This window comes from Aegilops tauschii, chromosome 5 (assembly GCF_002575655.3).
Source record: "Aegilops tauschii subsp. strangulata cultivar AL8/78 chromosome 5, Aet v6.0, whole genome shotgun sequence".
Taxonomy (NCBI): domain Eukaryota; kingdom Viridiplantae; phylum Streptophyta; class Magnoliopsida; order Poales; family Poaceae; genus Aegilops; species Aegilops tauschii.
In genome coordinates, this window is record NC_053039.3 from 548549285 (window position 1) to 548621373 (window position 72089).

A 72089-nucleotide genomic window follows, 5' to 3' on the forward strand; every position below is an offset into this window, starting at 1 on the left:
ATCGACTTGGGCGAGCTCGTTGGCAACGGAGACCTCGCAGAACTGGAACGAAATGCCACAGTCACCTTCAACCGTTGTCCTCCCCTCAGCCGAGATGATATTACCCTTAAGTGGAAGACGTGCTACAATGTTGCATTTCTAAAACATTGTGCTCGTGGTAGAGCTACCTGCGATGCTACAAAGTGTCCTGGCAGTCGAGGATGTCACACAATTATATGGCGTACATGTCGGACTCAGAGAGGAGTGTCACCGCCTGATGCTTGACAGCTCCTGTCGTGTTCTCGACTGTCATGTCGTGGGCGATGAACCCTTAACCTGGGAAACTGGGACTGCTACCATTGATCGATCAAGCACACAAGGTAAGTTACACTACATGTTAGCATGCATATGTACATATATTGTTACATGCATGATCAAAAAAGCATTTGTGCAAGCATGAAAATGAGCATACAAGTTATGTTTCATATATATTATGAACGTAAGCATTAAAAGCATTTATTCATGCATTCAAGACAACAAGCGAGACAACATGTATATGATATACTTTACTTACTCAACGTGCTGATTTTTCGTGTGGTAGTTGCTCGTCGTCATTCGGTCGCTGGACACGATGATCATGTCAAGAATGCGGTGTGGGTGGGGGCGCTGGCCTCCTGACACCACCTACACGCCCTTCTTGACATAGATCGTGTGGCGGTTCGTGATGCAACATGGGCGGTCGCGAGCGCATCAACGATCGCAGTTAGCTGTTGCAGTGTCACTATTGCCTCAGCGGCAACATCTACAAACGCCACCCTGTACTCCATTGCTTTGTCAATCAAGCCAATTATGTGAGCTAGGAAATGAGATTGGAAGAAGCTCTGTTTGTTTTTGTTGCTTTGTGAATTCAACACGGAGATAGTTCATGCGTATTTGTATTGCGAGGAAGACAATGCTGGATGGGCATGCACATATAGTTGATAGAATGAATAGAAGAACGAGTCTATGAAAATAGTAGGAAGGAGTAGGATCGGATAGGCCGGTTGCATGGACGACACCGATGTTGGAGAAAAATATTTATCTCCTACAACACTTTAGTTTCCTTTGTATTTCAATCCACCTCCTATTCCATTAACATCGTAACACACACGAACACGGGCTCATTTTATCTTTACGTTTACCTACAAGTTGGACGTTCGTGCCTTATGTGCAACTAAATTTGACACACCCGATGTGCAAATTGCAAGCATCGTAACACATGCAATTGGCACGTGTGCTTTTTTTTTACTGTTTTAATTTCCTTCTAAATTGTTTTTACTACTCGCGTACGCATCTCATGTGCAGTTGCAAGTGTCCACACACACAGTGGAGGCTCGATTTTTTCTTTTTTTCATTTTCCTAAAAGTCACACGCACATGCCTTGTGTGCAACATCATTTGGCACATCCGATGCGCAAATTGCAAGCGCAGCAACATATGGGCAACTGTGTGGGTTTGCCTTTTCCCTCTCTCAATTTTGCTACTAGTCACACGTGCGAGCCCCGCACGCAACTCCACGCGACGCATGTCATTCACAGTTGCAAGTGCTGCAACAAGCACGTAACAGGTGTTATTTCATTTTTTATTTTGAAAAATAACTACTACTCAATCGACATCCGCTTGTCCGATCAATGCAACTGCACACCCGCTGATCACGCCCAACCTCCAGAGGGTCTTGGTTCTTACGCGATATCGCCCAACAGCACATCTATCGGTCACGCGAAACTGCTGGATTGGCCAGGTTCTTAAAGGATATTGTCAACCAGACAACCAGTTGCACATCCGCCGACTGGGCACAACCGCATGCTCTCCAACCTAGCACAACTGCCGGTTGGTCTATCATTTATTTAGTCATTTTTTGGGTTATTCTACTTCTTAAAGAATGTGCAGCCAAGCCGCATACCAGTGGCGGAGCTAGCATTTGACAACAGGGTGGTCCGCCTCGAAAAAAAATTGTGGTCGAAGCGCACAAAATTATGAAGTATATGCCACCTTATTTGAACAAGCTTAATTGAAAGATCAACAAGATTTCCAAGGCCTTGGAAGTTCGCATCTTTTCTAATGTGATCAATATAGTTATCGAATTATACAAGTTCTCAGAGTTGCTCTTCGACCACATTTGGCATATCCTTCTTCCCTATCTTCATAGCATGTAGAGGTGAAAAAGTTTTGCGTTATCTCCGGTCCTCTTTATTATTCAATAAGAATTTACTTTCTATCAATTATAAATTCATAATGACACAAAGGAATAGAAATAATATGCTAAATTATGTGTGTGTTCGTCTGTTCATGTTCATATATTATACTGGACGTGGACAATGCACAACAAAGCAAATAGCAAGCAAACCCTAAGACAAAAAATTGGGGAACTAGGGAATGGACGAACGGTACCTCAAATCAGGCCGAGCGGGGTGCTGGAGTGCGAACTAGGCAGCTGCCGCCGGCTTGCAGGGGCGCCAAGCGGCCGGATCGCCGGGACAAGTCAGGGTCGTGGCCAGGGCTAGTGGCGCTGATAGAGGCGAAGGTGTCCCGATGTTTCGACGAGATGTTGGCTATCGTTTTCTGTGGGAGTTGACCTTGACAGTCCGACTACGAACATGCGAGACGTCGCGCCTTAACAATCGCTAAACCAACTTCCCAGGATTATTGACCACGCCGGAGCACGATCAACCTGACCACGAAGGTCTGTTTCCTGCGAGCAAACGAAGAACAAGCAAGAAACTAAGATTGCAGTTCTGGATATTGCGAATATAAGAGGAAAGCTTTATTGATGAAGGTGGGGTTCTATGACGCCTTTGTCTGGTCGTTGAACACAAACGAAATACGCGAAGTTGCAGCTATGGCGAACTTTTAATCTAGACAAAACCCAAAGTCTAAACGGTGCCCTGAGGGCTGTATATATGGAGGAAGAGGGGGGGATTTCGTGGCCCTTAGGGAAGGGGTCCGAAACCAACCCTATCTCTTGTTTCCCCACACATACGGACTCTAAAAACAGCCTATACTTATGTATTTCGAAATTACATGGGCCTGGCCCAATAATAAGGTGACGTAGCACCTAGAATAGCCTCTGGACGAAATTTATGAAGTAGCATCTTGTATATTTCGTACAAGGCTTCATGCACTCCTTATGGTGGCTTCAATGTCCTGAAATCATCACTTGTAACTCCGTTCTTGTTCCCCTTGTGCATGCCATCAACTCCATCTTGTTCTTGCTCCAATGTTCATCCTTCTCCAAGCTAGGCCCTTCATTTGTAAGCAAAACAAATGTATCCAATTTAGGCAGTATCATATTCTCATGAACATTAGAATCATTACCAAGAAACGAAAGTACCTGGTAATTTAATTGGCGTGCGCAAGCTCTAGTAATTGGTCCAGTATATGTAGCAGTAGGGGTTGTGGGTGTAACAATGGTATTGATGTCCTCATCATCCTCCCCTTTTTGAAATGAAGTCGTCCTCGACTAAAGCTCATCTTCCTCACCCAAATAAGGCTTCAAATCTGCAATGTTAAAAGTGGTACTAACCCCAAAATCTGCAGGTAGCTCAAGTTTATATGCATTATCATTTATTTTCTCTAGCACCTTAAAAGAACCATCAGCACGTGGCATTAGCTTTGATTTGCGCAAATCAGGAAATCTATCCTTACGCAAATGTAACCAAACAAGATCTCCAGGTGCAAACACAACATGTTTTCTACCCTTATCTCCCGCAAGTTTATATTTAGCATTCATACGCTCAATGTTTTCCTTAGTTAACTCATGCATTTTTAAGATCAATTTAGCACGTTGTTTAGCATCAAAATTAACCTTCTACGAAGATGGAAGAGGCAATAAATCAATACGTGCACGAGGTAGGAAACCATACACAATTTCGAAATGGCACATCTTAGTAGTAGAATGCAACGAACGATTATAAGCAAATTCAATATGAGGCAAGCATTCTTCCCATATTTTCTTATTATTCTTCAAAACAGCCCTAAGCATAGTAGACAATGTTCTATTGACTACTTCAGTTTGTCCATCAGTTTGGGGGTGACAAGTAGTACTAAAAATCAATTTAGTCCCCAACTTAGCCCATAAACATCTCCAAAAGTAGCTAAGAAATTTAGTATCACGATCTGAAACAATAGTATTCGGCACACCATGCAAGCGAAATAATTTCACGAAAGAACAAATCAGCAACATTAACAGCATCATCGCTTTTATGACATGGTATAAAGTGTGCCATTTTCGAGAATCTATCCATGACAACAAATATGCTATCCCTCCCCTTCTTTGTTCGAGGTAAACCTAAAACAAAGTCCATAGATATATCCTCCCAAGGAACACTAGGTACAGGCAAAGGCATATATAAATCATGAGGATTGAGTCGTGACTTAGCTTTTTGACATGTAGTGCAGCGAGCAACAAAACGCTCAACATCCCGTCTCATCTTTGGCCAAAAGAAATGTGTAGCAAGTACGGCCTTCGTCTTCTTCACGCCAAAGTGTCCCATTAATCCTCGTCCATGCGCCTCCTGCAACAACAAAAGACGAACAGAGCTAGCTGGAATGCATAGCTTGTTAGCACGGAACACAAAGCCATTGTTAACGACAAACTTGTTCCAAGTTCTCCCTTCTTTACAATTCTGCATTACATCTTTAAAATCAGCATGATGCACATATTGATCTTTGATGGTCTCCAAACCAAATATTTTGAAGTCAAGTTGTAAAAGCATAGTATAGCGACGAGACAATGCATCAGCAATAACATTTTCTTTACCCTTCTTGTGTTTAATGACATAAGGAAAAGTCTCAATGAATTCAACCCATTTAGCATGTCTACGATTCAGTTTAGCTTGACTTTTAATATGTTTCAAAGATTCATGATCAGAATGTATAACAAATTCTTTGGGCCATAAATAATGTTGCCATGTCTCTAAAGTCCGAACAAGAGCATATAATTCTTTATCATAAGTAGAATAATTCAGACTAGGCCCACTCAATTTTTCAGAAAAGTATGCAACAGGTTTGCCATCTTGTAATAACACACCTCCTAATCCAATTCCACTAGCATCACATTCAAGCTCAAAAGTCTTATTAAAATCAGGAAGTTGGAGTAAAGGAGCATGTGTCAACTTATCTTTCAATACCGTGAAGGCTTCTTCCTATGCGGTACCCGATACAAAAGGCACATCCTTCTTGGTAAGCTCATTGAAAGGTGCAGCAATGGTGCTAAAATCTCTCACAAAACGCCTATAGAAACCAGCGAGTCCAAGAAAACTCCTCACTTGTGTGACCATTTTGGGCTGCGGCCAACTCTCAATAGCTTCAATCTTGGCTTTATCAACTTCAATTCCCTGTGGAGTAACAACATAGCCAAGAAAAGATACTCGGTCGGTGCAAAATGTGCACTTCCCAAGGTTACCAAACAAACGCGCATCACGTAGAGCAATAAAAACAGCACGTAAATGTTCCAAATGTTCTTCCAAAGATTTGCTATAAATCAGTATATCATCAAAATAGACTACCACAAATCGTCCAATGAAAGCACGTACAACTTCGTTCATTAGTCTCATGAAAGTAATAGGTGCATTAGTTAACCCAAAAGGCATGATGACTAACCACTCATATAAACCAAACTTAGTTTTAAATGCTGTTTTCCATTCATCTCCCAATTTCATACGAATTTGATGGTATCCACTACGCAAATCAACTTTGGAGAATATTATAGAGCCACTCAATTCATCAAGCATATCATCTAGCCTAAGAATAGGATGACGATAATGAATAGTAATATTATTAATGCCTCTACAATCAACACACATACGCGACGTACCATCCTTTTTAGGCACTAGTATAATAGGAACAGCACAAGGACTAAGAGATTCGCGTATATAATCTTTGTCGAGCAGCTCCTGTACTTGACGCATAATCTCCTTCGTCTCCTCTGGATTGGTACGGTATGGTGCACGGTTGGGTAGCGATTCACCGGGAATTAAGTCAATTTGATGCTCAATCCCTCGAATAGGTGGTAATCCCGGTGGCACGTCTTGTGGGAAGACGTCAGCGAACTCCTGCAAAATGTTAGTGACAGCAGGGGGCAAAGAGGAAGGCACATCCTCGAATGAAAATAATGCCTCTTTGCACACAAAAGCATAGCAAATAGATTTGTTAAAATCTAGCTCATCAATATCAGATTTGGTGGCAAGTAAACATGCACTTTTCAATTTAATTTCAGAAGCAAAACTAAATGCTTTATTATTAGGCTTCATTTGTTGCTCAAATTCTTTTGCCATAATCTGATTTTCACTCTTATTTTTCTCCTGTTTTGCTTTATTAGCTCTATTAATATCATCTTTCAAAATGGAATCAAGAGTCATAGGAAGCAAAGTAATATTTTTATCCTTATGAACAAGAGTATACTGATTGTTTCTACCATGGTGTACGGATTTTTTATCAAATTGCCATGGTCTACCAAGTAATAAGGAACATGCTTGCATAGGTACCACATCACAATCAACATAATCAGCATATGTGGAGATACTAAAATGCACACGAACAGTACGTGTTACCTTAACCTTGCCGCTGTTGTTGAACCATTGGATGTAGTAAGGATGTGGATGTGGTCTTGTGGTGAGAGATAGCTTCTCCACCATCTCCATTCTAGCCAAGTTGTTGCAGCTCCCTCCATCTATGATGACGCGAATAGAACGTTCCTTCACAACTCCCTTTGTATGGAACAAATTATGCCTCTGATTTTGCTTCACTTGTGTAACCTGCACACTCAAAACACGTTGAGCAACTAAACATTCATATCTGTCAGCATCTTCAGGAGCCGGCCATGTATTGCGTCTCATGAACAGAATCATCTCCACCGTGTTCTTCACGTGTAATAAGAGCCAAAGTCTCCTCATCATAATCACTAGCGGACTCATACCCACCATCCTCAGTAGCAATCATCACACGCTGAGATTTGCATTCTCTCGCATAATGACCTCTTCCCTTACAACGACGACAAATAATATCACTTGTGTGCCCTGTTGATGCCATGGAAGAAGAAGAGCTCTGTGCAGGTCCGACAGGTGTGCTCTTGGCAGATAGTGGTGGTCCTGCCTGCTTTCTTGTATCGAGGTTGGAGGTGGCACCTGATGGAGGTGATGGTGCAGTGGAATTAGAGGATGCACGTGGTGTCCATGATGAAGGTCGACCTGCAGAAAAGTTAGTTCGCGCCAATGCCTGTCGATCCTGCACTTCACGTTCAGCTTTACAAACAAGATGGAATAAACGAGTGATATTATTATACTCCTTATACTCTAGAATGGTCTGAATCTCTCTATTTAATCCACCCATAAAACGTGCAAGCATAGCTTCATTATCCTCAACAATACCACATCTAATCATGCCAGTTTGTAATTCCTGATAATATTCCTCTACCGGAATTTTTTCCTTGTCTTAAACGCTGCAATTTTTGAAATAATTCACGTTGATAATATGGTGGAACCCAACGAGTACGCATAGCAGTTTTCAAAGCAGCCCAAGTAGTTGGAATATTATTCGGATATAATCTACGATGTTCAGACCACCACACACAAGCAAAACTAGTGAAAGCACAAAGTGCAGCAGCAACACGTCTCTCCTCGGGATATTCTAAACATGTAAAACGTTGTTCGGTTTCTAACTCCCAAGTAAGATATATATCAGGAACATATCTACCCTCAAATGGTGGAATATTCAATTTTAGTTTAGGAAGATGGTCATGATCTCGTACCTGAGCTGGTAATGCAGCCCTACCATTGCGATTATTTGCATGTGGACGGCCGGGTGCTGGTGGTTGCACGTAGTTCTGTTTTTGATCAACCTCATCCTCGTAATCTCCCGCATAATCATCCTCCTCCTCATCAGCAGCAGGAGCCACAGAAGTATCAACAGCAGTACCAACAGGTTGGCCAGGCTCCAGAGGGACACGGCTCGCTCGGCGGAGGGCTGTTTCGCGACGTGGAGGTAGTCGTTATTGTTGTTGTTGTTGTTGTTGTTGTTGTTGTTGTTGCAGAGGTGCGGCAGGTGTAGCCGGTGGTGGAAGACGTGCAAGCAGTTCATTAAATCTGTTATCGAGCTTTCTTTCGAACGTCTTCTCAAGGCGAGTGATCTTATCCATGGCCTCTTCAAAATTGTTCAGCACATCTTGCACCTGTTCAGTCATCATTTGCTGAAACTTATCATGAAGATCCTTGTTCGTTAAGTTCTCCCAGTCAATCTCGTCGGCTTGTGATCCTAGCATGGTTAGCAGCAATAGAAACACAAAAGAGTATGATCCTACAGACTACTAACAAGTGGTGGTGGTGGTGGGTGTCACAAATCCATCAAGCAAATCTAAAATTCTTACCAGTTCTTACCCAGCAGCAGGCGGTGATCGGCAACCGATGTAGTCAAAACTCTCAAAGCTTGGATAGAGCGATTACCAGGGAGAATCAAACACACGATGTAGATGTATGTGGAGCTGGGAAGGCTTATAATATGGTAGCAAAAAGGGTCAGCAATAATCAATTCAGAGATGCAAAGTTGAATAAACGCTCAACGACGGTACTGTGCTGGTCCTAGGCTAGACCGTGCTAGAGACGCGAGCCTAGAACACTAACAAAATCACGGCACTGCACGTAAACAAGGGAAAAGCACACTCTGGAATATATTTTTTCGCTTTGTTTTTTTCGCTCTTGTTTTGCGCTCCTCTTTTTTTTGCGAAAAATCACTATAATGGCGAGTGTCTCAAAACTCTTCCCAGGTCAAACTGACAGGATGGGCACGAAATTTTTTTCACTATTTTTTTTGAAAATCAGGGCAGCAACGACGAAAAAGTGCGATAAAAAATCACTATGATGGCGAGTGTCTCAAAAGACTCAGAAAAGCCTAAAAATAGGATAGGGAAAAAATATTTTCGGCCGCCGAAATTTTGGCCTAAAAACTGCCCGGGGGTCTCCAGACTCTTTTTTTAAACCTACTCAGGCAAGGAAACACGAATCAAAAACTAGATGGATCTCGAAAACAAACCTAATATGAAAGGAACTCGGATTGGTGGTGGATATATGGTGGTGGTATAGGGCAACGGTGGTGGTAGCGATGGTAGTATATGGATATGGATCGGTGGTGGTATATGGATACGGATTGGTGCTGGTATATGGATACGGATTCAGAGCGGTGGCGGATAAGCGGTGGTGGTAGGTGGCAGGGGCGATGATGATGGTGCGGTGGCGGCGTGACAACTTATGACCAGAACTCGAAACTCTAAAAGACTAGACACTAAGACCAACAACTTGACACGACTATGCAACCGCAAATTCAACAAAGCAAAATACTGAAAAGACTATGCAAAGGCTCAGACTGGTTCGGATAGGATGAACTAACCCTAAATTTTTATTTTGGCTTTTTCGTGGACTATAGGTATGAAGAACAGACTCGATCTAAACTACGAAAAACTGTAAAATCTCACCGAGCAACCTGGAAATCTGATATCACTTGATAGAGGCGAAGGTGTCCCGATGTTTCGATGATATGTTGGCTATCGTTTTCTGTGGGAGTCGACCTTGACGATCCGACTACGAACGTGCGAGACGTCGCGCCTTAGCAATCGCTAAACCAACTTCCGAGGGTTATTGACCACGTCGGAGCACGATCAACCTGACCACGAAGGTCTGTTTCCTGCGAGCAAACGAAGAACAAGCAAGAAACTAAGATTGCAATTCTGGATATTGCGAATATAAGAGGAAAGCTTTATTGATGAAGGTGGGGTTCTGTGACGCCTTTGTCTGGTCGTTGAACACAAACGAAGTACGCGAAGTTGCAGCTATGGCAAACTTTTAATCTAAACAAAACTCAAAGTCTAAACGGTGCCCTAAGGGCTGTATATATGGAGGAAGAGGGGGGGATTTCGTGGCCCTTGGGGAAGGGGTCCGAAACCAACCCTATCTCTTGTTTCCCCACACATACGGACTCTAAAAACAACCTATACTTATGTATTTCGAAATTGGGCCTGGCCCAATAATAAGGTGAAGCAGCACCTAGAATAGCCTCTCGACGAAATAACATCTTGTATATTTCGTCCAAGGCTTCATGCACTCCTTATGATGGCTTCAAAGTTCTGAAATCATCAGTTGTAACTCCGTTCTTGTTCCCTTGCGCATGCCATCAACTCCATGCTTGTTCTTGCTCCAATGTTCATCCTTCTCCAAGCTAGGCCCTTCATTTGTAAGCAAAACAAATGTATCCAATTTAGGCAGCATCATATTCTCATAAACATTAGAATCATTACCAAAAAACGAAAGTACCTGGTAATTTAATTGACGTGCGCGAGCTCTAGTAATTGGTCCAGTATATGTAGCAGTAGGGGTTGTGGGTGTAACAATGGTATTGATGTCCTCATCAGGCGCGGCTGGAACCGAGCGCTGGGACGTCCGAGGGAGCGATGGAGAGGTAGGAGTGGAGGAGCCTCCTGGGCGGCCGGCGACTGGCGACGCAGCAGAGGCGGAACGCGGCGGCCGGTGGCTGGAAGTCAGCCGTCAAGCAGGGTCTCGCACGTGTGTCGTGGTGTTTGGCTGAGAGAGAGGCGTGGGTTGTTCTGGGTCAAAGTGCTCATGGGCCATTTTTTCCCTTCTCTGGCCCATCTCTATAGTATAGGCCGGTATAAAATTCCAGGGTGGGCCGCGGCCCACCCTGACCACCCTGTAGCTACGCCCCTGCCGCATACACACCGGCAGCATGCAAGCATTTTTTTGTTTTTGCCAACAATAGTATACACACTGGCCAAATGTAAGTACTTATTTTTGCCATTAATAATCACTTCTCAGTTGGACATTCACCGCGCCCGTGCAAGTTACATATTTCTATGCCTCCATGCAACTAGTGGGGTTTGCCTAGAAAAAAAAGAGTGGTGTTGATGGCATCATAGTTTATTTTTTTATTGTTTTACAAGTTTTTTATGGGGAGTTTTAAATTTTTAATATGTAATCATCCCATCCAGTTTCACTCTTGACCGTGTATAAGGCTTTTTTTCGCAAATATTGCCCACCAATAGCACATCTCGAGCGCAACTATATACAAGACGTTCACATGTAACTACTAGGAGTTTTTTTTTTCTTTTTCTTTTTTAGCTTCTTTTTTTCTACTGTCCACTGATTTATATCCATGCGTTGCAGCTCAACTATGGGCCGGTCTATATATCGGTTGGCGAGAGTTGGTACCAAGCATCGCCTACAGTGGGCGTCCAATTGGACAAGCCTAATTAGCATCCTACAGGTTAGTTTGTTTTACTTTATTTTTTATTTTTTATAATATTTATCATATTCAATAAAAAATCTAAATGTGTATATTCAAAAATTATGGTTACTTAAAAATTATAAAATTATGGTTACTTAAAAATTATAAAAAATGTAAACCCAGTGTACAAAATTTGTTAGCATAATTTCAAAATTGTTGATAGCACTTTTGGTGACAATTGAAAAATGTTCACACATTTCAAGAAAATATACACCACATTTAAGAAAACTATACAATGTAAGTAAAACATACGTGCAATGCAAAAATATATTTCTGTACCTTTCAATAAAAGCGCACATTTCATTCAAAAAATATGTTTATCATATTGTCTAAATATATTTTAAAAATTTATAAAAATTTCTGTGCAGTTTAAAAATGTTTTAACATGCATTCAAAATATTTATAACATGTACTAATTTTTTAAAGATGTATTTGAATTTTTTTATCATCTATAAAAAATAATTCAAATGTATACAAAAATGTACGGTGTGTATGAAAGAAAAAGACATCAAAGCATACATTATAAAATAAGTTAGTCATTTATTTGAAAAAAATAAACATGTATAAAAAGTGTTTCTGATTTATATAAAAAATGTACAATCTGTGTGAAAAAATATATATGTGTTATGAAAAGAAAAATTAGGAAAACTGGTAAAGAAGCATAGAAAACCTAAACTCAAAAGAAAATCATTGAAAACCAACATACAAAACCGAAAGAAATCTAAAATGAAAAAATATATTTTTTACAAAAAGGAAACACGAAGAAAATTGCTAAAGGAACATACAAAACTGATAATTTTTTTTAGAACAACATACATGATTAAAACCCTCACCTTCAGGAACCCATATTGGGTCGGCCTAGTAAGGCCTAGATGGGAAAACTTTCACATGAGACGGAAGGTAGCATCGCACAAGATGATATGCTAGTTTTTCTTTACCGCCTATCCCTAAAAAAGTTTTTGTACCCCCTACGCTGTTTTTCTGTTCTTATGTTGCATTTTCCTTTTTTCTGAACATCATTAATGTTATATATTTTTAAACTCTTTTTTATTTTTTAATAAAATTTGTGAACATTTGTATTGATGAACACATTTAGGTACGTAAATATCACTGGAAAAAATAGCACGCTATAGCGTATTGAGAATTGCCTCGCTAAATATATCGGTGTACAACGTCTCGCTAATAGCACGCTATAGCGCGATATAGCACGCTAATAGCATATTTTAAAGTCGACGCTATTTTGCTGTAGCCCGCTAAATATATATACGAAATTCAAGAACCTATAAAGTTTGCGAATTTTTTAAATTCTTGAACAATTTTTAATTTAAAAGTCATTTTATAGAAAAACTAAAACATTTATTTTGGATTTTTGTTTTGAACGTTTAAGGTCTTGACTTTTATAAAATTTGGGATGTACTCCATATGTCCTATTTACATGGCGCACACATATTTCAAGGTTCAACTTTGACCACAATTGAACCAGTGGCGGAGCTAGCCAGTCCATGGAGCCGGGGTAAAATACAAAGGGATATGGTTCAAGGGCATTTTCCTACAAAAATAGATGATTATTTCTCCATCTCCTTCCTGGCGATCTTGTGCCTGGCCGCGAGCGTGCCTGAAACCTGCCTGAGACCCGTTTGGTTTGTGTCCTGGGGGATTGACAAAATGCCTGACCTAAAAAAGCCTGCCATCGTCATTATCCCGGGCCAGCCGACCAATTTCACACGCCTGGTGCGTTCCTGGCTATTGATTAGAGTTAAAATATTCTGCTAGGTCAGTGGGCTCCACATCTATACATATAATTGGCACTATAAAATGGACGTGAATTTTTGGAACATGCGGCTACGCGCTGCCGATATCCCGGTCGTCCGCCAGGGCGCTGCGATTGCTACTTTTAATAGGACTTTTGCAATACGCGCGCGCGTGAATTCCCACTTCACACGAATACGCTGCGGTATACAACTCAGGAGTGGACCAGGCATCGTTCAAGGTACATGCGGCATTCAATGGATCAGACGAGAAACAAAGGCCCGGCCCGGGAGATGGGGTAACTCCCGTCCTTCAGTGGGTGTGCATAACAAGACGAGATGGCTTCAGCAGAAACGGAGATTAACAGGCTAGTGTATCGACACTATACTTGATCTGGAGTCTTTTGTTTATTTGGTTACGACTGAACACTATACCTCATCTTTTTTATTTGCCGTATTAGCATGTCGGAGGTTTCGGTGGATAGTTCTGGTTTGGGATGTTCTAGGGCCGGGGATCGTGGGAGATACAGGTTCATGATAAATGATGATTTTAATCATTTCAGTGTTCCTTGATTGCCTGCCATGCATTTACAGCTCAAAAAAAAAAAAAGATTGCCTGCCATGCATTTACAGCGGGGGTGACAGCCATTTAAAGGAATGTCGGCAACATGTGGGAATTGTATCATATATGAAACTTGATTAATTTGTCAGGAGATTATCATGGTTAATGTGATCGTTGATGTTTTTTTGTGTGCAGTCAGTCTTTGTCAGGACTCGGGAGATTATCATGGTTAGATATTGCTGGAAACCTTGATTAATTTGTAATGCTGAAGGTGAAATTGAACTCACCCGCTTTGTTTATTGCTTGACGAACCATGAGACCATAACACAAAGCTATTTGCGCTGTAGGTGAACTAGGCAGCAGATACTAGAACATACATTGATGAGCTTGATGGAAAACTAATTACTAGCTATTACATGCAGGACCGCGCTGAAATGAAACATTACTGGGCACTGATTGCCGTCCGACGATCTGAAAATGGGTCACAGCAAAATGAGTAAGACGACGAGGATGATTGCTCGGGGTTGAGTTTCAGTGGTTGTGGACGAAGAGCACGGCGATGACGACTAGATTGTTAAGGCACATGATGACTATGTTCTTCAGCCAAGCATGGTTGTCTTCAAGAAGTGAGACGTGGTGGTGGTAGACCGTGGAGTGCAAGATCAGGTGTCGGTGCACTTACAGACCGTGGAGTGCAAGAGGTGGTGGTAGACCGTGGACTGAATATACTTTTCCTCCCACTTACAGAACATGCATCTTCCTACATGCAACAAAATTTTGTTAGCCGGGATGAGTACATGGGATGGATTGAAAAATCGATGATGAACTTACACCATGACATGCAGCCATCCATAAGCACCGGCCTCGCTCGTGGCTTTCACACTGATGGAGGTGGTGTGGTGTGGCGCTGCGCTGGGACATGTATGAACACATGCTTGTGAACTCCGTCCAGACTCTGAGGAATGAACAGTGAGCACGAACAAGAATGGTTGGGCAGCAGAAACAAGCAAGCTGGAGGTTTAAAACGAGTGAGGGGAGCGTGGTGCAGATAGCCACTGGGACTGACATGTACTCAATTATGCAAGTCTTGATTCAATGCATGACGATGCCTTGTGGGCCATCTACTGGCGAGGTCAGAGATAATAAGCAAGCTATACAACTTGTATACAGTCAATGAAATTCATTATACAGGCTCGATGTATTTGAATGGCACGAATCACGTGGAAGCGGGCGGCCGTGATTACGACCTCGCGTGGCTGCATGTCTACTCATGATTTATCGCTATAAAATATTCTACAATACTTTTCCAGGCCAGGACATCAACCGAACGCCCTTCTCTAAGGCTAGCCTGCTCAGGCATAGAATACAAGGGTTCTCAGGCCATTCCATGCACTGAATTTTTTCAGGCACAATGACGAGGTCACGAACCAAACAAGCCCAAGATTTTTATGAACCTTTTTTTTTAGAAACCGCATGCGAGGGCAGGGGTTCCTGCATTTTATTAAAAAAAACCGGACCCAAAAACCTAACATTGTCGGTTAATTAGGGAAAACGGAATGAAAACCTAAAAAGGAAAAAAGAAAATCAGGGAAGTCATGTAAAGCAAAACAAGGAAGTCATGTAAATACAAGGTCCTCATGTAAATAGGACGAAGGGAGTATATTTTTAATATATATGATTTAATTTTTCAATATATTATTTATCCGCAAAAACTGGTAAAACACATATAGAGAACAATACGGATAAATAGAATGTGTTGCTTCATAATATGGCATTTAGGTTTGGTGGCTATGAGGGAAGTTCCTTTTTTACGAACTAATATGGCATTTAGGATAATTTTCATCTCAATGTTAGTTTCCCTCCATTATTTTCTTGTGCATGGTTCATGTACTCTTGTATGTGTTGTATACAAATTATTTTGGTGCTGCTTGCAGAGTGCTTTGTGATGTTTATTTTCTGTAATGATATTTTGATTATTGTATGACCTGCATTTTACTAGTAATCACCGCCATGACCTGCATTACAACCAGCCATAACAAGCATTTGCTAATTAATTTATTTTTGTTTGCATTGCAACCAGCCATAGACATGTATTTTATAGCTGAGATGACGATCTGTGATGAATAGAAGTCATGTGCTAGAGGTGGGAAGTAATATAGTGCATGTGAGTTATGCTCTATGTGATTAGGTAGGATTTGATTATGTTTGAGTTTTGTCTCGGAGAAGGTTCCCTGCTGTGTTAAGTCTGTTGTGTCATCTGTTTTGTAGCTCCACTAGGTCGTCTTCTTCTTCTAGTATGTTTTTGAAGGTGCTTCCCTTTTTTCTGTACACACATATTTCCACTAAACTTGCAAATATCAGTGGCGAATGTTGGATTTTAATCAAGTGTATTAATGCTGCCTTTATTTCTAGTACTTCTGTTTTTTATACCTGGTGCTGAACTTTTCCCTCGGTCATTTTAATAAACGATATTGTCCTTTCCCGGCAGCAAATTAATTCTTCAGGGAAATCAGGTTGTGGTGTATGTAGCTACCAATAAAACATTATTTCGTTTCTTATAAAGGATGAAATGTAATCTGAATACACCTAGCTAGCTGCCTGTCTGCTTCGTTTGCGCGTGTGTATGTTTGACCTGGAGCTAAGCTAGTTAAATTAATATGGAGTATCGCCCTGAGCTGTTGCTTCTTCCTTCCGTGCATGTTGCATCATCCGGTACGTAAAGCCTAGCCTGAAACGTTTTACTAATCAAACAATAATAATCAATCACTAGAGTAGTTAATTAAGCCTCTAGTATCGAACTCGCGTGTTAAATGCAGCTCAAATATGAAGCCATGCGCGCAGCATGCTCCGTCCAGGAAGAAGCAGAATCCACAGATGTACTAACTAACGAAACTACCTCGTATAGGTGTGAATTATAGTCGCTCTGTGTTGAATGGATGATTGATGTCCCCGACCCCCAATCTTAACCTGATAGTACTATAATAAGATTAAGATTGGGCATACTACTACTAATTAACTAGTGTCATTCGGCATGCATACGTCTGCTGGCTGCTACATGCATATATACGCTGACTCGGTTCCAAAACAGATGACGCTTTAGAAGGGTTGCAAACAAACTTATATACGTAAATGGTTTATTTGATTCCCTCTGCGCCGTACATATATATAGCGATCAATGTTAAACAGTATACAATGTAGTAAATCACAACACTATCTATTTTATACTCTGTAAAGAAATATAAGAGCGTTTAGACTTAATGGTCAAGTGTAAACGTTTTTATATTTCTTTATGGAGCGAGTGTATATAGTATATTAACCGAGGGATCACGCACGGAACACATCGATAATTTAAAGTATACCAACAACTTCTTCCATATTGAGGAAGGGACACTAGCTTGTCCCCATCTCTGACCCTTTCTTGTGCACGCAGAATCGTTGGCAGCCATGCACAAACAAGTCCAAGTTCGGCTCACCATTTCTTTTGCCATCCCGCTCAACCACGGCGACGCCCCTATATAAGCAAGCATTAATGCCGCCGTGAGCACAGACAAATTATATCCGCTTGCAAAGACAACCTACCAACAGAGACACAACACGCACACACATACGCCATGTCGTCGACGTCGTCCAACTCCAAGCCGAAAAGAGCAGGTGGCCTCCAGGGCCACAGGCCGCAGCCGCTGAGCCTGCCGACCCGGCCGTCCAAGAAACCACGCGTCGGCGGCCACGCCGGATCAGCTGGGGCTGGGCCCGTGATCGTGTACGAGCGCACGCCGAGGGTCGTCCACGCCGACCCGCACGAGTTCATGGCCGTCGTCCAGAGGCTCACGGGCAAGCAGTGGTCGTCACCGGAGGCGACGTCCGGGGCTAGGAACGGCAGGGCCTCGACGTCGGCGGCCGCGGACGCTTTGGTTCTCACGCTTGGCCAGGAGCAGCGGCGTGCGCCGTGTAGCCATGATCATCCCGCACCTTCTGCTTCCCCGGGTACTGCATCATCGATATCGCCGCTGTCCCCGAGCAGCTTCTTCCTCTCCCCGGCCACCATGCACGCGATACGAGACCTCATCAGCTGAGACACCGCTTTGTTCCAGTCAGCTTCTCAAAATTGAAGGTCGGACCGGGTGATGATCGTATACACGCACAGTACATTTGTGTGACTTGTCTTAGTTCGTTCACCAATTTTCTGTCTCTCCCTCTCCGTCGCCACTGTACAATTCTTATTAACTACTCAATTCATGGATATGTATGCACAAACATTTCCAAAAGCTGGCTGGCTGTACTAAGCTACTGAGTGGCTGCATGCATGCACAAAAAGTTCACCAATTCAAGTTTTAAGATAAAAATGGAGAAGCATGGGAGGTTGGGGAGGGTGACCGTGCAAATCTTCCAAAAGCTGGCATGTATGACCCCAGTGCAACGATTAAAAGTTAATGGCATATATAAGAGTATCTACAGCCGGATTTGGCAAATCCAGCCCCTCAAACGCCCGCGGACGCACCTCCGCAGGCACTAACCGGGCACCCCTCAAATAATGTAATTTCACATCCGGACATCTCAATTATCATATCTTAAATCCATACAAACTCATGCAACTACGTCGATGCATACACATCGTCCGGCTACTCCATCACTACTAACTAAACATGCCGTCGGACTAGCAAAATTTGGCATGTTTGGCTATGGTGGAGTTCATCCATGCCTGCCCTTGCCGTCCTTCTCACGGAAGTACCGGTCGAAGACGCAGTACGATCGAGCCGGATCTACTCATCGCCGGAGCTGTCCACACCGTCACTGTCCGCCTTCTCCTCCTTCGGTGGCAGTCCGGCCATGGCACAGACTGCCCGATTCTGATCTTGGGCGAGGGCGCGCGTGTTCCTCCGCTGCCCTTTCTTCACAATGCGGGCGCAGATGGCTTCCTCCTCAGCGGCCGCCCGCATCAGCCGCCTCCGCTGCCGCCATTTCTGCTGTGATACGGGCATCGACGGCCCTTATCCTCTCCTTCCCACAGCGGGCCGCCCATTCCCGGTGGGACTCATAGTCTGCCCGACTGGTGATGGGGAAGGAGAGGTTTTCCGGCTGCCGGGACCGCGAGGATCTAGCCCCAAAGGACCCGAGCGCCAGGTGAGCCGACACTATGGAGTCGCGGCGGACAGATCCGTCCATCGGCTGGGCGCTGTCCTCCCGAGAACATGGAAAACTTGTAATACAACAACATAAGCATCGATCTACCACAACATCATCAACGTCATCACCGTCGACATGCAAAACCTACCATATTACTAAAACGGCATCTAATCTACCACATCCTCACACAACATCATGATGCAATACTTGCATAAACCATACCTTCAAATCTACTCTAGTCTACAACATGCTCACAGAGCTAAGCTACAGGAAGTATGGTTTGATGTTACTTACAACCATTGAAGGAGCGGGGAGGAGGCGGGGAACAAGTCTGAGAAAAGGTGAAGAAGGATTGCCGCTGACCACCGTTGACCGGAGAAGATAGTGCAGCGTACGGGGGTCATCATTAAAGAAGCTTCCCGGGATGGAGAGCTCGAAGGGAGTGAGGGGATTGTGGAGCGGGTGGGGGCGGTGAGACAAAGGGGAGGTAAATAGACGAGGCAATTGGCAGGAGGTAACCAAATTACTCCCCCTATTTTTTAGCCCGCACGAGCTTGGCCGTCGCTTTCCCCCTCCTTGCACGCGCTGAGCCTGGTTCTGACGAAACCGTCGATCGAGCATTCCTCCAGGGATAGGCTGAGGACTGTTTTGAGGATCATATGGGTCTGTTTCTCCAAGCGGCCGATGCAACCAATGGGTCAGATTTGATCCCCAAAGCTTTTATGTGACTCATGCATGCAACCAAACATGTCGGTAGGGCATAATAATGACATTTTGTTGCTGGCTGCCCTTTTCTTGCATTTTGAAGTGTAGCTTTGTTTGTTTGTTAGTTCATTGTTTTTTTTCTTTTTGTTGGGTGACACCAAGCAGAATTGGAACTAAAAACCACCAACACTGGCAGCCATTATACTCCCCGAGCGGTAATGGCATTGTGTTGTCCATTGAAGAGTGTTGTCCATTGAGGCAGAAATGCCACGATGCTGCAACTATGAAACATCGTGGTCGCATAGCCTAAGATGAAATTTTTAGTGCCTTCGATCAGACACTCATGGTAGAACCAACTATGCAAGCTAGCTAGGAAATGTTATTGGAAGAAGATCTTTTTGGTTGTACTGTGAATTCCTCACAATATTTTCACCAAATTTTTTTTGCAGGGAGAAAACATGTATTACTCAATCATAATGTCCTTACAATTATCAAAAGCAATCTCCATCACCTCTACCGGACCAGCCCCAAGCCAGGTCATGGTCCCATCTCGAGTTCTAGCAAAATTCGCTAAACTATCACTAGCTGTATTTTCACCATTGTTGTTATTTTGTGAATTCAACGTGTGTTGATTGTTTGTGTGTATTTATATTGTGAGGAGTTTGGATAGACGTGCAATGCATATGTAGCGCCCCCCCCCCCCCCCCCCCCCCCAAGCCTAGAAGATATGATTGAGGATTTTTTTCCTAGGGACATAGCTTGAAGGAAATAGTCGTATTTACCCCCACCCCATCTACAAACATCTCTACTCCAACTTTCACATCTAGCTCTACCACTGATATGTAGCTAATAGAACGAAAAGAAGAATCGATGAAAATAATAGTGAAGCACTAGGATCGGTTAGGTGGATTGCATGGACGGAACCGACATAGGTGAAAACTATTTATCTCTTACTACTGATTTGGGTTTCCTTCGTATTTCAATCCACCGCCTGTTCCATTTACATCACATGCTGCGTGCCACATGACCATGCTTGCTCTGCATGACTTGCATGCCTACGCGTCGACCGGACCGATGCATATTTTTAAAGGATACATCTAAGGTAGATGTATAGGTATCATAGAAGAGCAACTCTAGGATGGCTTCCTCGTCAACGCCAGGATGGCTACCTCATCACATCAGTTTACAAGGAACACCACTTAGACCAAAACTCCTCATACCGACTACTTGCTATCCAACAATGTATCCATCCTAAATGGTACAAACCCATCACTCCGCAATAGATTAATTGTCCTCCAACTTTGGCCTTCCTCAGCCACTTGTTCGAGAACCGTGGCAGCCGAAGGTGATGCCCCATTGAAGCCAACATCATTGTGGTGTTCTCATATGGCCGAAGCCACAAGTGTCACTGCCGTCCAAGAATCTCTTGAGCCCCGGTCCCATGTCAATCAAAGTCCACTACTCGTGTTAGAAGTATATTGTTTTGAAGCTAGAGATAGAATAGGTTTAAACCACGCGTAACTTGTCTTGTACTCCCAAGTCTCATTTCCTCACATTGTACGAGGGTCAGATCAGTAGGACAAAAATATTTGACTCTTTCATAGTGATATTGGAGCGGTTACTCTAGCGATATGATCCTATGTTCTTACAGCACTTCCATAGTCCGCCGCCCCTGAAGTGATTAATATTCTCTCCTCGAGAGCGCAACATCCGGTCAATCAAGGATCAAATCGATTCTCTAGATTAGGCCCAATCCAGTTTTCACCTTCACAAATACGAAACCCCATTAGATTAGTTTTTCTGTAGCTACAAATAAATCTCGACAAGCCTTGGATTATTAAATTCTAGTGAGCAGCAGCGCAGAACCAACGTCGATGTGCATGGCAATGCACAACTCTAGGGATATAAGGGCCGGCCGACCTCCCCCTTGCTCCTTTATATAGGGGGCAAGGGGGCACCCTAGGACACACAAGGGAGGCCGTTAAATCTCTTCCTTCGGGCAAGGCTCCGGGCCCAGATGGCTTCACCTCAGAGTTCTTGCGCGCCTGTTGGGACATTATCAAGCATGACATGTGCAACGCTTTCGACAAGCTTTACCACCTTAATGGCCTGGGCTTCCAGAAGCTTAATGAAGCGCTTGTCACTCTCCTCCCGAAGAAGCCCGACGCCACCACCCTCGCTGACTACAGGCCTATCAGCTTAATTCATCTCCTGGCCAAGCTTTTTGCCAAGGTGCTATCACTCCGTCTCGCTCCACGGCTTGGGAGCATGGTGTCGACCAACCAGAGCGCGTTCATCGCAGGTCGCAGCATTCACGACAATTTCATCCTGGTTCAGCAGACCGCCCGCCAGCTGCACAACATGAGGGCTTCTCGCATCCTTCTCAAGCTTGACATTGCGCGTGCCTTTGACTCCGTCTCATGGCCTTTCCTCCTACAGCTCCTTGGACACCTTGGCTTTGGCCCAAGGTGGCGCGAGTGGATCTCCATCCTGCTCTCCACGGCGAAGACGCGTGTGCTCATCAACGGCAATCCGGGCCATCCCCCCATCTGCCACGAGAAAGGTCTCCGGCAGGGTGACCCCGTCTCTCCCATGCTTTTCACGTTGGTCATCGACGCGCTCAACTCCCTCCTCCAGCACGGCATCAGGACTGGAGTGCTGCGCCGCCTCACTGAGCGTCGGATGGCCTCGAGCATCTCCCTGTATGCCGATGACGTGGTTATCTTCTGCCACCCGGACCCCCACGAGCTTCAGGTCATCCGTGAGCTGCTCCGTGTCTTCGGCGCCGCGACTGGGCTGCACACCAACTTCCGGAAATGCTCCGCCACGCCGATCCATTGCACGGCCAAGCAGACCGCGTTGGTCGAGGGCACGCTCGCCTGCCCGATAGCGCACTTCCCCATCACATACCTTGGCATCCCACTCTCGACCCGGAAAGTTTCCGCGGCGGCCCTTATGCCCATGGTGAAGCGCATGGCGCGCAAGTTGCTGACTTGGAGAGCGTCCCTCCTCTCGCATGGAGAGCGTCTAGCCCTGGTGCGCCACGTTCTCACCGCCATGCCCGTCCACCTGCTTATGGCCATGGCGCTCCGGCCCACTATCCTCAAGAAGATCAATAGAATCATGCGCGACTTTCTCTGGCACGGCGAGGCCGATGCCTCTGGTGGAGGTTGCCTTGTGAGTTGGCAAAAGGTGTGCCGCCCCCTGGAGTTGGGCGGGCTTGCCATTCGGGACCTGCAACGCACTGGTGTGGCGCTTCGCACTAGGTGGCTCTGGCTTTAGGCCACTGATCGTTCTCGTCCCTGGCGACACCTCCACTTGCCCTTCGATCCCGAGGTCCAGGCTATTTTTTATGCTTCCACATACTGGATTCTTGGCGATGGGACCTCCTGCCTATTCTGGAGAGACCGTTGGATCTCGGGCCGCTCGGTCAGCGAGCTGGCGCCGGCCGTTCTCGCCCTGGTCCCCAAGCGCCGGAGGCGTACGGTGACCGTTGCTCAGGGCCTCCACAACAGGGCCTGGGTGGGAGATATTCAGGGTGCCTTGGGGCCGGCTGCGATGGTCCAATACGTCGAGCTTTGGCGCGCCCTGCAGCCCGTTACCCTATCTCTCGACCCCGATGTGCTGCGCTGGAAGTGGACCGATTCGGGCATCTACACTGCGAGTTCCTGCTACCGAGCCATGTTTGCTGGCTCTACCGTCGCGCCCAACTGGAAACTCATCTGGCGCACGTGGGCCCCTCTACGGATCCCGGTCTTTGTGTGGCTCGCTAGCCAGGATCGCTGCTGGTCTGCCGCCCGCCTCGCGCGCCATGGCTTGCCGCACGATGACCACTGCATCTTCTGTGACCAAGTGCTGGAAACCCTCGATCACCTTCTTCTACAATGCCCATTCTCCCGGATCATATGGCATGAGATCTTCGCCTGGTGCCGGCTGCCAATCCCTCCTCCGGGCACCAACGATTGCTTCCTCGAGTGGTGGGCTGTTTCTACTAAGCGGGTTCCAGCGGCCATGCGGAAAGGACTCGCCTCCCTCGCCCTCCTCACGGCGTGGTCCATCTGGCGCCATCGCAATGCATGCATCTTCGACCACATGCGCCCCTCTACTACGCACCTTCTCCAGGTCATCAAGGACGACGCTCGGGCATGGGCATCTGCCGGGGCCAAGGACATCGCAAACTTTATGCCTCCCTGATCCGTAGGTAGCTAGTTTGGGGCTGAGCACCCCCATATATTCTGCTCTTGTACCACTTTTCCACGCCAGCTCTGTGTACGTGGTAAGGTGATACCCGTGTAACCCTGTCACTATTGTTTTCTACCTATCAATGAAATGATACGCATCTTGCGCATTCGCGAAAAAGCATCTGATCTACTACAGTCGCACAGAAATTCACAAAACCAACATGAAAAACTTGTAATACAACCACATAAGCATCGATCTCCCACAACACCATCAACATCATCACCGTCAACATGCAAAACCTACCATATTACCAAAACGGCATCTAATCTACCACATCCTCACACAAAATCATGATGCAATACTTGCATAAACCATACCTTCAAATCTACTCTAGTCTATAACATGCTCACAGATCTAAGCTACAAGAAGTATGGTTTGATGTTACTTACAACCATCGAAGGAGCGGGGAGGAGACGGGGAACAACTCTGAGAAAATGAGGAAGAAGGATTGCCGCCGCTGACCACCAAAAACTAGCGGGGAGGAGATGGGAAAGCATGGAAGGTTGGGGAGGGTGACACATGCAACTCTTCCAAAAGCTAGCATGCATGAACCCCAATGCAACGATTACGAGTTAATGGCATATATATAACTAGTGCACTAATCTTGAAGCCACTAGGTGGCTGCATGCATGCGTGCCCCTCTAGGGACACACGCGGATGCTTTCGATCCGTAGTTGTGGCACCCGCGCGGCAGGGCAACCAAGCGGAGACAACAGACACCGACATCATGTACGGCCGGACACGGTACACCGACAAGGTACGACTACGCGTTCCCAACCAGCAAAGTGCGCGCGTGGTCTCTACATCCCTCGAGCGCACCACCGCACGCACGATCGCCTCTACACCACAACCATGCGCCCATCTACATCGGTCGTTTTGATGATTTTTGAAAATAAATGTTAAGTTTCAATTGTTCAAACTTTAGTGTGAGCGGCCGTAAAATCATGACTTTTGTGTCTATGAGTGACAAACAAAATATTTTAAATTTTTATCAATGAAACTTGGTAAGAGTGAGCGAGAAAATTGCAAGTTTCCGTTGAAAAAATGTAAGTTTCAGCAATTGAAACTTAAAACTTATTGTGCGGCCGTGCACGATTCAACTACTTCGCGAATCGCGAGGCAATTGAGCGTTCGGGCAGGGCTTGGCAGGAGCATGCCCCTGCAAATTTCCACTTTTTGGCATACTGGTTTACTTAATTAATGCATTGTGTAATGTGTATCCCAAATTCCTGCATTGTGTAACGTGTATCCCAAATCCCTTGATTCCTCGGATTGATATGCTGTAGACCACAAAAGACATAGACGCTAATAGTAGCAAATGTTATCAAGGCTTTTACACATTTGCTATTTGGCACTGGTTTAATTATTAGTGCTGCTTGATGCTATTCATGCATTGTGTAAAATGTATCCCAAATTCCTTGATTCCTGGTTTCGACGGTAATTGTCTGGTTCTGCGTTACCACTGCAAATTTGCCATCTTATTTCCTGCTTTATGTTGGTTGTTAAAAGTAAATTTCTTCCTTTACCACTGCAAATTTACATGCACGATGTGTTTCTTGTGCTGGTACGATATTGATTGATGTGTATGCATTTAGACAAACTTCACTTGCTTTGAGCTTATTTTGCAATAATCCGCACATTTACTGAGGGGCAATAACTTGAATTGTTTGAAATAAAATTTAGATACTTACAGGTCAAGAATTTTGAAATACTCCTGCCATTATTTTGTTAAAATAGACGAGTACGGCAACGAGCGTCACCATTGACCTAGTAAAAGCAATATAAAATAGAACCTGCTGATGGCCATATTTGCAACTTAGAGAGACACGATATGCCAGCCTGAATAAGTGTTGCAGACTGATCACAATTTCTTCCGGTGATACTTTTATGATAATCAAACTAATCTGTTGTTTGCCCTTCATTTTATCACATCTATGTCCTTGCTTCGCCTTTCCAAAACAGACATGTAGAACACACACACCATTGAATTCACAAGTTTTCCCTTCTGACCCACGGACACACGGGGAGGTCCATTTCCAACTTCCACACACTAGGGTGTTGCTATTGCAAGGGAAATCTGTAAAGTGTTCACTTCAGTATCTCTAGAATCTGATTTACATTCTTAGCATCCTCGCTACAGGTGTCGTGATATTAGACACTGTGTTGCCTTTAGATGATAAATCGATAGAGTTACTAAGCTCCCACGAATTACTCGCATGGGGTGAATCGAGGCTTTAGGCTGGTCACAATGGGCAGGAACTTAGGAGTAACATCACACACTCCAATGCAACTTTGCTTATGTGGCACATATTTAATGAAGAGAGAGCTGCTTGTGGTAACTAGCTAAAGTTACCGGAACATCACACACTCCAAGAAACAATGAGTCTATGACCTAATAAATACATCGTTGCATGACACTACATATATGTTCCTACCCACTATGGAGGTAGGTTACTAGCTTATGTTCCTGCCCATTGTGACCAGCCTTAGGCAGCATGTGGACCACGTTCGTCAGTGTGAGAAAGCGAGGGGATCCTCCGGTCAAAGTGAGATAGCGACCGCCACACCTGGTCAACGCGGCCTCGTGTTTCTTTCTCCTTCATCCCATCGTGCATTGACTTGGCTGCTAGGGTTCCGGTGGTCAGCCGCCTCTCGCCGGTAGCCGCGACTATGAGCTTCCTCAGGCCGCCGACCGTGACCTTCCTAAAATACCCAAAAGCCAGCACGCAACTCCCATGCTCCGCTCCTCGCAGAACACGACGATGCTGCCTAACACAACGGCGTCGGCGACCGATAGCCGATCTGCGGGGCGCCTCACCTCGGCGCGGTGTCTGGCGGCGTGGGCCCCTACTGCTTGGCAACGGCAGTCCACGGCAGTACGGCCGCGCCCCTCGGCCAGAGCACGGAGGAGCTACGAGAGGCGGGCTCGACCCAGCGTTCGGAGTCCAGATCCATGACCCACCGTGGCAGGGGCGGATCTGGGCCCCAGGCCCCCAGGGCCCAGGCCCGGGGCGTGGCATTTGTTTTTAGTTATTACCTATGCATGTTTTTAAATGGGCCCGGGGCTTGGCCCAATACACATCCAGCCATCTAGGGCCCAGGCCAGGCAGTTGCTCCATCAGCCCACCGCTCGCGTCTTCCGCGGCTGTCCACGAGCGCATCAGACCACCGCTCGACTGCCCCTGCTCCCTTCGTTCCCCAATGCCCAGACCTAGATCGACGCAGCCACGCCCACGCAGGCAGCAGCCGCCGCCGCCCGCCGGTGATCCCCTCCGCTCCGCACTCCCTGCTCGCCTACTCCGCCGCTCCCCACCTGCTCCTGTCCGCGCCTCCGCCTGCTCCGCCTCCGCGGTCCGCCGCCCGCCCGCGCCCTCCACCGCTCGCCCAGCCTGGGCTGGTCCCCTGCTGCTCCGGCCTCCGGTGCTCGCGGGCTCGCTGCCGGCCGCCTCGACCTCTCCTGGCTCCACGCGGCCACGCCGTCTTCCCTCAATCCCTCTGCTGACTGCTGCCCAGAATTGGTAATGGGGCTGTTCAGGCTGTTGTCTGTTGATACAAATTTCAAAGATTAGACATTTTTTATCCGCAATCTGATTATGGAGTTGGTTGCTGCTGCTGTCAAACTGGTTGCTACTGTTAATGTCAATTTCATTTCATTTTGTAGAAATAAAAGATGAAGAGATATTTTTCATCCGTGGCCGCAACAGAAGTGTCTACACCCAGAGTTTTAGCAGGGAATCAAGGGGCCGGGAGGACTGAAGCAACTCCAGAAAATGAAACAGCTGGAGAAATGGGACCACCGCCTTCAATCTCAACTCGAGAAAGCAACATTTTTGTTACTCCTGATTCTGCTCGTGGTCAACTAAGGGAAGGTGATATTCAACCTGATCCTGGTCGTAGGAAACCTATTGAAAGCTTAGATCCGGATATTAGAGATGTTGCTAGAAGGATGTATGTAAATATGGGTCCATGCCAACCAACTGGTCATAAATTTAAAAAAGAAACTAGAGGAAATTCTTTGAAAAAGAGATCCTTTCAAGCTAAATGGTTCGAGAAGCATTCCGATTGATTGGAATATAGTGTTGCTAAGGAGGCAACCTTTTGTTTATATTGCTTTCTTTTTAAGCAACCTAGAAAAGAAAACTATGGTGTTGAGGCATTCACAACAGTAGGGTTTATAAATTGGAAGGATGGACTTAGTATTATTGATACACATGTTGGTAGACATGATAGTGCTCACAATAAAGCTAGACAACAATATGTGGCTTTCAAAAATCAAAGGCAATCTGTTGTAAATGTGATGGATCGTGGCACCATAAAGACCCAAGAAGAATATAGAGCTCGTCTTATCATTATTTTGGGTGTTATAAGATTTCTTCTATTACAAGCTCTTACTTTTCGGGGTCATGATGAGAGCTCGAGCTCATAGAGCGGCTTCTCTAAAAGCAGCTTTGGATGGTATGTTTCTTAAACATGGTTTGTCTATGTCTAAATTGAGAGGGCAAGGGTACGATGGAGCTTCTAACATGAGAGTGCAATTTTGGACGTTAAGTTTTTCTCTCGTGACAAAAAAAAAATTGGGCCCGGGGCTTGCTCCAATCCTGGATCCGCCACTGCACCGTGGATGTTGGTTGCTGCCTGCCCTCTACCACCATAGGTCATCGGCCACCTCGAGTTTTCCCCATCGGTCGTCGACTACGCTGCTCCGACTCGTGCCGTCCCCTCCTCCTTCCCTTGTGTACCCTCAACAATGGCTAGCGACTGGAATAGTGGCAGGACAGGCGGCGATATCCTCCCTACAGCTCTACCGCCATGGATGCGCCACAGATTCACATGGGTTGACCGTTTCTGCCATGGATCTGACTCATGGTGGACTGCATCGACCATCGTGACCTTCGTCCCACAGCTCACCGGTAACCTAACCTCTCACCCCGAGGTTCTTGCAATCTTGGTTACTCCTTTTGTGTTCAGGTTAGAGAATGGGGAGCCTTTATTTTTGTTCTGTTGTAGATCTTCGTTCCATTTTTCTTTCATGGTCATATCTGGAAATGAACAAATATTCCCCCTCTTATATTGGCAGAAAAAGGGAATTTGTTTTGTGCCATTGTTGTAGGCAATAGGATAGGTTTCTTTATCCCGTGTTCATTAGGAAGCTTCCCCAGTAGTTGTATAAATGTTAGGGAGGCAAGTAGCACAACTGGACCAATCTCTGTATTGATGTTATGTGTGTCCAATTAGGGAGATGTGCTATTTGGTGAGAACAGCTGCATGTTTGAGGGTAGGTAAAGATGCAGCAAAAATGTTGTAAGAATACAAAAGGTGAAGATACACAGCAGAGTTGTCATTGTGAAGTAGTATTACTGTAGAAGAAATACAAATATAGAAATACGATCAATGGAGATAGTATCTTTTGATGTAATATGTATGTACCCTTCAGTTCAAACATAAAATGTTATCACTATCAGATAAGACCATTCAATAGCAATATAATGAAGTTCTGAAACCAATATGCAAATCTTACACCAACAGGTCTGCAACGGCGCAGTTCAATAACTGGGATAAGGCTTCCTGGTTGTTGCGAATTAAGAGAGAGGCTCATAGTAAAATATTTGTTAATACTTTGCACTCTAATGGTGTGATTGGTTGGGTGTATAAGCTTAGGCTGCCATTCTGAGTTGCTGCATACTCTTTTCTTTTTCATCACACTGAAATCCCTGTTCCTTTTGAATCATTGGTACATTATAGATGACAAAATTGTATGGCCCTCGATATGTGCAAAGCTTTCAGAGGAGCTGCAACACACAAGAAGCAAAGTGAGTGCCCTTGCTTATGAGAAGGCAAGCTACTAAAACGCACAAATGTGAGAACTTCTGATCTATTGGGAATGTTTAACTACATTTTGATTCAATAAAATCTGAACATGATCAAGAGACCTGAGATGCAAACTTCTGTTCCTGAATCATGGAGTTACACAAGAGAATGATATCAGTCTACATTAGCAAGAGGTTACAGGCAATGGACTTTCCCTGTATATTTTCATTTGCAATATTTCGTCTTATTATTGTATATTGAACCTCCTGCCCACTACTATTACAGATTATATCTTAAGATGTGTATATAGAGAGAATGGGAGATAAAATAATGTCTTTTTTATTTTTTTACTCAGTAAGTCTATGTTCTGAATTTATAAGTTAGTAGAGTATTGATGTGCTGCATAATTTTGGACTCCACATGCTTTTCTGGAGATTATTAGGAGCAGCACAGTACCTGAACTTTAGAGAACCTGTTGTAAAAAATTAGAAATTGGCACCTAGGCTCAACACAGACAGTGTTATGAGGGTGTCTCACTATTTTAGATTTTCGTAATATAACTTTTAGAAAGGATACAGATTAAAAATAAATTGGGATACCCTTGCATCGTTGTCGTGATACCATCATGGTATGAAATAATGCAAACTATCAAGAATCCTCTCAGAATCTGCTCCAAAGTACATGTTTTGTTATTTTTCCTACATGTGTGCTTATTCCTGAAGTACAGAAAGTAGTCTATATTATTGTCGAGTTGGTTATGTAGCAATGCACTTAGAATCATAATACAAATTCAGTTTTTGGTCATACCAATTCACAAGCTATATGTAAATAGATTGGTGGATATTTCTACAGTCATTTGGATAAATATATATCCTTTTGCCTTCTTTCTTTCTTTCTTACCCAAAGCAATGAAACAAAACTATTTATTGTCCACTGTTCTTTCCTTTTTGTTTCATTGCTTGCTATTTTGTTAGGGTTTTTTCTACCAGCTTTCAGCGTGATTGAAGGAAGCACAGACAAAGTAACAGAGTTTGGTAGACATGGTGTACTTTCCCAATGGAAGTTATTTTGTTATACCCTTCCATGTTGTGCTGAATGTATGAGCTTTAAATAACAATGAACTTTACATTGTAGATATTGAAAATCTTTTTTAGCATGATGCCGCTGCTGATGATAATTATTAGAATGCGACTGATGCTGCGGCTGTTTTTTTTTTCACTATCAAATTACTTGGAAAAGCCTTGCATTGTTGTTGGTTTCATTGCTACAGATCTAAGGTGACAAGAGATAAGGAGGGAGGCAGTGGATGGCAATTAATCTGGCCAGCAGCATCAGCGCGGCGGACAGCCTGGGCGACGTAATGTGCATATGGTTTTGGAAGTTTGATCTTAGCCTATTTTTAATCTACAAAATTAGTGGATTTTGCCGCAAGGAAAAAGTTGTTAATTTTACACATACTCCCTCCGTCCGGAAATACTTGTCATCAAAATGGATAAAAAGGCCCTTTTTATCCATTTTGATGACAAGTATTTCCGGACGGAGGGAGTATTTGCATATGCTTGAGTTGTGTACGACTCAGAGAGGCTGGTTAAAATTTTGAGTCAATCCTCAACAGTCAACAAGCAATAAATTAGGCTTTGGTATATGTTCATTTAAGTCTACTCCAACTACAGTTGGTATAAACCATGCCGTACACTTAATATTGGTACCCCTCAAAGTATTTTAAAAATATATGTATGTGTACATCTCTGTTCAAGATATGGTTGCACATCAGTGTTCTCCTTTTGCATGTAATATATACATCAAGATTTTAGTGACCAGGCTGGAGAACATGCATGCAAACTGGGAGAGATTATTTCTAGATTAGTAATTGATTTGATGCATGCTACCCTATTTTTAGGAGCTCAACATTATTGCGAGGCCAACAAAAACTGGCGCAGAGAAGCGCGCGTTCTCTTCTAGTACTGTCTACTAGATTGTAAGTGCGGCTTGCCGCACCCCCGCACCCCTACCGGGTGCGGTCATATTGAACCTGGTAGAAAATACGGCTTGCCACACCCTTGCCGGGTGCAGCCATATCCAACCTGGTAACAAAGAAACTTGAGCGTTGCATATAAAATAGAACATAGCAAGATATAGGTTACAAAAGCACCATCCATGAACCGACCCAAAAAATAGACATTTATAATGCCTCAGTTTTGATGGGAACTTAACCAAAAGAGGTATAGATAGTTATATAACAATAATGGTCCAGTACAAATAAGTTTAGTTACATGCCACATGCCAACCCAATCAGGACCAACCCCAGATAGCTCAGTAGTATACCATATGAATTTCAGGATAGAAAGGTATGAAGGCGGTGACACATAAAAGAAACTCCATGGCCATTGATATATCTCAAATAAAGCAATAACACATAATATGATCCACATTTAGAAAGTCGAGAGGAAAGTGCAAAAGACTTGATGCGAGTCATTTTTACAGAAGAATTTGCACTGAGGTTCAAATAGCTGTCGGTGGAGGACGTCATGGTAGCTCATTGTATAATACAACATGAGAGGGTCATCGGTGTAGAGGCAAATGATTCCCAACATCAATCGTCATGGAGATCCTTCCATCAGTAATCAAGTCACTAGTGAGATGCCTGTGGAAAAAGCATCCAAGTATAGATGTTCACTTTGCTGAATAAAAAAAACATATGCCCAGGTATTTTTATGTGAAGTGCAGTATAAACTTCAAAGTATCAAGATCTTGAAACTGATCTCAAAAGCCGAAACAGGTCGTATGAACAAAACAAAATAATGTATAAAACATGTTGCCTTCATTTCCAAGTCTCATTTACATGTTCCCCATTAGATATCTTCAGTGGCAGGAGATACAATCATTGTTTCACACTGAAAACTTGAAATGTAAAGTAATGACATATTAGTGGAGGCACCATACAAAATAATAGAGAGATTAGTCATAATCCAAAAGGGTTGTTCTGTATTGAACACTAATTAGATCATGTGAAATCGGAGCAAGAGTTTTGACACAAAGAATAGGCAACAAAACTATAGATCAGCATGATAGAACATAGCATGTAGTAGGATTCAGCGTCCATTTAAAACGATTCAAAGTAACCAAAAATGAAGGACAAAGAGACACCTTTAAGCTTTATGAATAACTCATCTACATGACCATACATGCTACTACTGAAAGCTAAAAAAGCTAACAGATCAAGTGTGAGGTGAGTTGGTAACTTTCTATGAGTTTTTTGACTCGTTGAGTTCCTCTGCTGGATTGTAATCCATGTACCTCCATTTTAATCCAGCGATATCATGCTATGTTCTTTGTAGCTGACCAACACTGATAGTGCATTTGGGGCATAGAAGAAAGGTTAACATTAGGCACTCTATAGATTCTCATTAACAATTTCAACACCAAATTCGACATCCATCGTGGACAACCTATCTATTTTTAGTAACAGTGAGGACCAACTAAATAGATAAACACATAGTGTGCAGATATGGTGTGCAACAACAGAACTAAATATTTCAGTCAACAATCAACATCGGTGATGGATAATCTAAAAGGAATTGTAAATATAAGGGAAGGGGAAGGAGTTTGCAACCTAGTACTCCCATTGTCGGTGAGCAAGAATATGTGGAGGCATTGGGGCTTCAGTTATTCCTCTTTCATCTGCTCATGTGCCACCTCCGCCGCATCCGTGAGCCGCAATACAGCTAGGCAGGCGCACATGGTTCGCACACCATCGCCTTGCCGGGAAACCTAGGGTTGGCTAGGAGAGCAAAAGTAGGAAATGGTGGAGCTTAAGATCCACATGGTAACAACAATCTGTCACCACTTGCATATTTATCATTTTTAGTGATTGTTTCAATAGAAACCTACATCCACAATTGTATCATTTTTAGTGATTATGGATGAGCTGCACTTACTATCCTTTCTACTAACGCATCATAGCATCTCATCTTTACCCGCTTGGCCACGTCGTTGGGACCAGCACCCTCGCGCCAAGGCGCGATCCCGATCTAGTAGCCGAAGCAGAGCAGCAGGAGGAAGATGGAGCTCCCCGAGGGAGGTTGTAGCCGAGGCAGTACTCATCGAGAGAGGTTGTAGCCTTCCGCAACTTACTGGTGAGTGCAAATGGCTCCTCTTCTGCCCCCTCTGGAACCTACAACAACACCAAAGCATAACACTTCTTTTCAGACAAACGCCTACGCCTAGTTCAAAAGATAGCATAGAAGAACCATATAAATTAGGGATTGGCTCATAGCAGAACCAATATGCTCTGCCATAGAATAACCATATATATCAGTCATACATATAAATTAGGCGGCAAATGAGTAAGAACAGTAGCCCTTTGTTCAAAGATAGGATGATACACCAAAAGCAAATTATACCGGTAGTCGAGGATAACTGGTTTAGATGGTTCTTCTATTGTATACAGTGATGCAATCTTTTGCCAAATAGGATTGGTTCATAGCAAAACCATATAAATTAGGTGGCTAATGAGTAAGAACAATAGCCCTCTGTTCTAACCTGAGACATGGTGCTACACTGTTGCTTAAGTGGTTGCGAAGGTGCCTAGTCGAAGAAAGGACACGACCAAGTAACACACATGATATGGCACGACCTACTCTGTGGTTTTGAGAAGCGGACGTAAATCTCTAAATAAGAGTATAAGACATGTAGTTGTCGCCGTCAGTCCATATGTGTATGGATCAAACTGTCCTTTGTCTAATTTCTTCTGTCACCTAATTATACTACTAAATCTGACATGAAACTGTTTGGACACTGTACCAATAGTGAGTGTAACCTGCAGTTTAATGCAAGGGAAAACCTGAAAAGGCATTGCCGCTGGTAATGGTTGTTGGTCCATCTTGGTCAGCTTTGGATGTATTTTGTTCTACAATCGCAACTATGATGGTAGCGGATCTAGTACCTCGCCACCTCCTGGCCAGTACCAAACCAGGCCCTGTAAGCTAAGACGATGGAAAGGATAGAGATCAGGGAGTGGAGAGAGCCTTACTGGTGGGTGAGACGGCGATTTGGTGTAGAAGGAGGGGCAAGAGAGAACTGGCTGGCACGTCGTGGTGGAGAGGTGGTCGGGGCCTGGATGCATCTTTCCACCGGAGATCTCATCGCCGGTGCGCCCATCATCGGCCGCTTGCGGTGGACCTCCTTGACTCGCACGCCATCTGCAGACCGCCTCCATCAGCCGCTCCCTCGGCAATATCTAAAGAAATGGATGCAAATTTGTTATGGAAACATTAGATGATTGACATGAGGTGGTATTCTCTTGCTGCTAGGAGGGCATCTCTAACATCTGCCACTTTGGCCTAAAACACAAGGCAAATACGAGAAAACATGTAGTCTATGTAGATACCATCGTTACTTGCATAAGTAAATCCATTTATCTAAAAATGTATAAAGCCACGAACAATGATATCTATTGTCCACTTACAAAAAGGCTACTACGGTGCTTCTCACTAAGACATGGTCACCATAGTGAGTCAATCACAGCTCCTATCACTTGAAATAAAGACCATGAATCACAACGCGGTTCAGGATTAAGGTACTAAAATATTCACACTGATTTAGATAATACAAAAGGGTGAACGGACACCTTAGGTGTACATATTCAAAGCACTCAACCAATCGGATACTTAAACAATCTGTAGAAAGTAAATCATAATCACACCTACATGAGAAGAAATTAAGCAGTCTTGTAAGCACACTCTCCGAAAATCAGTGCTAGCGGTTTTAAATTCTGACATAACACACATGGATGGGGCATAGCTTGTGACACTGCAAGATATGGTAACTACAGATTGCGACAATTGTCGAAAAAACATTTATACACGTACCATTTAATTTGGACAACATTCTAGTATATTAATATTTGTTCAAGAAAAGGAGCAAGACAAAATGGAGGGGGTGGTCTTCTAAAAAATGGAGGGGGTGGTTACTGAGGAGCAGTACCTACCTTGAGACCAGGATGGAGGAAAAAAATTGCATGGTACATAGAACTGCATGGTAGCAGGACAAAATTATGATGGGCCAAATCGGCCAACCACCAACAAAATATGTATAGACAATCCAGATCCCAAACAATTGAGGTGGTCTTCAAATCAGTATGTCTTTTCTGCCTGGAGAAAAGAAGAAGGAATAATATTACTGCAATAAGCTGAAAGATCAGAAGACTATAGTCTATTTGAGGACTTTGGTCATCAGCAATTTAAAAGCATATTTAATTTCTTGCCGGGCTTACAACCTGAACTATTTTACTTAAACATATGGCCACATTCAGTGCAAGATATATGTGCAGTCCCGTCAGATTTTTCATTCAGTTCAGAGGGAAAAGGAACTGTACAGAGAGAGAAAAGAAGCTGAAGAGAGTTTTTCAGTCGTAGCCATCCTATGGAAAAGGAAAATGAACTCATACTCAAAAAAGAAACAGTAGCCTAAGCAGATTTCTTCACCTTAACAAACTATAAGCAAGAAGTTTCAGATTGTGAGAAATGCATTGGAGATAAATGCACACAATTTATGAACCTAGACTGAACTGTGGGTGTTGATCCTATTCTATGAAAATAAATTAGAAAAGGAAGGGATGAGGATCTGCTATACCTAGGGACGTGAAGGTCCATGCTTCATTCTTGCCGTGGACATCCACAACAAAGAAATGATCAAGTGTATGATGAGAGGAGTACGGAATGGCATGGATGGCTTTGGTACCCGGATGCGGTGCCCTCTTCACCACTGACCATAAAAGGAGATAAATGTGGACGAATGAACCTTGAGATAAAATGAAAATTATCAGCTTCATCACATACGCATGGGTACAGTTACTTGAAAACATATTTTGCATAGCATACTTGATAGGTAGTAGACAAAATCTATCAGTTCAGTCTTCATGTTTAGCTAGATCCGAACATCTCTTAAATCCCCTTTGCAGGAACCTACCTAGACATGAATATCAGTGGGCAAGTCATAAACCAATTAAAGAGTGTAGAAACCAATTACAATAAAAACAATACATTTCGGCAAATAAACATGACTCATTACTCTTTGCAGGCCAAAATATACAACAATTGATGAACGTACAACTGGAATTTGATAAGTGAGCACTTCCTCCAAAATTGAAGAACACCAATCATGAGAAAACGAATGTACAGCCAGATCTGCATCTCCATATGAATGAACAGCAAACCAAATCGCTAGGAAGTTTTCTATTCCACGCCCAAGCAGTCTGAATATCTAGCTCCAGATTCTTTAGGGAGGGAGAGAGATGTACCTGGTGAGCTCGTCGCTAACGCTGCCTCACGTCGAGCTTGCAGCCGTGTCCACATCAGCCCAACCGCCGCCGCTACTGATGGCTCCGCCCTTGTGCTAGCCGGTTGCAATGACGCGCACCACCTGTCCTCCTCCCGTCAACGCGCCAGACGGTGCCGAGGGCGCGCTCCGGTTGACCTCCTCCCGTCACTCCGCCTGGCCTCCTCCCGTTGACGGCGCAACGGCGCGCTCCTCGGGGAAGAGCAGCGCGACCTTCCTCTCCTCCCGACGACGTGACGCGCGAGGCGATCAGGAAGCGGCAGCGCGAGCAGCAGATCTTCGATGGCGACGGCGGCGCGAGCGGCAGAGAGAGGCGAATGGCAGGAAGGGGACGAACGGTGGGGAGAGCAGCAGAGGTGAGGTAGGCGGCAGGAGAGGAACGGCGACGGGGAGTGGATGCTAGGGTTATCACCCAATCGGCGCCCTGCTTGACCTCATCCATCCCGAGCCAACCACCGTACGGCAGGCACCGACCCACCACAGGAAATGACGAAAATGCCCTCTGCGGGGCACGGTTATTACCCGCGGTGGCACGAGATCTTTAGCCAAGGAACGGGACTATTCATTGTAGCAGTGTCGCCTCTTCATCCGACGGCTACGGTCATCCGAGGGCGAGATCCGACGGCCGAGAAAGCATCAAGTAAACGATCCAACGGCCGAGAGTCGCTGAGCTCGGAGAACGCTCATGTTCTCCCAACTAACATAGTTCTGGATGCCTGGTAGATTCACTCTCCTCGCATCTGAAAGAATACCAGCGGACAAGTCAGGGAGCTGCCTGCACAACTATGACAGACAGATCAGGACAAATGCATCATAACCGCGTCCATGGGCAGCAACACAAGTCCCTGTCAAACATCCTGTGTTCTTGCTCAGCTTGGCGCGACAAGCGACAAGTACAAAACGGTTTTAATCAAGTGATGCCGAGATGACAAGCGGGGCTGGATGTGCAGATCAACAAACTGCCAACTGAAGGGGATCAGATGACACATGTTGTAGTGTTAGATACATGCGCATTTAAATGTAGCTTTTTTGGACGGAGGTAATACATTTTTTAGAATGAAAGATGAAGAGTTAGGAGATATCCCTCCTGACATTTGACAGCTTTATTTGAAGTGAAACTAAGATTCAGAACTGTATCAAATCCAGACAGATGCAAATAGTTACAGGTGGCCAAATCCAACAATCATTCATAGTACAATACTCCTTACGATGCAGTTCAACTGCTATACAAGCAGGTACAGTAGAGAGCTGAATAGGTACAACACCAGCTACAGCTTATCCGGAAGGGGAATTTGGCATGCATCTGGTGCGTCGTTGGGTGATACTCCTGAGCGTAAACCACGAGGGCCCGCTGAAGTAAGCTTCAGATACGAAGTATCATGGCGTATATGTACAAAAAATCCATGTGCAAGATCTAATACCCATTACATAAATGCTACCGTACTCTTGCAGCCCATGTAGCGCCGGTAATCGTGATGCAGAATCTGTTGGCAGTATCCAGTAACAGTCCATCAGAGTTCAGATGACAAGCCGGTGGACATTGCGGCTCTGCTGGTGAGCGCGGGCCTCATTGTCACCAGAGCAGATTCGTTTGCACCAGCCCTAAGAGCGATCCTTCCAGCCTCCAGGAATCTGGAGACAGCATCCTCTGCGTAGCGGTTTGCTTCGCCTACACTCATCGTCTTGCCAATATCCGGATAGCTGTTGAGCACGTGGTCACCATTGAGCTGAGAGGCAAGTTGAATCAACTCCACTTGAAACTCCGATAGAGATTTATCTTCATTAGCACCAAATGGTCGCAGGGACTTTGTAACCTCTGGGAGTTTCTCTGTTTCGAATAAAATTAATATGTGATTAGGATGCCAACAGAATCGGCCATTTATATCCACAAAGGCACAAATCCACATTGAAAAGCAATTGTAAACATTGTTAACTCCAATATGTACTTCTCTTTATGAACATTCACTAACCATGGCTGGCATAATGCCAAAAAAATGGCAACTATTTATGTCATACCTCAAAACATATAGTGTAGTGACATGCTGAACTACACAAATTATTTACCTGGACAATCAGTTCTTGGTGTCTTTCGGACTTTGAGGTAGCTCTCAAAGGTCCCAGCCCATGAATCCCTCTTTGTCAGGTAGTTAGCACGTAAATTAAATAGCTTCTTTACTGTCGCAGGGATGGATGAATGCTCATATTGTGAGGTTCCCTCAGGACCATTTGGTTCATGGATCACTGCACAAAAGTCAAAGCAAGGTGCTTAGTACTAAGATATTGATATACGAAGCAAGTCACAAAAGGTAAAAAGAGCAATTTCAAGATGGAGAGGTTAAGTTACTGGCCAAGTTCCAAGTTTTGTCTACTTAATAGAAGGGTAAACGGGAAGCAAAGATGGCATTAGAATGAAACAGAAAGAAAGTCCACCTCTTGACGACAAAGTCTGTAAACAGCTGCTTATCCACCGTTCCAATCAAAATAAAACACAGGTAAACAATCAAAAACCAGTTAATTCCTATTCCTGTAGCAGCATAATTTCCAAATGGAGTCTTTAAGCAACTTGTTGAGGCTCCAGGATTTGTCAAATTAATAAAGGGCAAATAGGAACCAAAGATGGTGTTAGAATGAAATAGCAAGCAAGTCCACCTCTTGCTGACAAAGCCAAAAAACAGCTAGTTGTCCAACAACATGTCCACATGGATACTTGCCGGAATGCAGGAGGATGTTTGCAGCTTACCATCAGTAAGATGCAGTGAAAAATTGAGCGTACGCCTAGGCGCGCAGAGGCCTACCGCTACGTTTTTGGAACAAGTGTTGAAAAAAGTGCTCGGACGCCTAGGGTTAGACAAAGGGGAGCGGGATGAGAAAAACAGAGGAGAGCAAGGCTTGTGCAGCCAGATAGATGTGGGGCTTTCTTCCCCGACCTCGCCGCTGCCAGCTTTCTTCCCCTTCCCTTGACCTCTAGCTCTTCCTCATATCTCCTTCCTAAACATGCTTGCGCTTTTAGGCTTAATATACATGACTTACAACATGCTATGAAAATTGTTTTTTGGGTGCCCTTGTTTAAGCGTCCGTACAGAACGCTGAAGTGTGCCTAGGCGCCTAAGCAGGGGCACGCCACTCCCTCAGCGCCTAGCGCTTAAAAAAAACTAGGTAAGATGGGTACTACAAATCTTGTATTATTCATATGCAACATTTCAAAACGCAGAGGCCCTCAGGTCATCGATATGTATTACTAGAAACAAGCTTACTACATGCTTCTATACCAAGTGAATGCTTCAATGCAAAATCAACAAGAAATTCATACTAACATCATTCATCTTCAAGTTAGTCTTCCTATCAAAAACACAGCGCAAGCTAATAATATTTGCAAGTCAATTCATCCCTGTTGCTAGAGTTGATCAATAAATTTTACCTATGGACATTAAATTCGAAGATAAAGGGCAGCAAAACTAGATGTGCAGAAATAATAAAAACATGACATGAGAAGTACTACTACTTAAGGAGTGCTCACCGGTGCCCTTCTCAACCCAGGGTGAGATGAGGAAGCTGGGCACGCGCACCCCGAGCCGATCAAACTTGAAGTAGTAAGGGTCAGGGCCAATAATCCCATCAGGCTGAGGCACTTTGACGACGGGCGTGGGGACATGGTCATAGAAGCCACCATGCTCATCATAGGTGATGATGAGAGCCGTCTCGTTCCACTGCGGGCTCGCCCGCAGCGTCTCGTAGACCTCCTTGACAAACCTCTGTCCCCTGGCAACGTCGTGCGACGGGTGGTCGTCGTTGGCGGGGAATTCCTTGCAATCGAAGTAGCGCTGCTCGATGACGACGTAATTGGGCAGCTTGCCCCTGGCGGCGTCGAGCTTGAACCTGAGGCTGTACTGGTGGAACTTGAGGAGGTGCTTGAGGCGGCGCAGGCTCTGGTAGAAGAGCGTGGCGGGGATGTTCTGGTAGTAGATGCCGAAGGAGAGGCCGTCCTCCTCGAGGCTGTCGAAGATGGTCTTCTGCGGGAAGCCGTTGATGAGGTCCTTGCGCGCGTTGAAGGTGAGGCCGTGGGAGGTGGCCGAGTGGACGAAGAGCCGGTTGGGCTGGGTGGAGGTGGGCACCGACGCGAACCAGCGGTCGAAGACGGCGAACTCGTCGGCGAGGGCGGCGTAGACGGGGACGGAGTCGGGCGCGAATCCGCTCATGACGTTCTGCGCCATGCCGAGGCCCATCCCGCGCGCGTTCTGCGCGAAGCCCGACATGGGGGGCGGCACGGCGGAGGTGTCGGCGGAGCCGAAGATCTGCTCGCGGATGTCCTCGAAGCCGTGGCCGGGGTCCGAGTCGACGTAGCCGGCCTTGTCGGTGACGAAGATCTCCGGGGAGGAGGGGTCGGACGCGTTGAGGCGGTTGGACTCCGTGCCGGTGAGCCCGTCGATGTCGGGGCGGGAGGCGCGGAGCCAGCCGAGGACGTGGTCGAAGCTGCGGTTCTCCATGACCACCACCACCACCGTCTTGACGGGGGAGTGGATCTCGCGCTTCTTGCGGCGCCGCTTCACGCGCGGGCCGTGGTGGCCCGCGCCGTCCAGGCAGTGCGCCGAGACCATCAGGGCCAGGAGGAGGAGGCCGACGAGGAGGCGCCGCTCTCCGGCGGCGGCCATGGCGCCGGTCAGGGGCGGCGGGGATGGGGGGTGGGGGTTGGTGTACTGTTCGGCGAGTGGTTTGGGTTTATTTTCCCCCTTTAATCTCAACTGGGCTTCGCTTTCGCGTGCGGGCTGCGGTGGCTGCGCTCGCTCTTGTAGGATGGGGCCGGGAAGGTGGTTAGGCTGTTGGAGTGGGGAGGCTGACGGGTGGGGCCCGGTTTGGTGATGATGTGGGGGCCCGGTGTCACTTGCGGTAAGTTTATCTTGTGTTCGGTGGGTAGCTGCGTCCGCGGCCAGTGTGGGGCCCACGTTCGGTTCTTTCTCTCTCTCTCTCTCTCTCTCTTTTAGTTTAACGAATGTGAATGGATATGCCACGAGAATCTGTAAAAAAAAAAATCTTGTCGTTGCTTGCAGTTGTGGACTGGTCAACTCTTACCAAGTGTACATTGCAGTAATTCAACATGTCGAAATCTTGCATTTAATTAACTTTGAAATATCTAGTTCTGGTTTCTGGATTACTTATTACGGTTCACAGCAACCAGAAGGGTAGAAAAAGATTAGACAAAATGTGATGTACAATCCAAGTAGAAGGGCAGTAAACATCACTGTTTCGACCAGGAGGGCAAAATGTAGCCGCCGGGTGCCTCCCTCCTCCCCGGCCTTCCTTATCTCGCCGCCACAAGTGACGGCGGGGTCCTTCTCCCTTTTGCTCGGGTCTGACCAGGCGCGACCAGTTCGGGTGGAGGTCCGGCCGGCGCGAGGCACGGGGCTGCAAGGCAGAGCGGCAACGGCGCATGCGCGGCTCTGGCTGGTAGTCTTCGCTTGTTTGTGGACGGGGTGGAGGTGGAATTTGCAGTTGTATGATAGAGCTTGGCATGGGTTAGCAGGGGTGACGCGCAGTGCAGGGAGCCGGCGGAGGGCAAGGCTGACATGTGGCTGCCTGGTGCGCGGAGTTGTTGGCTGGCATGGGCACCCATCTTGCCGGGGGCTGGTTGCCCCTTGTGCGTCGGCGACATAGCCTAGCCTTGCCCACCTCCAGCCATGTTGAGTTGGGGTCCCATGGGTTGGTTCGGGTGGCATACACTGGTTATATGCCGGTTTAGGGGCCACGGCGGGGTATCTGGTCTATGGTTTGACAACGTCCGACATCGTGCACGTATAGGGGGCTGACTTGGTCCGTGCTAGCGCAAGCCCTCATGTTGTGCTCTCCTTGTCCACTGCTCGTTCGTGGCGTCGGCCCAAGTTGGGCGCCCTGGGCGTTGCTGTATTGTCAGGCGGATCAGCGTTGATGACCACGGATGTGGCGGCGTTCGATCTTGCCTAGGCGAAGGCCAGAGGGCTAGGCCGGTGCTTGCTCGACACCGGTTGTCAGCAGCCACTGGGTTTTGTCCCCCATGCCCCCATCCACTGGGACTGGCTAGGGACTCAATTGTGAGCGTCTCCTACGGTGAAGGCATTGACCTAGGCCCAGTGGGTTGATGGTGGGCTAGGAGCACAAGGAGTGCCTTCCGTTCTTCCTACTAGGGTTAGTGCATTGTGATGTGTGCAGTTGGAAATCTCTTTGAACATGGATGCGGAGGCGGCAGCCACGGACGGTCCGCATGTTTGGCTCTCTGGCGGGCATCGTGACAGCTGTGGTGGCTATGCATCTTGGTCGTATGAACGGCAAGGGGTGTAGCGGTGGGTAGCTCTGGCTCACTCTACTCTTGTACTTGTCGCGACTGTCCTGGGTACCTTGTGGTGGCATGGTTGAGTTGCCAAGCGAAAGCTCCGTGCTTTAACGCCGACGGCGGTGACGCTCGTGGGTGACACTATCCTCTTGAAGACATTCTTCTGGTTCTCCTCTTTGTGCTAGGGTTTCGAGTGAAGACTCTTGTTCGTCTTGGAATCGGCAGCGGCGACGTTTAGCATCATTTCCCCTGTTGAGGGCATTGTCGTGGAGCTTAGGTGTTTTAGGGTGTGCCATGGTGTTGTATTTAGGCCTTCATGTGTTAGCTTTCGGCAAAGTAGTCGTGTACGTTTGTGTTGTCCGGTTATTCCGGCATCCGCTTTATAAAAGGGCTCCTTCATCAATTTTGTATCGATCGGACGCGTATTTTTTATTTATGTTTTATCTTTAAAGCATGGAGACGACATATGTTTCGTGATGTACAATCTAAGTTAACAAGCTGGAACTTGCGTCATTTCCACACAAATCGCGTCTATTATATGATACTCCGATATCTTGTACTAGAAATACAGTAGAAAAATTGCAACTCCCATCCAAAAATAAGTGCTATGGTTTTAGTGTAAATTTAAACTAAAATTACAACACTGATTTTGATTCGGAGGGAGGAAGTACTAATATATGGATAGACGAGTTAGTGCATCATTACTAGGCTTGTGGTCCAATAGGATATCTTTTTCGAAACGCGGTCCAATAGAATATCATCAACCATCCAGAGTAGTACGGACTACTTCTTCCCTTCCTAAATATTTGTCTTTCTAGAGGTTTCAAATGATGACTATATACGGAGCAAAATGAGTGAATCTATCCTCTAAAATATGTCTATATACATTCGTATGTGGTGACCATTTGAAATCTCTAAAACGACAAATATTTAGAAACGGAGGGAGTAATATATATGGGCAGTGGGTGCAGGCCGAAAACCCGGCCGACATGTGCATGTTGATCTTTGTTTGCTTCTTATTAACTTTTCTATGTGCGCTTATGCATCTTAACTTTCTCTAATGATGATGACGTATCTTAGGCTTGAAATTAAGCAAGCAAGGCATGGAAAGATCGCGCTCGCAAGGAAAGGTTCATGATGACCCAGCACCTTTTAAGTCACTACTATTATATCATCTCTCAGTTTCGAAAAAAATATTATACGATCTTGCAGACGACCATCTGCATGCAGTTTTAACCCCGCACGGCACGCCAAGCCTGGACAAAAGAGTCGTCGCGCGCGCGCCCATCCAAATGGCCGGTGAAACGCTCGCCGCCGTGGCCGCACCGAGCATCACTCGCTGGCTCCATGGCGGAATAATCAACGCTTGAACAGCATATGCCTTCATGTGTTGGCTCGCTAGACTGACCACGATTACTGAACTAACTCAACGGATTTAATGCGACGTGCTACTGCTCCGGTAATGAGCATGGCATCAACTTTGGCAGCTTTGTGGCGTCGCTGTCGCGTGGAGCCATGTGTGTGGCCGGCCGGCCGGCATCAGGTTCCCCATCCTGATCCACCACTTTGATGATTAGATGGCTCGGGCTTAACCCTGGAGCTGATATTTCTGCACAAACTTGGCGATGCATCCGTGCGTGTGTGCACGGTGGTGCTCCCTACACGTTGCCTGCCTTTCTCTTTACACGATGCCTGTTTTTCTTTACTGAGCTACACGATGCCCGCTGAGACTGACTGACGCTGCTTTTCGGCTACGCTCACTCGCGCAAGGCCCCAAAATGGAGGGTCATCCCTATCCATCCATCCTCATTGCTACTCGCAAAAAAAAAAAAAAATCCTCATTGCTATTTTTTTATTTAAAAAAAGGCATAGGCTGTTCTTAATTTACAGACCAACCAGCACTAGTCGGTAGTGTTGACAGAATATTACTTCCTCCGTCTGAAAATACTTGTCATAAAAAATGAATAAAAAAAGATGTATCTTAAACTAAAATACGTCTAGATGCATCCCTTTTATTCATTTTGATGACAAGTATTTTCGAATGAAGGGTGTATTACTTTACATCAGCAGTGTTGATATTGTTTTTCTAGTGTAGTACTAGTAGTGTTGAGATTTGATGACGCAATAATAGTGCTCGAGGCACACACACGCAAATGTGAGCCATAATTGTACGTGCGACGAGCAGTTGATCTGATCTTGTAGTTGGCTGCAAATTCATTTTTAAGCCAGAAATATCAAGTGAGTTGACCAATGGTGATCGTACGTATCAAGTACTGTAGAATCGGTTGATTCTATTTCTCCACAAGCATCTGATTAGTTGATTGCATTGCGCGTGTGTAATGGATGATGCCCTCGCAGAGTAGTCGACTGTACTATCCTAATCCATCCACCTCCATGTAGCTAGCTAGATTGTCTTTTTTTTTTTGCGGGGTAGCTAAATTGTCTCTGAATATACAGCCATGACCCAGGAGCACAAAACAGCCAACTGCATAAACGCTCTATATATATCAAACTAAAACAAGAAGTCATATATAGGATCCTTGGCCGGTCTCGCTCAGCACGACGGTCTTTTTTCTAGTCCGTTGCTCACATGGAGTTTTCATCGTTGCCGCTCATACCGACTTCCATTTCGCCCTTCCTATCAGCTGGTTCTTCGTCATGGTTCTCCACCATTGATACTGCTGAACCATGTCCAATCCAAACCCAGCTGACAGATAAAGATTATGTGCTTTAATCTACATGCTCGGCATCATAGGCAGAGAGGATAATGGAAAATGAGTATGTACGCAAATGGAAAAAATTACTCAAGCAACCTCCAATTACCATGCGGTGAAGCAATGTTTTTTTTTTGAAAAGGAGGATGTACCCACGGCCTCTGCATCTGGACGATTAACTTTTGCTCACTTTTTCTCACTCCCTTGCCCGAAACCCTCAGAACTGGTCACAAATGATGGATGCCGTCAGGTCAGTGCTTTGATCGTTAACTCTGACGAGTGGGGCCGCGCTGACTGTGTCGCCCGTTGGACCTGATGAGTGGGGTCGCGGCAGACGGTGCCGCTGTTAGCCTGTTGGGCCGTGGTTAGACTGTTGGGCCGTGCGCGCGCCGCAACGACAGAAGCCTGTTATGCATGCACGACATGTCCAGCTAGCCTGCTATGCATGCACATAGCTAGCCTACCCGCATGCGCCACTGCCCGCCGCCACGATGCGCTGACCGGCCTCTTTTTCACGCGAGCCGCCACGGGCGCTGACCGGACTCTTTTTCACGCGAGCCGCCATGGACGCAGGGATGGTTGCTGCCGCTGGTTCGTATCATCTTGCACGCGTGTCTCCTTGATGTAGAGCATTGTTTCACACTTTTCGATCCACTCGCATCTATTCAACGTGGCAATTAAAACCTGTTGGCAATTAAAGTGGCATATCGATCGACGCGTCTCGTTTGAATGTAGCAAATCGATAGCGCAGCCGGTGCCACTCCCCTTCCCTTCCCCTTTCCCTATTTAAACCACCACCCCTCCACCTATTCTCCACACATCCATTTGCACCACCCCCTTCTCTTCTTCACCCAAACCCAGGGCACTCTCAAAGCGAGGCGATGATGCAGTACAACGGCCCCACCTTCGAGCTCCCACCGACCGTGTCGGAGAGACGGTATCCGGCCGACGTTGTCGTGGAGAGGACACTCTGCGTGTGGGCGTTCTCACGCTGGAGGGGTGCAAGGGGGTTTGCCCAGTGGTTCCTCCGTGCGGGCTTCGCCCACCTCCTGGCGGGCTCGCCGGTGATGTTCCAACTGGAGGAAGTGCGTCCAAACTCCAGGACTCCACCGATAGGGCTCACCGTCACCTTCACCAACAGATTCGATGCATACTACCTCCTCGGCAAGGTGTTTTGGTGTGGATGCGAATTCATCGCATTCACAACCCACAACATCTTCACAAACTTCGACTGCATCTTCCTCACCCGCGACGGTATGCACAGCCTCCCCTACTACATCGGCCAGGACGGCATGGAGAGGAGGAGCAGTGAAGAGGAGGCGCAGTGAAGATGGTGGTGAAGGCCCGGTCTCGTGAGCTTGTCTTGCCCTAGGGTGTTAGGGCTTTTTATCTTTTATATATTTCTATCTTAATTATGTCGTTGGTTGTGCCGTGAACTTTTAATCTCTGTCGTGTTATCCCATAAGAACTATGTTATGCTTGCTACCCTTATTTGATATGTCGTTGGTTATCTTGTTTTGCTTGCTATTTCTATCTTATTTGACGTGAGATATCGCTAGATGGATATGGTGCTGTACACAAGCCCTTCTGCTAAATCAATCAATGAAAGGGTATCCCTTAATGAAAACCAGCAAGTTTTGGGGTTAGCCTTGTAAAAATGGTTGGAGGGTAGTCCATTCGTCTTGTTATATTCATGGTGTGTACTTGTGTAGGTCAAGTTTAAATGGCCCATTTAGAGTAGGGTCAAGTTTTTGCACACGCGGATAATGGACTAGTTGAAGTGTCAAAAAGGAAACTAAACCTAGAAAAATGAGCCATGTTGATGTTGAAAAGAAGAAGAAAAGCTAATTTTTTTGAATTGTTGGTGGCCCTATTCCGTACATTGTATCAACAAAAACAAGCTAATTTTTGAATAGTTTGTGGACTATGCTATGGTTTAGGGCACCCTATGTTTTATGTAAGAAGTATGCTATGGTTGCTACTTTCTATGTTATGGATGTATGCTTGCTACGTGAGATATCGGTAGATGGATATGGTGCCGTAGCTGAGCCGTAGACATGATCTCTAGATGGATATGGTGCCGTAGCCGATCCCTAGATATGCTCTCTAGATGGATATGGTGGCTAATGGTGCCACCTGACTTTATTTTAGACGTGATTTCAGATGGATATCATGATCAACATAATTAAGTTTGACATGCTCTTAATAACAAAAACAAAAACAAAAATCGTCTATACAATATTTTTCTTGCAACAAAAACATGTTTATAATACCCACATGTCAAAAAATCAAAGTGTTGTGTCATAGGCTATATACAAAAGGAAATTGCCACGATATGTACAAATAAATTTGACATGGGCAAGTCCAACAATAAATCAATTTACCATCATGCACTATTTTTGTTCGGCATGGCAATAAATGGATTTACCATGGCAATAATCAAGGAAAAAACAGAACCAGCGCGTGCACTATTTCTAGGCCTCTTATCTTTGTGTCCCTTCGACAATCAATGCAATGAGACGGCCCAACCAAAGCTTAGTTTCAATTTGGGCCCTAGAACTATATTTTTTCTTGTTCTGCGGTCGGTGTTGTCTGACGAAACTGAAGAAACTGAAAGTGTACAAAACTGACGAAACTGACATGATCCACAAATTAAGCAGCATAGAGCATAGAGCAAATGATCCACAAATTAAGCAACACGGAGCATAGAGTGAAGGAAATATGCCCTAGAGGCAATAATAAAATTATTATTTATTTCCTTATTCTCATGATAAATGTTTATTATTCATGCTAGAATTGTATTAACCGGAAACGTAATACATGTATGAATACATAGACAAACAGAGTGTCACTAGTATGCCTCTACTTGACTAGCTCGTTGATCAAAGATGGTTATGTTTCCTAGCCATAGACATGAGTTGTCATTTGATTAACGGGATCACATCATTAGGAGAATGATGTGATTGACTTGACCCATTCCGTTAGCTTAGCACTTGATCGTTTAGTATGTTGCTATTGCTTTCTTCATGACTTATACATGTTCCTATGACTATGAGATTATGCAACTCCCGTTTACCGGAGGAACACTTTGTGTGCTATCAAACGTCACAACATAACTGGGTGATTATAAAGGTGCTCTACAGGTGTCTCCAAAGGTACTTGTTGGGTTGGTGTATTTCAAGATTAGGATTTGTCACTCCGATTGTCAGAGAGGTATCTCTGGGCCACTCGGTAATGCACATCACTATAAGCCTTGCAAGCATTGTAAGTAATGAGTTAGTTGCGGGATAATGTATTACGGAACGAGTTTACGTAGGGTCCGCACGCTTAAAGTTTCGGTGACAATTGTATTATGAGTTTATGTGATTTGATGTACCGAAGGTAGTTCGGAGTCCCAGATGAGATCGGGAACATGACGAGGAGTCTCGAAATGGTCGAGACGTAAAGATCGATATATTGGACGACTATATTCGGACATCGGAAAGGTTCCAAGTGATTCGGGTATTTTCGGGGGTACCGTGAAGTTACGGGAATACGAGGAAGAAGCAATGGGCCTCATGGGCCAAGTGGTGGAAGAGAGGAGGCAGGGCGCGCGGCCCCCTAACCCAAGCCGAATTGGACTAGGGGGCCGGCCCCCTTTCCTCCTTTTCCTCCCTCTCCTTCCTTCTCCTTCTCCTTCCCTTCCTTCCCCTCTCCTACTTGGACTAGGAAAGAGGGGGGAATCCTACTTGGAGTAGGATTGCCCCCCTTGGGCGCGCCTCCTCCCCTTGGCCGGCCCTCTCCTCCTCCCCCTTTATATACGGAGGAGGGGGCACCCCATAGACACAACAATTGATCTCTTGATCTCTTAGCCGTGTGCGGTGCCCCCTCCACCATAATCCACCTCGATAATATCGTAGCGGTGCTTAGACGAAGCCCTGCGTCGGTAGAACATCATCATCGTCACCACGCCGTCGTGCTGACGGAACTCTCCCTCAAAGCTCGGCTGGATCGGAGTTTGAGGGACGTCATCGAGCTGAACGTGTGCTGAACTCGGAGGTGCCGTGCGTTCGGTACTTGATCGGTCAGATCGTGAAGACGTACGACTACATCAACCGCGTTGTGCTAACGCTTTCGCTTTCGGTCTACGAGGGTACGTGGACAACACTCTCCCCTCTCGTTGCTATGCATCACCATGATCTTGTGTGTGCGTAGGATTTTTTTTGAAATTACTATGTTCCCCAACAGTGGCATCAGAGCCAGGTTTTATGCGTAGATGTTATATGCACGAGTAGAACACAAGTGAGTTTTGGGCGATATAAGTCATACTGCTTACCAGCATGTCATACTTTGGTTCAGCGGTATTGTTGGATGAAGCGGCCCGGACCGACATTACACGTACGCTTACGCGAGACTGGTTTTACCGCCGTGCTATGCACACAGGTGACTAGCGGGTGTCAGTTTCTCCAACTTTAGTTGAACCGAGTGTGGCTACGCACGGTCCTTGCGAAGGTTAAAACAACACCAACTTGACAAACTATCGTTGTGGTTTTGATGCGTAGGTAAGAACGGTTCTTGCTCAGCCCGTAGCAGCCACGTAAAATTTGCAACAACAAAGTAGAGGACATCTAACTTGTTTTTGTAGGGCATGTTGTGATGTGATATGGTCAAGGCATGATGCTATATTTTATTGTATGAGATGATCATGTTTTGTAACCGAGTTATCGGCAACTGGCAGGAGCCATATGGTTGTCGCTTTATTGTATGCAATGCAAACGCCCTGTAATGCTTTACTTTATCACTAAGCGGTAGCGATAGTCGTAGAAGCATAAGTTGGCGAGACGACAACGATGCTACGATGGAGATCAAGGTATCATGCCGGTGAGGATGGTGATCATGACGGTGCTTCGGAGATGGAGATCACAAGCACAAGATGATGATGGCCATATCATATCACTTATATTGATTGCATGTGATGTTTATCTTTTATGCATCTTATCTTGCTTTGATTGACGGTAGCATTATAAGATGATCTCTCACTAAATTATCAAGGTATAAGTGTTCTCCCTAAGTATGCACCGTTGCGAAAGTTCTTTGTGCTTAGACACCACGTGATGATCGGGTGTGATAGGCTCTACGTTCAAATACAACAGGTGCAAAACAGTTGCACACGCGGAATACTCAGGTTAAACTTGACGAGCCTAGCATATAATAGATATGGCCTCGGAACACTGAGACCGAAAGGTCGAGCGTGAATCATATAGTAGATATGATCAACATAGTGATGTTCACCATTGAAACTACTCCATCTCACGTGATGATCGGACATGGTTTAGTTGATATGGATCACGTGATCACTTAGATGATTAGAGGGATGTCTATCTAAGTGGGAGTTCTTAAGTAATATGATTAATTGAACTTTAATTTATCATGAACTTAGTCCTGGTAGTATTAGCATATCTATGTTGTAGATCAATAGCTCACGTTTAGCTCCCCTGTTTTATTTTTGATATGTTCCTAGAGAAAACTATGTTGAAAGATGTTAGTAGCAATAATGCGGACTTGGTCCGTGATCTGAGGATTATCCTCATTGCTGCACAGAAGAATTATGTCCTTGATGCACCGCTAGGTGACAGACCTATTGCAGGAGCATATGCAGACGTTATGAACGTTTGGCTAGCTCAATATGATGACTACTTGATAGTTTAGTGCACCATGCTTAACGGCTTAGAATCGGGACTTCAAAGACATTTTGAACGTCATGGACCATATGAGATGTTCCAGGAGTTGAAGTTAATATTTCAAGCAAATACCCGAGTTGAGAGATATGAAGTCTCCAACAAGTTCTATAGCTAAAAGATGGAGGAGAATAGCTCAAGTAGTGAGCATGTGCTCAGATTGTCTGGGTACTACAATCGCTTGAATCAAGTGGGAGTTAATCTTCCAGATAAGATAGTGATTGACAGAATTCTCTAGTCACCATCACCAAGTTAGTAGAACTTCGTGATGAACTATAATATGCAAGGGATAATGGAAACAATTTCCAAGCTCTACTCTGAAATTGACGAAGGTAGAAATCTAGAAAAACATCAAGTGTTGATGGTTGACAAGACCACTAGTTTCAAGAAAAGGGTAAAGGGAAGAAGGGGAACTTCAAGAAGAACGGCAAGCAAGTTGCTACTCAAGTGAAGAAACCCAAGTCTGGACCTAAGCCTGAGACTGAGTGCTTTTACTGCAAAGGGACTGGTCACTGGAAGCGGAACTGCCCCAAGTATCTGGTGGATAAGAAGGATGGCAAAGTGAACAAAGGTATATTTGATATACATGTTATTGATGTGTACTTTACTAGTGTTTATAGCAACCCCTCAGTATTTGGTACTAGTTCAGTTGCTAAGATTAGTAACTTGAAACGGGAGTTGCAAGATGAACAGAGACTAGTTAAGGGTGAAGTGATGATGTGTGTTGGAAGTGGTTCCAAGATTGATATGATCATCATCGCACACTCCCTATATTTTCGGGATTAGTGTTGAGCCTAAATAAGTGTTATTTGATGTTTGCGTTGAGCATAAATATGATTTGATCATGTTTATTGCAATATGGTTATTCATTTAAGTTAGAGAACAATTGTTGTTCTGTTTACATGAATAAAACCTTCTATGTTCATACACCCAATGAAAATGGTTTGTTGGATCTCGATTGTAGTGATACACATATTCATAATATTGAAGCTAAAAGATGCAAAGTTAATAATGATAGTGCAACTTATTTGTGGCACTGCCGTTTAGGTCATATTGGTGTAAAGCGCATGAAGAAACTCTATGCTGATGGGTTTCTGGAATCACTTGATGCTTGCGAATCATGCCTCATGGGCAAGATGACTAAGACTCCGTTCTCCGGAACAATGGAGTGATCAACTGACTTATTGGAAATAATACATACTGATGTATGCGGTCCGATGAGTGTTGAGGCTCGCGGTGGGTATCGTTAATTTCTGACCTTCACAGATGATTTGAGCAGATATGGGTATATCTACTTGATGAAACATAAGTCTGAAACATTTGAAAAGTTCAAAGAATTTCAGAGTGAAGTGGAAAATCATCGTGACAAGAAAATAAAGTTTCTACGATCTGATCGCGGAGACGAATATTTGAGTTACGAGTTTGGTCTTCAATTAAAACAATGTGGAATAGTTTCACAAATTCGTGCCACCTGGAACACCACAGCATAATGGTGTGTCCGAACGTCGTAACCGTACTTTATTAGATATGGTGTGATCTATGATGTCTCTTACCGATCTACCACTATCATTTTGGGGTTATGCATTAAAAACAGCTACATTCACGTTAAATAGGGCACCATCTAAATCCGTTGAGACGGCATCGTATGAACTATGGTTTGGCAAGAAACCTAAGCTGTCGTTTCTTAAAGTTTGAGGTTGCAATGCTTATGTGAAAAAGTTTCAACCTGATAAGCTCAAACCCAAATCGGAGAAGTGCATCTTCATAGGATACCCAAAAGAAAATGTTGGGTACACCTTCTATCACAGATCCGAAGGCAAGATATTCGTTGCTGAGAATGGATCCTTTCTAGAGAAGGAGTTTCTCTCAAAAGAAGTGAGTGGGAGGAAAGTAGAACTTGATGAGGTAACTATACCTGCTCCCTTATTGGAAAGTAGTTCATCACAGAAACCGGTTCCTGTGACACCTACACCAATTAGTAAGGAAGCTAATGATGATGATCATGAAGTGTCAGATCAAGTTACTACCGAACCTCATAGGTCAACCAGAGTAAGATCCGCACCAGAGTGGTACGGTAATCCTGTTCTGGAGGTCATGTTACTTGACCATGATGAACCTACGAACTATGAGGAAGCGATGATGAGCCCAGATTCCGCGAAATGGCTCGAGGCCATGAAATCTAAGATGGGATCCATGTATGAGAACAAAGTGTGGACTTTGGTTGACTTGCCCGATGATCAGCAAGCCATAGAAAATAAATGGATCTTCAAGAGGAAGACGGACGCTGATAGTAGTGTTACTATCTACAAAGCTAGAATTGTCACAAAAGGTTTTCGACAAGTTCAAGGTGTTGACTACGATAAGAGTTTCTCACTCGTATATATGCTTAAGTCTGTCCGAATCATGTTAGAAATTGCCGCATTTTATGAAATCTGGCAAATGGATAAACAAAACTGCATTCCTTAATGGATTTATTAAAGAAGAGTTGTATATGATGCAATCAGAAGGTTTTGTCAACCCTAAAGGTGCTAACAAAATATGCAAGCTCCAGCGATCCATCTATGGACTGGTGCAAGCATCTCGGAGTTGGAATATACGTTTTGATAAGTTGATCAAAGCATATAGTTTTATACAGACTTGCGGTGAAGCCTGTATTTACAAGAAAGTGAGTGGGAGCACTACAGCATTTTTGATAAGTATATGTGAATGACATATTGTTGATCGGAAATAATGTAGAATTATTCTGCAAAGCATAAAAGAGTGTTTGAAAGGAGTTTTTCAAAGAAAGACCTCGGTGAAGCTGCTTACATATTGAGCATCAAGATCCATAGAGATAGATCAAGACGCTTGATAAGTTTTTTCAACGAGTACATACCTTGACAAGATTTTGAAGTAGTTCAAAATGGAACAGTCAAATAAAGAGTTCTTGCCTGTGTTACAAGGTGTGAAATTGAGTTAGACTCAAAGCCCGACCACGACAGAAGATAGAAAGAGAATGAAAGTCATTCCCTATGCCTCAGCCATAGGTTCTATAAAGTATGCCATGCTGTGTACCAGATCTATTGTATACCCTACACTGTGTTTAGGAAGGGAGTACAATAGTGATCTAGGAGTAGATCACTGGACAACGGTCAAAATTATCCTTAGTGGAATAAGGATATGTTTCTCGATTATGGAGGTGACAAAAGGTTCGTCGTAAAGGGTTACGTCGATGCAAGTTTTGACACTGATCCAGATGACTCTAAGTCTCAATATGGATACATATTGAAAGTGGGAGCAATTAGCTAGAGTAGCTCCGTGCAGAGCATTGTTGACATAGAAATTTGCAAAATACATACGGATCTGAAAGTGGCAGACCCGTTGACTAAACTTCTCTCACAAGCAAAACATGATCACACATTAGTACTCTTTGGGTGTTAATCACATAGCTATATGAACTAGATTATTGACTCTAGTAAACCCTTTGGGTGTTGGTCACATGACGATGTGAACTATGGGTGTTAATCACATGGTGATGTGAACTATTGGTGTTAAATCACATGTCGATGTGAACTAGATTATTGACTCTAGTGCAAGTGGGAGACTGAAGGAAATATGCCCTAGAGGCAATAATAAAGTTATTATTTATTTCCTTATTCTCATGATAAATGTTTATTATTCATGCTAGAATTATATTAACCAGAAACGTAATACATGTGTGAATACATAGACAAACAGAGTGTCACTAGTATGCCTCTACTTGACTAGCTCGTTGATCAAAGATGGTTATGTTTCCTAGCCATAGACATGAGTTGTCATTTGATTAACGTGACAACATCATTAGGATAATGATGTGATTGACTTGACCCATTCCGTTAGCTTAGCACTTGATCGTTTAGTATGTTCCTATTGCTTTCTTCATGACTTATACATGTTCCTATGACTATGAGATTATGCAACTCCCGTTTACCCGAGGAACACTTTGTGTGCTACCAAACATCACAACATAACTGGGTGATTATAAAGGTGCTCTACAGGTGTCTCCAAAGGTACTTGTTGGGTTGGCGTATTTCAAGATTAGGATTTGTCACTCCGATTGTCGGAGAGGTATCTCTGGGCCCACTCGGTAATGCACATTACTATAAGCCTTGCAAGCATTGTAACTAATGAGTTAGTTGCGGGATAATGTATTACGGAATGAGTAAAGAGACTTGCCGGTAACGAGATTGAACTAGGTATTGAGATACCGACGATCGAATCTCGGGCAAGTAACATACCGATGACAAAGGGAACAACGTATGTTGTTATGCGGTTTGACCGATAAAGATCTTTGTAGAATATGTGGGAGCCAATATGAGCATCCAGGTTCCGCTATTGGTTATTGGCCGGAGACATGTCTTGGTCATGTCTACATAGTTCTCGAACCCGTAGGGTCCGCACGCTTAAAGTTTCGGTGACAATTGTATTATGAGTTTATGTGATTTGATGTACCGAAGGTAGTTCGGAGTCCCAGATGAGATCGGGGACATGACGAGGAGTCTCGAAATGGTCGAGATGTAAAGATCGATATATTGGATGACTATATTCGGACATCGGAAAGGTTCCAAGTGATTCGGGTATTTTCGGGGGTACCGGGGAGTTACGGGAATACGAGGAAGAAGCAATGGGCCTCATGGGCCAAGTGGTGGAAGAGAGGAGGCAGGGCGCGGGCCCCCCCTAGCCCAAACCGAATTGGACTAGGGGGCCAGCCCCCTTTCCTCCTTTTCCTCCCTCTCCTTCCTTCTCCTTCTCCTTCCCTTCCTTCCCCTCTCCTACTTGGACTAGGAAAAAGGGGGGAATCCTACTTGGAGTAGGATTGCCCCCCTTGGGCGCGCCTCCTCCCCTTGGCCGGCCCTCTCCTCCTCCCCCCTTTATATACGGAGGAGGGGGGCACCCCATAGACACAACAATTGATCTCTTGATCTCTTAGCCGTGTGCGGTGCCCCCCTCCACCATAATTCACCTCGATAATATCGTAGCGGTGCTTAGGCGAAGCCCTGCGTCGGTAGAACATCATCATCATCACCACGCCGTCGTGTTGATGGAACTCTCCCTCAAAGCTCGGCTGGATCGAAGTTCGAGGGACATCATCGAGCTGAACGTGTGCTGAACTCGGAGGTGCCGTGCGTTCGGTACTTGATCGGTCGGATCGTGAAGACGTACGACTACATCAACCGCGTTGTGCTAACGGTTCCGCTTTCGGTCTACGAGGGTACGTGGACAACACTCTCCCCTCTCGTTGCTATGCATCACCATGATCCTGTGTGTGCGTAGGAATTTTTTTGAAATTACTACGTTCCCCAACATATCGCACATGATCCATAAATTTAAGCAAATCGTAGAGCACATGATCCACAAATTTAACCAAATCCTAGAGCACATGACACCGCACTAATAACATCTCTAACGAGTGATGACCAGCAAGTAAGCAAATCCTAGAGCAACTACACAAAAATAAAAGGGATAAATTCCTAAAGCTATCAGATTCGCCTGCTTGTTCAATTGAATCATCTGCTTCAAGTTCTTGTTCATCTTCTTTAATCCCCCCTTCAGATCTGCATCCCCAACTGTCAGAGCAGCACTTTCAGAGACCAAATTCGTTGGTGCTGACGGCAGATTGAGCTCCCAGGTTGGGGCCCCATTGAATTGAATCCGCTTAACGTAGTCATTCAGCAATTCAAAATGTGTGCATTTCTTCATGATCTGAAACGAAAACATGAACCCTTGTAGGATCGAAAGTATGTCTAGAGGGGGGGGGGGTGATTAGACTACTTGACCAATTAAAAATCTAGCCTTTTCCCAATTTTAGTTCTTGGCAGATTTTAGCAACTTAGCACAAGTCAAGCAATCAACCTACACATGCAATTCTAAGAGTGTAGCAGCGGAAAGTAAAACAATTGCATATGAAGGTAAAGGGAGGAGTTTGAGGGAGCAAACGCAATGTTGACACGGAGATTTTTTATCCGTGGTTCCGATAGGTGGTGCTATCGTACATCTATGTTGATGGAGACTTCAACCCACGAAGGGTAACGGTTGCGCGAGTCCACGGAGGGCTCCACCCACGAAGGGTCCACGAAGAAGCAACCTTGTCTATCCCACCATGGCCGTCGCCCACGAAGGACTTGCCTCACTCGGGTAGATCTTCATGAAGTAGGCGATCTCCTTGCCCTTACAAACTCCTTGGTTCAACTCCACAATCTTGACGAAGGCTCCCAAGTGACACCTAGCCAATCTAGGAGACACCACTCTCCAAGAAGTAACAAATGGTGTGTTGATGATGAACTCTTTGCTCTTGTGCTTCAAATGATAGTCTCCCCAACACTCAACTCTCTCTCACAGGATTTGGATTTGGTGGAAAGATGACTTGAGTGGAAAGCAACTTGGGGAAGGCTAGAGATCAAGATTTATGTGGTTGGAATGGAATATCTTGACCTCAACACAAGTGTAGGTGGTTCTCTCTCAGAAAATGTATGTTAGAAGTGTAGGCATGTTCTGATGGCTCTCTCCACGAATGAAGAGTGGGTGGAGGGGTATATATAGCCTCCACACAAAATCTAACCGTTACACACAATTTACCAAACTCGGTGGGACCGAATCGTTAAACCTGGTCAGACCGATTTAGTTCATAATGTGACCGTTAGGGTTTTCGGTGGGACCGACACGTCAACTCGGTGAGACCGATTTCGTTAGGGTTAGGGCATAACGTAATCTCGGTGAGACCGATTACACAAACTCGGTGAGAACGATTTTGGTAATAGACAAACAGAGAGTTGGTCAGGCAAACTCGGTGGGACCGATTCGCTCATCTCGGTTAGACCGAAACGTTACGAAAAGGAAACAAAGTGTTTGCATTGCAATCTCGGTGGGACCGATCGCTCATCTCGGTTTGACCGAAACGTTATGAAGGGAAACAGAGAGATTACAATCCCATCTCGGTGAGACCGAGATCCCTATCGGTGAGACCAAAAAGACTAGGGTTTCTGGCAGTGGCTATGTCAATTGAACTCGTTGGCGCCGGATTGAAAGATTCCGTGGGGCCGAGTTTGACTTTTGGTTTGGGACATATGTGGATGTGAGAAAGTAGTTGAGGGTTTTTGGAGCATATCACTAAGCACTTTGAGCAAGAAACTCATTAAGCAACACCTCACCCCCTCTTGATAGTATTGGCTTTTCCTATGGACTCAATGTGATCTTGGATCACTTAAAATGAAAAATGTAGAGTCTTGTGCTTTGAGCTTGAGCCAATCCTTTGTCCTTAGCATTTTGAGGGTCCACTTTTCTCATCCATGCCATGCCAATCATTGAGCTTTCCTGAAATGTTTATCTTGAAATAGCATTAGCTCAATGAGCTATATGTTGTTAGGAATTACCAAAACCACCCAGGGATAGTTGCACTTTCAATCTCCCCCTTTTTGGTAATTGATGACAACATATAGATAAAAGCTTCGACAAATGATAATAAGATTGAAAGACATCGTCTCTTTGAGAAGTATGTGATAAGCAAGAGCTCCCCCTAAATTTGTGCATTATTTAAAATTTACTTTTGAATGCAAATGCACAATCGATTAGGATCATGGGTTACTCTTCCGTGCCACATACATCTTGGTGGAGCGCTCAAAATGATAGAAGTTAAAAGCATGCACTCATCACCAAGCAAGTGAATGATCATATAAGGATATAAGAGATAATATCATCCCACAAGCATTAAGGGTAGCATATGATCAAACACATGATCAAACAAGTATCTCACAAGCACATAAAGTATCTCACACAAGCACATAATAAAAAGGTTTCAACCAAAATAGCAAGAGAGATAAAAAAGGCAACATTCTCTCTCGAAGCCTATGATCTATACATCCCCCCTTTGGCAACAAGTTACCAAAAAGTTCAAAATGCATAGTGCTAAACGACTCTCGGGCTTGATCTTCAGTAGGAGGTGTTGAGATGACTCCAAGGACGAAAGCTTCTGTGGATGTAGCTAGAGCTGGTGGAGTGGCTGCTGGAGCTGGTGGCACTGAGGCTGTAGCTCTAGTATCTGTGACTGGCACTGCAGCAGACCTCTGGCTTCTGGGCACTCTAGCAAAAGCATCTGTAGTAGACTTGCCCTTCTTCTCCTCTGCTTCCTCCTGTAGCTGCTCAACTGCAGTTTGGATCTCAGTTACCTTGACATCCAGATCATAGAATTTCTGCTCAATGATCCTCTCTAAACTCTCCTGGTTTTGAGTCAGGGTGGCCAAGCCCTTCTCAATCCTCAAAGTGGATTGGATCAGATATCTAAGTTGATCTTGTTTGAATTTCAAGAACACTTGAGATGCCTCTTCAACAGTTGGCATCTTTGTAGCTTTCTCTGCCCTTGCCTTCTCTCTCTTCTCATGTGCTTGAGCTGAAGATGGTTCATTCTCATTCATGACAACAGTGTTGTCTTCAAATTCAGGGTAGATGGACAGGTGCTCCTTGTCCAGTAGATATTTGCCTTTGCCCATCTTGGAGTTGATGAGCTCCTGAATGTGTGGGGCATACCCACAACTTCTCTTCTAATCAGCTGCTGTCCTTTTGATTGTCTCCACAATCAGACTCATGACTTTGAACTTTTGAGGCACATCAAACAAATGTAGCAAGTTGATAGCATGTCCTCTTATCATCTTGTGATCACCTGACTTGGGTAGCAATGTGTGCCTTAGGATCCAATTTATGGTAGGCAGACTAGACAACAAAAAGTGGACAGATCCAAATTTATGAGTTTCCAGAGCATCATCTGGGATCTCTCTGTACATGTTGGCCATAGTGTTGTGGTCTTTCTTCTTCTCAGCATAAACATCCAAGTCATCCTCATTTTCTTTCGGAGCATTAATCAACTGAGCCCATTCTTCAACAATGGATTGGTACCTTGTACCTTCAGACATCCAAACTATCTTTCCATCTGGGTAGAAGTGGGCAGTGGAGTAAAACTGCATGATCAGCTCATCATTCCACTTGGTGAGCTTCTGGGCAACAAATGTATCAACTCCACATGCTTTGAAGCTATCATATACTCCAGGATAGTGATCTTCATTCTCCTTGATGTACTCCCAGTCAACCCATCTCATGTCACACACAATGGGTTTCTTGTCAAGCAAAACTGTCTCATAAAAGTCTTGCTGTTCCTTAGTGTGAAACCTGTAGTCAACAGCAGTTCTCCTCCTGATAGCATATGGATCAGACTGTCTCCATAATCCCAGTCCTGAATCCTTCCCGATTTTCATGTTCTCTGCAACAGGATGTGCATCATTGTGGTCAGGGATCTTGGGCTTCAGCTTTCTCAAAACAAGTGAGTCTTCTTCTTCTTCTTCAACAGCTTCAGGCACTGGGGCCTTGTTTTTCTCCTCAGCAGGAATGTTCCTGGTGCTTCTCTTGGGTTTTGGGGTTTTCTGAGCTGGAGTAGCAGCCTTGGGAGCAGCTTTGGGCTTAGATGGAGCAGCCCCTGATCTGATTGCATCTCCCATGAGCTTATGAGTTTTGGGTGCTGGTGCAGCATCCTCTTCCTCTTCTCCTTCAGAATCTTTCTTCATTGAGGGCTTGCCAAGAACTCTGGCAGTAGTGGTTCTTGCCCTCTTCTTCTTCTTACCATCTCCTGCTGCTTCACCATCATCTGATTCAATGGTGAACTTCATAGTTTCACCTGTGGCAACTTTCTTTGGCTTGGAAGCTTCAACAGTTGAGGCTCTGGCTTTTGACATTGGAACCCTTCACTACTGGAATTAGCTTATTTGCCGTCTGCCAGTTCTTTGCCGTCTGCTGGCTGACGGCAAAGAAGGTCTTTGCCGTCCGCTTCAGGAAAACGGACGGCAAAGAACTGGCTGATGGCAAAGAAGGTCTTTGCCATCAGCCTGTTCTTTGCCATCCGCTAATCTTTGCCGTCCGCTGGCTGACGGCAAAGAGAGAGCTGGCCCCACTAAACGAGCTAATTTGAAAAAACTTAACGGCCCCCCTCTTTGCCGTCTGCTAGCAGACGGCAAAGAGGAAACAAAGCGGACGGCAAAGGGTGGGAGGACGGCAAAGATGTGACCTAACTAACGGCCGAGCCCCACCCCGCCGTTGCCCCACCTCCTCTATCCCTATCCCCTCTCTCTCTCCGCCCCACCCCTCTCTCTCCCGCTCGTCTCTCCCTCTCCCTCCCGCGAGAAGCTACGCCGGCTGATTCCTTCGAGCTCCGACGGGATTCGACGATGCCCGCCCCACAGCAGAGAGCCTCCCGACCCCGCGCCGCTGCGCCACCTCGCCTCCGCCCGCCGGTGCGCGCTGCCACCTCGCCATTTCCCCTCACCCTTGTCTCCCTCGCTCAGATCCGCCGCCGCCGCCTCCTCCGCCAAGCCCGCCGCCTCCTCCGCCAAGCCCGCCGCCCCCAAGGTCCGATCTTCCACGTCCCTTCCCCTTCCTTCCCCGGCCCCGATCCTCTGTTTCTTTTCTTTTCTTGTCTGATCTCCTTTTTTATGTTGGATTTGGAAGCGCAGGCGAGGTCCATGGACGACATCGACGATGACGATGATGAGGACGAGGAGGAGGGGGAGGACGACCAGGACATGCGCGACCCCACCCCCGAGCCCGACGAGCTCGACGAGGACATCGTCGAGTCCGACCTCGAGCTTGACCACGATGGCGTCGTCCACCCCGACCACGACGACGCGCCACAGAAGGTCCCCTGCTCTGTTCACCCCCATCTCTGTTTCCTTGTTTCCATCGCCGTTCTAGTCTGCTCTGCTAGTCTAGATTCACGGTCAACTCGCATCACAGCAAGCACTAGTTATTGCTCCTGTTCTTGGCCCCTTCGGGGGTTCACAGTGGACTGACCGGATGCAGGAAATGTGCCAACTTCGTCTGGCGAAACCCTGCTGCCTTGCCCTAGATGTCTAAATTGTTGCCTTTTAGCCCAAGATTATGCTGTTTTCTTCTCTAACTTGTCACACACCACTGTCCTGCTCCAGTCTAGCTCTTTTATTACCACCTGCAACCAAGGATGTTCTTTTTTCTTATTTATTTAATGATGATGATTCGTCAATCCTCACTGCCCTCTTACTGTTCTAGTCTAGTTGTTCATAACCATGTCAGCCTAGCTGTTTATGACCATGATACCTTGCTCCACATTGTTGTTACCTGACACAGCTAGGATTATACTATTTTCTTGTCCACAAGTCCAATGATATCTTGCGCAAGCAGACCGCTCTCAAGGTTGGTTCTTCATAATAACTTGTCTATCAACGTGCTTCTTCTGCTTCTAGAGGTTAATTAATTGTTCTGCCAAGCAGACTGCTCTCAAGGGCTTGTCCTTATCTTGTGTATCAACGTTCTTGTTCTGCTTCTAGCACTGGGTCTGTCCCTTCTATTGAGGAAGCCGGCTGGCAGACTGCTGCCGTCACTAAATCCCTAACGCTGGGGCCGTGTTAACTCCATTTGATTGTCAAATTGCTTAGATAACTCAATTTGATTGTGCTCATAGTGATTCCGGCATGCTATATTTTTCATTGCGGTGAATGGTATTCTCTTTTCCCACACAGCATGATTTCCCCTTTTGGGGCCTCTCTGCTTCAAATTATTCCATATGATTGTAATATGCGGCCTTGAAAAACTCCTATGGTTTTCTATGATGCAATCAAACATCCTGTCGATCATATTGTATCAAGAGAGGGCAGACATTACAACCCAGTGATTTTCCTATTTATGAGTTTTTAGGTCCTGTGAACCAATTAGGCCCTTGGTCATTTCTTGAACTCAATCAGTAACTCATTTGTGGAAAAAACTTGACGATGTGTGTACCTGTGTGTTCTGTTCTGTTTGGAAGTGGATAACATTGCCCCGTGTTTCACTTGGAAATAACTTATGTTTGTTGAATAATAGGAATTTATGCACCATTTCTATTTGTTCATAACTCTTAAACTAGCACTGCTCTCCTTAAAATTTCTAATCAGGCTGACTGCTGTTTTGTGCTCCACAGATACAACGGTCCAGCAAGCTGCTATGGTGGTCAAGTGTGTGCTGCCTAGGAAAATAGATATTTAGTTTTAGGTCATTTCTTGTAATTTCAGATATGGAGTGCTTGTCTTTAGTTTTAGTTTTTTACTTTGTGAAACTTGCTACCTATGGATGAAACTGTGTAATATTGATGAAACTATGTATATGTATGGATGAAACTTGCTACTATTGGTAACATGTGTTGGATATCCTATATTGGTCATATATATATGTGTGTGTTTGATTTTCTGTGAAAATGAATGGATATAAGAAGAAACATAATTAATGCCTGCAGTCTTTGTCGTCAGCGGCGGACGGCAAAGGCTGTCGTTAGACGCCTAACGGACTAACAACGAATTTATTGCCGTCGGCTTTCTTTGCCGTCCGCCGCTGATGGCAAAGGCCCCTTTGCCGTCCGCTTCAGAAAGCAGACGGCAAAGAAGCTCTTTACCGTAGCCTACTTTGCCGGAGCCTTTTGCCGTCCGCGGCAGACGGCAAAGGCCTTTGCCGTCCGCCATCCTTGCCTTTGCCGCCTGCCGTGGCAGACGGCAAAGTAGCTGATTCCTGTAGTGCTTCTTGCTGGAGCCTTTGTTTTCAGTCCAGGCTTTGTTGCAGCAGCAGTGCTATATTCCTTCTTCAGCACTTTCTTTCTGGAAGTGGCCTCATCCTCAACAGCCACATAATCTTCATCTTCAGAATATGATGTTTTCTTCTTCCTTGTCCTGGTAGCTTCCTTTGGCAAGTTACTAGGTGTGCTCCTGCTGCCCTCATCATAGCTCCCTGAGGGACTAGTGCCCTCACTCAACTGAACCTGCTCTTCAGACTTGTTCCGACTATCACTTTGATCAGACATCTCTTCAAGCTCACTGACAGCAGACCCTGTGAATAGGTTGTAGATGAGGTAGAGTAGATGAGCATCACAAAGTACAGAGGTTTTGCAAAACAATTGAGTCAAAAAGCTTAGTTTTAGTTCTCTACAGAAGTGATCTTGGAGCTACCGAATTGACAAACTCGGTGATACCGAAGCAACACTTGGAACCTAAACTAGTGAACTCGGTAGAGCCGAGTCACCGTTCGGTGGCACCGAGATTGCTAGGGTTTCACAGAATCCTGAACTCGGTCACACCGATTTGCACGTTTCGGTCAGACCAAAAAGCGCATGTGCAACGGCCAAGGCCGAATCGCTGAGACCGATTTCTATAGTTCGGTCGGTCCGAGATGAGTTATGCGGAGAGCTAACCCTAAATTTTTTGAATCAAACTAGACCTAAGGAAGTTTTTGCTGGATGGATCAATCTCAATCGTGGCAAGAATCATGGCATTGTCCTTGTGCTAGGAATCGGAGTGAAAAAGACAGCACAAGGGGTCGAAGACTTACCCTAGTACGTCGAGTGTTCGCTATGGCGGCAACAGTGGAGCAGATTGCCGTTGACGGCGGCGGAGACCAGCGGCGGGAGGTCGCTGGCGGCGAGAGGACGATCCGGAGACCCAAAGAGGCAGAGCAGGTTACGCGCGGGTGAAGGGTTTCGTAAAAATTTCCAAAATTTGACCCGTCGGTATATATAACCTGACCATGTCGGTGTGACCGAATGGAACAACTCGGTGGCACCGAGATGCAAAACTACAAGCAGTTACTGCAACTCGGTGTGACCGAAAGGTTCTAATCGGTTGCACTGAGATTGAAAACCTAGATCAACTTAGTGATCTCGGTAGGACCGAAAAGGATGAATCAGTCAGACCGAAATGCACAAAGAGGTTTTGGAAGTTTAAGTCTATGACGAATCGGGAACTCCGAGCGCTCCTCACACAGAGTGGTTCGAATCTGACTTGATCAAACTTTGTGATGTAGCATGAATAGAGTTTGAGACGAGAAGAGCATAGATAGCTAGAGGGAGTTCTTAGGCATTCTTGTCCATCCATTTGGCAAAAGAGAAAAAGCCAAACAATCAAAGCAACAAATGGATGTCCTCGAATGAGAAAAATATGCATTCAACATGCTCACACAATTAAAGTGGCAAATGAAATATGTGACAAAGCATGCACAAAAACTCTAGCATCTATCAAGCAATTGGCGATGACTTGGTCATCTATATATGAGTATATTGACTTAGGAGTCAAATGAGAACATTTGATCATAGGTCATACTCATCGTTTAAGCACAAGTGGGGTTACCACTTTTACATAAAGCATTGTTGTGCTCACACCATTAGAGTTACTTTAGCTCAATTTTAGAGTAAAGCTCCCCCTAGATGTGATATCCCCCCTAAGAGGGATGAACTAACCTTGGGTTTTGTCGATGATGACTTCATGTAGGTGTTGAAGATGTGGATGCTCAAAGTTGATGTAGATCATTCGGAGCAATCCTTTGGAGTGAGTTGCACTTTCAATACCTACACGGGTTAGTCCCACAAGGAACAAGCAAGGATATCCATAGACATAGAGTGACGTGTACACAAGAAGTTGTCCATGAAAGCATTAGGTTACCTTGTCCCTTGTCTTACCAACAAGAGGGTTTGTGACTCCTTGAACTAGTGCAAGATATGGAAGTTGTTTGCACTTGTCATTGCCAAAATGATAAGAGTGAAGTATGTTGGCGGAGTCACCCTCAAGAACTCTCTAGTTCTTCTTCTTCGGGATCCACACCATCTTGATGGGAATCCTTGGAGTTGTAGTTGTACTTGATGAAGTAGAACTTGATGTAGTCTTGGGAACCCACTTGACTAAGGCCTTAGGTGCTTCTTCAAATGCATCAATTTCCTCTTGAAGCTTGTCCTTGCCTTTTTGCTTGAGATCTTGTGGTGGAAGATCATCTTGAGCTTGTGTTCCTTTGAAAGAAGTAGGATCATACTTCTCTTGTTGAGGAACAAACTTCGTCTTGGGGTATTGATCTTCTTCCCACTCAACTCCATTGGCATTGAACTTTCGTTCAAAACCAACACCTTGATTCTTCCGGTGTCTTCCTTGCTTGCGTACAATTTCCTCAAATTGCTTACTTCCGGCAAGGCTCTTGTAAACACCTTTTTCTATAATTCCCTTCAATAAGCTATTTTCTTGCTCAAGTGTAACTTGGCTAAGAGAATCATTAGTGGAATCAAGAGAACTACTAGAAGCAACAACATTGGATTTAGCATGATTGTTGTTACTACTAGATGAAGAATCTTTCTTATTCTTGTTGTTAGATTTAACTTGTGGCATGTAAGTAGACAAGAGTAAATGCTTGGCAATGTGAGAAGAACTTTTCTTGCAAAGGTCATCATTGATCGCCTTTAAAAACTCACGCTCTTGATCGAGGTTGAGCTTTTCAAAGCGTAGCTTCTCATGAGTCTTTAAAAGTTCTCGATGATCTTCCAAGGTAGTTTCATGGGCTAACTTAAGAGTGTTTAGTTCTTTAGTTAGACGCTCAATCTCCTTCTTATCATCATCATTCGTTTTATCTTGATTAGCATGATTAATAGCAAGTTCATCATAGTTTTCACAACTAGAGTTGTCAACAAGTAAATCATCATCTCCTAGCAAATCATCTTCATCACTATTGAAATCAACATACTCGGGGTGTGTTACCTTTGGACCTTTAGCCATGAAGCATCTCCCAATTCCTTCATTTGGTGATTCAAATATGTCGTAGGAGTTGGTTGTCACAAGTGCTAGTCCGGCAACACCTTCATCTTGAGTATATTCGGAGTCAGAGTGATAACTTCTTTCGGAGTGATTGTCGGAGTTGGAGCCGGATACCCATTCACCAACATGAGCTTGATGTCTTCTTTTTGTGTAGCTTCTTGATGACTTATCCTTCCTTTCCGAATCCTTGCTTCTCCGAGAGGGTCTTCGTTCATAACGATCATCTCTACTCCTTCTTTCTCTTGATGGTGATTCTTCTCTTCTACTCCTTCTTTTGGGTGAATCTTCTCTTCTTTTGTAGGGAGCCGTACACTCATTGGAATAGTGTCCGGGTCTTCCACAATTGTAGCAATTACGCTCACGACTAGAAGATCTTTTGTCATTGTAGGACCTTGACTTGGAACTTCTTTCCTTGCTTCTACTTTTGTAGAACTTGTTGAAGTTCTTCACCATTAGGCTCAATTCTTCATTGAAGGTTTGTTTCTCACTTGATGATGTGGGAGCTTCACATGAGGCTTTGTAAGCACTGCTTGACTTGTTATGGAGCTCTTCCTTATCCTTGAGTGACATCTTGTTGGGGAACGTAGTAATTTCAAAAAATTTTCCTACGCACACGCAAGATCATGGTGATGCATAGCAACGAGAGGGGAGAGTGTTGTCCACGTACCCTCGTAGACCGACAGCGGAAGCGTTATCACAACGCGGTTGATGTAGTCGTACGTCTTCACGATCCGACCGATCAAGTACCGAACGTACGGCACCTCCAAGTTCTACACACGTTCAGCTCGATGACGTCCCTCGAACTCCGATCCAGCCGAGTGTTGAGGGAGAGTTTCGTCAGCACGACGGCGTGGTGACGATGATGATGTTCCACTGACGCAGGGCTTCGCCTAAGCTCCGCAACGGTATTATCGAGGTGTAATATGGTGGAGGGGGCACCGCACACGGCTAAGAGATCTCAAGGATCTATTGTTGTGTCTCTGGGGTGCCCCCATACCCCCGTATATAAAGGAGCAAGGGGAAGAGGGCCGGCCAAGGGGAGGTGGCGCGCCCAAGGGGGGAGTCCTACTCCCACCGGGAGTAGGACTCCTCCTTTCCTTGTGGGAGTAGGAGAAGGGAAGGGGGAAGGAGAAAGAAGGAAGGGGGCGCCCCCCTTCCCTAGTCCAATTCGGACTAGCCCATGGGGAGGGGTGCGGCCACCCTTTGGGGTCTTCCTCTCCTTTCCCGTATGGCCCATTAAGGCCCAATACGAATTCCCGTAACTCTCCGGTACTCCGAAAAATACCCCAATCACTCGGAACCTTTACGAAGTCCGAATATAGTCGTCCAATATATCGATCTTTACGTCTCGTCCATTTCGAGACTCCTCGTCATGTCCCCGATCTCATCCGGGACTCCGAACTCCTTCGGTACATCAAAACTCAATAAAACTGTCATCGTAACGTTAAGCGTGCGGACCCTTTGGGTTCGAGAACTATGTAGACATGACTGAGAAACCTCTCCGGTCAATAACCAATAGCGGGACCTGGATGCCCATATTGGCTCCCACATATTCTACGAAGATCTTTATCGGTCAGACCGCATAACAACATACGTTATTCCCTTTGTCATCGGTATGTTACTTGCCCGAGATTCGATCGTCGGTATCTCGATACCTAGTTCAATCTCGTTACCGGCAAGTCTCTTTACTCGTTCCGTAATACATCATCCCGCAACTAACTCATTAGTCACAATGCTTGCAAGGCTTATAGTGATGTGTATTACCGAGTGGGCCCAGAGATACCTCTCCGACATTCGGAGTGACAAATCCTAATCTCGAAATACGCCAACCCAACAAGTACCTTTGGAGACACCTATAGAGCACCTTTATAATCACCCATTTACGTTGTGACGTTTCGTAGCACACAAAGTGTTCCTCCGGTAAACGGGAGTTGCATAATCTCATAGTCATAAGAACATGTATAAGTCATGAAGAAAGCAATAGCAACATACTAAACGATCGGGTGCTAAGCTAACGGAAATGGGTCAAGTCAATCACGTCATTCTCCTAATGAGGTGATCTCGTTAATCAAATGACAACTCATGTCTATGGCTAGGAAACATAACCATCTTTGATTAACGAGCTAGTCAAGTAGAGGCATACTAGTGACACTCTGTTTGTCTATGTATTCACACATGTATTATGTTTCCTGTTAATACAATTCTAGCATGAATAATAAACATTTATCATGATATAAGGAAATATATAATACTTTATTATTGCCTCTAGGGCATATTTCCTTCAGTCTCCCACTTGCACTAGAGTCAATAATCTAGTTCACATCGCCATGTGATTTAACATCAATAATTCACATCACCATGTGATTAACACCCATAGTTCACATCTCTATGTGACCAACACTCAAAGGGTTTACTAGAGTCAATAATCTAGTTCACATCGCTATGTGATTAACACCCAAAGAGTACTAAGGTGTGATCATGTTTTGATTGTGAGATAATTTTAGTCAACGGGTCTGTCACATTCAGATCCGTAAGTATTTTGCAAATTTCTATGTTTACAATGCTCTGCACGGAGCTACTCTTAGCTAATTGCTCCCACTTTCAATATGTATCTAGACCGAGACTTAGAGTCATCTAGATTAGTGTCAAAACTTGCATCGACGTAACCCTTTACGACGAACCTTTTGTCACTTCCATAATCGAGAAACATATCCTTATTCCACTAAGGATAATTTTGACCGCTGTCCAGTGATCTACTCCTAGATCACTATTGTACTCCCTTGCCAAAAGCAGTGTAGGGTATACAATAGATCTGGTACACAGCATGGCATACTTTATGAACCTATGGCCGAGGCATAGGGAATGACTTTCATTCTTTTTCTATCTTCTGCCGTGGTCGGGCTTTGAGTCTTACTCAATTTCACACCTTGTAACACAGGCAAGAAACTCTTTCTTTGACTGTTCCATTTTGAACTACTTCAAAATCTTATTAAGGTATGTACTCATTGAAAAAACTTATCAAGCGTCTTGATCTATCTCTATAGATCTTGATGCTCAATATGTAAGTAGCTTCACCGAGGTCTTTCTTTGAAAAACTCCTTTCAAACACTCCTTTATGCTTTGCAGAATAATTATACATTATTTCTGATCAACAATATGTCATTCACATATACTTATCAGAAATGCTGTAGTGCTCCCACTCACTTTCTTGTAAATACAGGCTTCATCGCAAGTCTGTATAAAACTATATCCTTTGATCAACTTATCAAAGCGTATATTCCAATTCCGAGATGCTTGCACTAGTCCATAGATGGATCGCTGGAGTTTGCATATTTTGTTAGCACCTTTAGGATTGACAAAACCTTCTGTTGCATCATATACAACTCTTCTTTAATAAATCCATTAAGGAATGCAGTTTTGTTTATCCATTTGCCAGATTTCATAAAATGCGGCAATTGCTAAACATGATTCGGACAGACTTAAGTATCGCTGCGAGTGAGAAAATCTCATCGTAGTCAACACCTTGAACTTTGTCAAAAACCTTTTTTTGACAAGTCTAGCTTTGTAGATAGTAACACTACTATCAACGTCCGTCTTCCTCTTGAAGATCCATTTAATCTCAATGGCTCGCCGATCATTGGGCAAGTCAATCAAAGTCCACACTTTGTTCTCATATATGGATCTTATCTCAGATTTCATGGCCTCAAGCCATTTTGCGGAATCTGGGCTCACCATCGCTTCTTCATAGGTCGTAGGTTCGTCATGGTCTAGTAACATAACCTCCAGAACATGATTACCGTACCACTCTGGTGCGGATCTTACTCTGGTTTACCTACGAGGTTTGGTAGTAACTTGATCTGAAGTTTACATGATCATCATCATTAACTTCCTCACTAATTGGTGTAGGAGTCACAGGAACAGATTTCTGTGATGAACTACTTTCCAATAAGGGAGCAGGTACAGTTACCTTATCAAGTTCTACTTTCCTCCCACTCACTTCTTTCGAGAGAAACTCCTTCTCTAGAAAGGATCCATACCTAGCAACGAATGTCTTGCCTTCGGATCTGTGATAGAAGGTGTACCCAACTGTCTCCTTTGGGTATCCTATGAAGACACATTTCTCCGATTTGGGTTTGAGCTTATCAGGATGAAACTTTTTCACATGAGCATCGCAACCCCAAACTTTAAGAAACGACAACTTTGGTTTCTTGTCAAACCACAGTTCATAAGGCGTCGTCTCAACGGATTTTGATGGTGCCCTATTTAACGTGAATGTAGCTGTCTCTAATGCATAACCCCAAAACGATAGTGGTAAATTGGTAAGAGACATCATAGATTGCACTATATCCAATAAAGTATGTTTATGACGTTCGGACACACCATTATGCTGTGGTGTTCCAGGTGGCGTGAGTAGTGAAACTATTTCACATTGTTTTAACTGAAGGCCAAACTCGTAACTAAAATACTCTTCTCCACGATCAAATCGTAGAAACTTATTTTCTTGTTATGATGATTTTTGCTTCACTCTGAAATTATATGAACTTTTCAAATGTTTCAGACTTCTGTTTCATTAAGTAGATATACCCATATCTGCTCAAATCATCTGTGAAGATCAGAAAATAATGATACCTGCTACGAGCCTCAATATTCATCGGACCACATACATCTGTATGTATGATTTCCAAGAAATCTGTTGCTCTCTCCATAGTTCCGGAGAACGGCGTTTTAGTCATCTTGCCCATGAGGCACGGTTCGCAAGCATCAAGTGATTCATAATCAAGTGATTCCAAAATCCCATTAGTATGGAGTTTCTTCATGCGCTTTACACCAATATGACCTAAACGGCAGTGCCACAAATAAGTTGCACTATCATTTTTAACTCTGCATCTTTTGGCTTCAACATTATG

The 72089-nt window shown here is 44.8% G+C and overlaps 3 protein-coding genes and 1 long non-coding RNA gene across 10 annotated transcripts; 2 read left to right on the forward strand and 2 right to left on the reverse strand.

Moving 5' to 3' along the window:
- The first annotated feature begins 21512 nt into the window (after positions 1-21512).
- On the forward strand, positions 21513-23636 carry LOC109747166 (uncharacterized). Its single transcript, XM_020306253.1, has 2 exons — positions 21513-22619; positions 22725-23636. Exons 1-2 carry the CDS (start codon positions 21513-21515, stop codon positions 23634-23636), a joined length of 2019 nt encoding a protein of 672 aa, XP_020161842.1.
- A 3195-nt stretch (positions 23637-26831) lies between these two features.
- LOC120965423 (uncharacterized) lies at positions 26832-29841 on the forward strand. Its single transcript, XR_006664715.2, has 3 exons — positions 26832-27202; positions 27346-28594; positions 29427-29841. It is a non-coding gene; the product is annotated as an uncharacterized lncRNA (long non-coding RNA).
- Positions 29842-31859: 2018 nt separating this feature from the next.
- On the reverse strand, positions 31860-37317 carry LOC109747181 (uncharacterized). Of its 7 annotated transcripts, none has more exons than XM_040391152.3 (8): positions 36793-37317; positions 36374-36461; positions 36126-36293; positions 35482-35644; positions 34525-34731; positions 33470-33666; positions 33106-33379; positions 31860-32136 (listed from the first exon to the last, which is right to left on the reverse strand). In XM_040391152.3, the coding sequence occupies exons 3-7, from the start codon at positions 36143-36145 to the stop codon at positions 33274-33276; spliced, it is 693 nt and encodes a 230-aa protein (XP_040247086.1). In that variant the 5' UTR covers positions 36146-36293; positions 36374-36461; positions 36793-37317; the 3' UTR covers positions 31860-32136; positions 33106-33273. The 7 variants fall into 7 exon arrangements, with proteins under 7 accessions (XP_040247086.1, XP_073354496.1, XP_073354497.1 ...); XM_073498395.1 differs by having other exon boundaries at positions 33106-33263; positions 36793-37255; XM_073498396.1 differs by having other exon boundaries at positions 33106-33273; positions 36793-37255.
- A 615-nt stretch (positions 37318-37932) lies between these two features.
- Positions 37933-41638, reverse strand: LOC109747180 (non-specific phospholipase C1). Its single transcript, XM_020306264.4, has 3 exons — positions 40348-41638; positions 38895-39071; positions 37933-38658 (listed from the first exon to the last, which is right to left on the reverse strand). Exons 1-3 carry the CDS (start codon positions 41477-41479, stop codon positions 38342-38344), a joined length of 1626 nt encoding a protein of 541 aa, XP_020161853.1. The 5' UTR covers positions 41480-41638; the 3' UTR covers positions 37933-38341.
- Between the last annotated feature and the right edge of the window lie 30451 nt (positions 41639-72089).

Excerpts from the sequence above, each read along its gene's own strand:
- LOC109747166 (XM_020306253.1), top strand. The coding sequence starts at position 21,513 with ATGTGCAACGCTTTCGACAAGCTTTACCACCTTAATGGCCTGGGCTTC. Across the intron at positions 22,620-22,724 it reads CCTCTGGTGGAGGTTGCCTT|GCCACTGATCGTTCTCGTCC; the intron begins GTGAGTTGGCAA and ends CTCTGGCTTTAG.
- LOC109747181 (XM_040391152.3), bottom strand. The coding sequence starts at position 36,145 with ATGGACCTTCACGTCCCTAG. Across the intron at positions 35,645-36,125 it reads ATGGACCTTCACGTCCCTAG|GCAGAAAAGACATACTGATT; the intron begins GTATAGCAGATC and ends TCTTTTCTCCAG. Across the intron at positions 34,732-35,481 it reads TCCTCCATCCTGGTCTCAAG|ATATTGCCGAGGGAGCGGCT; the intron begins GTAGGTACTGCT and ends CCATTTCTTTAG.
- LOC109747180 (XM_020306264.4), bottom strand. The coding sequence starts at position 41,479 with ATGGCCGCCGCCGGAGAGCGGCGCCTCCTCGTCGGCCTCCTCCTCCTG. Across the intron at positions 39,072-40,347 it reads CTGGGTTGAGAAGGGCACCG|TGATCCATGAACCAAATGGT; the intron begins GTGAGCACTCCT and ends ACTTTTGTGCAG. Across the intron at positions 38,659-38,894 it reads ACCAAGAACTGATTGTCCAG|AGAAACTCCCAGAGGTTACA; the intron begins GTAAATAATTTG and ends TATTCGAAACAG.